At 45.6% G+C, this 58,983-nt stretch overlaps 2 protein-coding genes across 4 annotated transcripts; both read right to left on the reverse strand.

The window, feature by feature from the left end:
* Nucleotides 1-1,042: 1,042 nt before the first annotated feature.
* Nucleotides 1,043-5,759, reverse strand: BLOC1S2 (biogenesis of lysosomal organelles complex 1 subunit 2). 3 transcript variants are annotated; one of them, XM_035137856.3, is made up of 6 exons: nt 5,663-5,734; nt 4,855-5,042; nt 4,621-4,737; nt 3,148-3,267; nt 1,954-2,058; nt 1,043-1,496 (listed from the first exon to the last, which is right to left on the reverse strand). In XM_035137856.3, the coding sequence occupies exons 3-6, from the start codon at nt 4,661-4,663 to the stop codon at nt 1,465-1,467; spliced, it is 300 nt and encodes a 99-aa protein (XP_034993747.2). In that variant the 5' UTR covers nt 4,664-4,737; nt 4,855-5,042; nt 5,663-5,734; the 3' UTR covers nt 1,043-1,464. The 3 variants fall into 3 exon arrangements, with proteins under 3 accessions (XP_034993747.2, XP_088525582.1, XP_088525583.1); XM_088669456.1 differs by lacking the exon at nt 4,855-5,042 and having other exon boundaries at nt 5,663-5,759; XM_088669457.1 differs by lacking the exon at nt 4,855-5,042 and having other exon boundaries at nt 5,447-5,734.
* Nucleotides 5,760-11,433: 5,674 nt separating this feature from the next.
* Nucleotides 11,434-44,723, reverse strand: LOC118096281 (broad substrate specificity ATP-binding cassette transporter ABCG2). Its single transcript, XM_035137876.3, has 16 exons — nt 44,533-44,723; nt 41,000-41,311; nt 38,185-38,244; nt 35,747-35,861; nt 34,253-34,405; nt 33,357-33,514; nt 31,518-31,669; nt 25,726-25,851; nt 24,441-24,706; nt 22,696-22,778; nt 19,277-19,366; nt 16,962-17,086; nt 15,969-16,123; nt 15,638-15,727; nt 14,700-14,803; nt 11,434-12,792 (listed from the first exon to the last, which is right to left on the reverse strand). The coding sequence occupies exons 2-16, from the start codon at nt 41,299-41,301 to the stop codon at nt 12,645-12,647; spliced, it is 2,127 nt and encodes a 708-aa protein (XP_034993767.2). The 5' UTR covers nt 41,302-41,311; nt 44,533-44,723; the 3' UTR covers nt 11,434-12,644.
* Nucleotides 44,724-58,983: the final 14,260 nt, after the last annotated feature.

Raw genomic sequence — 58,983 nt, forward strand, 5'->3', positions numbered from 1 at the left:
ATCTTTAACCACTGGAAAATTGTAGACCAGCTGGAAAAACCCTCACAGCCCTCATTAAGGTAATGAGGCTACTTATGAGTAATTATGTATAGCTGCCTCTTAATGGTAAGAGGCCCTATCAAACCAGATAGTCATCGACTGTGTTTCTTCCCCAAAATATTTGTTGCACAGGCTCGGCATATTCTCAGGAGAGACAAGTGCCATAATTGAGACTCATCCAAGGAACTGTAGGAGGCAGTGCTGCTGATAGGATAGGGGAATGACCGGGAGTTAGACTTCTAGACTCCAGCCTTTGTAGAAGAACTGGCAATTGAGATTCTAGGGAAGGTCTTTGCCAGTGCATTCCTATATAATTAGCATTCATTGATGCCGCAGTGCCACATCTGCCAATAAACATAGCTGTGGCAACCACAGAGGAAGCTACAAAACACAATTAGGGAAAAAAAACTGCACCAATTTCCCAAAGCAAGCATGGGACTGTGAACAAGGAGAGGAGCTCATATTACTAGATGCTATCCAGACCTGAGAAATCATGCTAGGATACTAGTCTCGATGTGTGCTGACAAAATCTACAGTTCTTCTAAACTCAGAATTATGTTGAGCGTACCAATGTAGATTTCAAACACAAAATTCTAGACATATATAGCCTTGGCACAACGAAACCATAGTGTTAATTTAATTAATTCATGTCATCGCTCGCTCCTCTCCTGATCACATGACCCCTACTGACCCATTGCCCCATCTGGTTCTTCGTAACATACTCTCCACTTCTGTATCAAGCTGGTACCCACATGCAGAAGCTACAGATTGCAACTTGCTCCTGTCCCAGTTGTCTTCACTCCATGTCCAAAAATTGCTGAGTCCGGCAGACTCAAGCTACAGCCAGTTCTCTTCATGCACACTGTATCTAACAGGCTCCAAAGAAACAGCAGTCTGGATGAGCCGCATGGGTAGTTCTGAGAGTCAGCCCTCATACCACACTGGATGAAGCAGAAGATAATTCTGTCCCCCCCCCCCCCGGAAGAGGAAGAAAAGGGCCACCTTAATTTCCACGTGTTTATTTCTCAAAAAAGCACGGCCATGTCACCTGCCAACACGACACACTGGGAGCTTCCATGTTCACAAATGAAGCCATTTTCAGAGCACAGAAGGGACTGCAGTCTTGCTCAATAGAGAAGGAGGTACAGAACTGCCCAGTTAAGTTACTGCGGGGCCCTGGCTGAAGCCATTAACAGTAGCTTCTACTGGTAAGTCTTCTGTAAAACGAGTGACAAAAATAGTAAAAAGCAACAGATTCTACGAGATGGGAAAGATGTCTCTGCCTCAAACAAAAGGGGGGGCCACCACTGTTCCTAAGAGTGCCCACATGACTCTCTCCAATGGTAGTTTTGTAAAGTTCAGTTTTCTTCAGAGGAGAAAGCCATGTACTCTCGAAGAAAAGTCCTGATACGCAATGCACTTCTTTCACCGTTTCTCCAGTTTTTTGTACTTTGCTTCTGCGGAAGACAAACACACAGCCATTAGGGAGAGCAAACTCCCTTTCAGTTATGAATCCAGGACCTTAGTCACAGCCTCATATAGTGCCACTTTGACATAAGAGACTGAACATCCAGAAGCTGTTTTCAGTGGCTAGCGCACTGCCCGGGTCCACGCACCTCTTTCAACTTCAGAAAGTTCTCCACAGATGGAGTATTCTGGCTATTGCAATAATATGATCCAGGGTACATTTTAACAATTTGTAGTGCCAGTCATGTCTTGTATTTCTTTAGGAAACCTGAGTGGGACACCCTGGAAATCTATTAGGGCACAACAGCAACCTCCACAGATATATCATGTTCCAAAAGGGTAAAACTTGTCAAGGTTCATGGAGGGGATGCAACCCCCCTCCTTGTGGAAAAGGGGTAAAATAGGCACCGTTTCTGCACACTTTCTAGCAATGTCAAAAGTACTTACCAAGTTTCTTTGAATATGCATCCAGCTTGTATGCGGCTTGTTCCAAAGCTGCCACCTGCTCTTCAATCAGATTGATTTGCTCCAGGTACGGCTGAAGTCCGGCATCTTGGAGGAAGTGAGAGGTGAGGGTGGGGAGAAAACAACAAGGATTAGTTGCTGACTCACTGAAGGCGTACGTACCACTTGTGTCACCTCTTCGGTCACTAGATCTGTGGCCAGAAGTTGGTATATTTTCAAAACCGTAAAACTGCAAAATAAGAACGGAAGATTATGCAGCTGAGCCTATGTAGCAGAATATTGTCTCCTCTGATGGGAAGAGACTCTCCAGGTCTCCCCAGTATAGTCACCCAAAATCCTTTTCAATGCCGCATTTACTCGAGTCTAATGCGCCATCAAATCTAATGCGCACCTCAATTTTCAAAACCTTGAAACAAAACAAAAAAAGTATTCACTGGTGCTGAATGTCCAAGAGCTCTTCTGCCACCTTCCCAAAGCCAGGCAAGCAGGCTTTGGGATGGAGGCAACAGAGCCTGCCACCTCCTTCCCAAAGCCCAGGAAGGGGCCCCACATTGCCCTTGCAAGCCACTGCTGGCTAGTATATTTCAAATTAAAAGCATAGCATACATTAAAAGTACATCAAACAAGGCAATAAAAATCTAACCAAAACATGTTGGGTTTAAAAGAAAAGATTTATTTTTTTGGGGGGGGGGAGCACAATCTCAAGGAAGGAAGTTTAATCCCCAAATAACACACACTTTCTGATATTGCTCCAACTTCCTAGACTCACCAGCCACCCTAAAAACACTGGGATGTTACTGCCAAGTACAGTCTCCTCCCCCATGGCTCTTACATGCCACTAACACCTAAGCCCACTCTTAACTTTTGCACTCTTAACTTTTAAATACAACTCTTACCTGCTTCCCACCCCAATATGACTCCAACATCCACCATGCCCACCCATTCAGGATAATACTTAGCAACTTCACTGCACATTCTGCATTCAGAGAGGGCTGCCTGTGCAAACATTTAACAAATTAATTGCTGCAAGTTTCCGCTCTGCAAAAGTTCCCTGGTGGTGCACAGTGTTATCTGAATTATTATTATATTTCTATACCACCCCCTGTGATTGGACATAGATCCAACCTATAATTCAAACATGTTACAAGACACAAATGAAAGTATCTCTCTACTTACATTTCTGATTCAAGTCTTTCAGGTTTCGACTTATGTTTATTGCAATATCTTTCATTTCAAGGTACTTCAAACTAGTCAGTTTGTTCATGTTTTCCAGGAGTTTGTAATCTTCAATAGTGGCTTTAAAATGAAGGAGAGAAAGAGAAAGGGGAGGGGAGGGGAACAGCTTAAAAAATGTAAATTATTTACAAGACGCCATTTTAATCTCAGCTAAAATTCAATGGAGTAGCACAGTAGTCCCACACCTCTCCAGTTGACCACTCCTCTGGCTATTATAAACATGGAATTTAAACCTCTGATCAAATTTGATTGCGCAAATTTGTTGTCTGTTGCTTGGGACAGTAGAACCTAAACCAGTGGATTCAAATTACAAGAAAGGGGGTTTAGATTAAACACCAAGAAGAGCTTCTTGATAGCACCAGCTGTTAACAGACTGCCTCAAAAGAAGGTGAACACTCCTTTGTCCGGTGGTTATCTAACTTCTGCCTCTATCAGGGAACTGTACAGCGCAAGAGTAGCATCAGCAGGGATCTGGATTCCTACTCTACAACGATGCTCAATCAAATTTCAGCTTAATAAACCAAGATAATAACAAGCTTTATAACCCCTCTCCTTCTGCTTCATCCCTCCCTTTGTGCAACTGAGAGTTGTGCAAGCCACAATTAATTACAGCTCCCTCTTACAGTGAATGGCTTCCAAACAAGTCAAAATCCAGAAACCAATTGGTTTTATTTTCTGGCTCGCTTGTTTGGAAGCCATTAAGTAAAGGTTCTCAGCTGAAATGTAACCAGGGGCCTGGTAAACCGTGGCTGCCTACCTTGTTTTACCATGCAAGCAAAGGTAGGAGCACAAGAAATATATATGGATGCCTGACATCCATGCATATTTAAGCATACAATAGTAAGGGCCTCTTTTTTTCACCGCAATCCCCCAGACATACACTCATGTCTCATGGGTAGCCAGAAGAAAATTAAAAGTGTGTTGCATCCAGCACTGTGCAAGTAAGTACTATTTTACTCATGCAATGGGACTTCACCTTTTTGCTCCTCTCTCTGCACATCCCCAATCTGCTCAAGGAAAGGACCCTCAACCTCTGGAACGTGTTTTGAGGGTATGAGGGGCCTTAGGGGAGAGGAGGGGAAAGTTCCATTGTGCAAGCAGAAGTCTGTTGCACAAGCAGAACAGCAGTGTTCTGAGAGTTTCCTAGCAAAGCCATGCTACATGGATCAACTCTACTCCTTTGTGTGATATAGTGACATTCCTGAAAAACATGAGATTCTTAAGAGCTGAGCTGGTATATGTGGTTTGGTCTGAGAATTTTCTCAAGAAATGCTTATTCTACTTGGGAGATGTAGAAGACACAAGATTCTGGATGTTCACACTTGGAAGAAAGACACACAGAAATCAGTGGGACTCTCTGGCATGAAAACACACTGATGATTTTGCTGCATGTTATATTTAATATAAACTTACCTGTCAGTTCACCTGTTAGGTAAATGGCCATTTTGTTGAACATATCCTTGCAAAGTTCATTGATATCTGCCTCGGCTGGTTCTGTTGCTTCTTCTGCTGTTTCAACAGCAGGATCCTCTGTTCAGATTTTTTTATAAAAGAAAACAGGGAAACAAGAGGTTAGCTGCTTACCAGCTGTATCTACTGATGCGAAATCCTTGACATGTAGCACAATACCAACAACATCAAGCAGACCTGTTTAGTTTGCAGCCTCCATCTAGGCAACAGCCTGAAAGCTGCACAGGATATACTGCTGGGGGAAGGTGCCATTACGCCCTCAAACTGGTCCTGGGCACTGTATCAATACACTGCCCTCACAGGGTGGTTGTTTGGGGGGGGGGGTAAACGAGGAGGCGAGAGAACAACAAACACCACTTTGTGTCCTGTGGAGGGGGGAAAAGGTGGGATATAAATGCATTTTTTAAAATATATATATTGCATGATCCAGGCAAGGCTGGGAGAGATTCCCTATCTCTCTCTCTCTCTGTGTGTGCGTATGTGTGTGTATGTATGTATGTGTATGTATATATATATATATATATATATATATATATATATATATATATTAGAATTATCAAATTGTGGCGTTGGAAGGGACCCCGAGGATCATCTAGTCCACCTCCTTGCAATGCAGGAATTTGCAGGGATTATTATTATTTATTGAATTTATATACCACCCTATACACAGGGGGTCTCAGGGTGGTTCACAAAATAAAATCAAGATATAAAACCACAAAATACATAATAAAAATAGAAACAACAGCCCAATGCCCCCCCCAACACACACATTTTAAAAGGGCATAGGACTGAACCTGCGACCTGGGCGTTATCAGCACCACTGCTGCCATCCAGTGCAGGCAGTACTGAGGTAGGTGGGCCCAATGGGTCCGTCTCGGTGCATGGAATCCCCTCACACCCCCTTTGCTGGGGTGACGGTTGGGAAAGCGCCTCCCCCCTTGGAAGCACGTGACGTCGACCAGAGGCCCCACCCACTCCATCTTACGCTTGGGGCCTTGTCGCCTGGCCTCCGAGTCCTCCTCAGGCGGGACAGCGGCGGCGGCGGCGGCAGCCATTCCAAATCCGCCTCCCCCCCCACTTCCGCCGCTTGGGGGGAAAAACCACCACAGGATACTTCCGGTTTCCGCCAGACGCTCTCTCCTTATCCACCGCTTCCGCCGCCCGCTGCGCATGCGTCAGGAACAGGCGCGCCGGGCGGTTCGGGAAAAGGGGTGTGCGTGCGTGCGTCATGTGGTCTCTTCCCTGTCCACGGATTGGGTGAGGTTTCGTCCGCAGACGTCATAATGATTATTTGGGTAGAGGGAGCTCCTTTATCTTCGGAGCGGGCTTCCGGGTACGCTTGGTGGCATTTCCCTTCCCACCACTTGAAGCTGGGTGAAGAAGTTCTCATATGAGGGACTTCATCTCAGCTTTTGAGTTTTAACAGGGGAAACGGGGTTTGCACGCAAATCTTCCTCCAGCCTTTGAAGAAGAGGCTCTTAATCTCAGGGTCGTGGGTTTGAGTCCTACCTTTGGCAAAAAAATTGGGGTTGGATTAGATGACCCTCGGAACCAGTGCCGCATTTACGTATAAGCTAAACAAGCTCTAGCTTAGGGCCCCACTCTCTTGCCTCCCCCCCCCCCCAAAAGGAAAAACAACAATTGGATGTACATTTCGAAAATCTAAGATTAAAAAAATTAAATAAAACCCGCAGCAACAGTGTTCTGTATTGTGTAGGCTCCTATTATGTAAGTCATGGGCCCCGCCTGCTAGCCTGCTCCCTAAAACAGGCATCCCCAGACTTCAGCCCTCCAGATGTTTTGGACTACAATCCCATCATCCTTGACCACTGGTCCTGTTAGCTAGGGATCATGGGAGTTGTAGGCCAAAAATCTGGAGGGCTGCAGTTTGGGGATGCCTACCCTAAAATATCACTGGTTTGCTATGATGATTTCATGTTATAGCAAGTTTCAAGGGACTAGATTATGAATCTTTGTAAATTGTGTTTTGAAAGGAACTTTTGTTACTGCCAAATGCCAATGTGTTTGCATATTTAAGTTTATTATGAATAAAAAAATCATTTTAAGTTAGAGCTTAATTATTTCACTATTAATATACTTCTTAATTGTATTTCAGTTCAACAATTACTTTGATAAAATACATATTTTATGTGCAAATGGCTTTAGATACCTATTAGGTCCATAAATTACCATACAGCATATATTCAACAACAAAAAAGCGACAATTTGTTGTTGACAAAGGACAGCTGGACATATAAAGGGCCACATTATCTTCAGTAGCTGAGGACCTCATCAAACCTAAATCCAGCTCGGAACCCCTTCCAGCTACCATCCTTGTGTGAGGTCCAGGCAGGAATAAAGGTAAAGGGACCCCTGACCATTAGGTCCAGTCGTGACCGACTCTGGGGTTGCGCGCTCATCTCACATTATTGGCCAAGGGAGCCGGCGTATAGCTTCCAGGTCATGTGGCCAGCATGACAAAGCCGCTTCTGGCAAACCAGAGCAGCACATGGAAACGCCGTTTACCTTCCTGCCACAGCAGTACCTATTTATCTACTTCCACTGGCGTGCTTTCGAACTGCTAGGTTGGCAGGAGCTGGGACCGAGCAACGGGAGCTCACCCCGTCACAGGGATTCGAACCGCCAACCTTCTGATCAGCAAGCCCTAGGCTCAGTGGTTTAACCCACAGAGCCACCTGGGTCCCCCAGGCAGGAATAGCCCAGTCATTAAGCCATGTCAGAGATGGCTACAAGTGCCAGGCAGACCTTTTTCACAAACATTTTAAACATTTTTTTCAACTCATTGTAAATCATTTCCCATAATGCTTTTGTTATTTTGCACGTCCGCTGCTTGTGGTACGTTTGTGGAAAAATCAGAGGCTTTTTTACTAGGCATTTTAGGTGCAGAGATTCTGAAGGGACAGAAGCAAGGATACTACTGGCCCAGAGATGGAAAGAAGACAAAAGTTCCTACCAGAGACGAATGACTGATAAAGATGATGAACTATGCCAAAATGGCGAAATGTACCGGGAAAATCAGAAACCAGGAAGAGAAGAACTTTAAGGAGGAATGGGAAAAATTTACAATGTATTTAAACAACTAAACAAACACTAAACAACTAAAAACTTTGGCAGGATTTGAGTAATGCTTGTACTGTACTGTACAAAAAAGATGGTAAAAATGGATTATTATTTTTTTAAATAGAGAAAATAAGGGAAACGGTTGAAAAAAGATTGATAATGTTTTGAGACTACAATTCCCATCATCCCTGACCACTGGTCCTGCTAGCTAGGGGTCATGGGAGTTGTAGGCCAAAAACATCTGGAGGGCCAAGGTTGAGGAAGCCTGGTTTAGTCCTTTGAAACCTAAATGCTACCTGAGCTCCTGTAACCAGAGCTTGACTGTAGGGTTTTCATATTAGGAGTAAAGGGGACCCCTGACCATTAGGCCCAGTCACAGTGTCTAAAATCCTGCCTCCCCTCTTTCTCAGCGATCTTCTATGGTGATCTCTGCTAGTGCTGTGCCTTAAAATTGATCCCACATTATTTCTGATCGCCGTTTGTGAATTCACGAGAAAGAAAATGCACGAGAAAATAATCGAGGAAATTCTCAAGTGCCCCTGAGAATGAGGCGGAAAAAATGGAAGGCTCGTTTGCAAGGGAAGAAAACTGTTATGTACTGAGCTGAATCCTAGAACAATAGGATTCAGAATCAGCGGGAGCTACCCAATCCAACTCCAGGTGGAAGTGAATCCGCAACCTGATTGGCCTGCTGGAGCAGCCAATCAGGCGGCTGGCAGAAGTGAATCTGCTACCTGATTGGCCTGTAGGAGCAGCCAATCAGGCTGCAGGCAGAAGTCAATCCATAATATAATTGGCCCACAGGTGTAGCCCTGAAGTAGCCAATCACGCAAGGCCCATTGTGTAAATAATGTATATAAGCAGATGGTTTGGGGAAAAGAGCCATTCGTCTTCTCTTCTCCTCCTTGATGACTATGAGCTGAATAAAGAGCATGAAATTCACTCTTGACTCCGAGTATATTTCAAAAACCTTGGAGAAATTGAAGATTTCGACACAGCGCTAGTAACCTCATATGGTTTGGATTTGTGAAAGTTGGCTGTGCAATGGTGTCCCCTAAAAGTCAGGAATACACTGCATTCAGTTATCAGCTAAATATGATCCTCAGTTAAGTTTGTGGATGTGGCTCTCAGGTTCCTCTCGCCCTCTCTTGCTGCATTTTTCCTCGGATGCTAAATCATCTCACGTGTGTCTCAGCATGCTAGAACAAGTGAAGACTAAGTTATAAGTGTTACATATTCCTCAGGGGAACCGCTCAGTTTTAGAATGAGTTGTTTTATCTTTTTAGAATGAGTTGTTTTATCTTTTTCTTTTTCTTATTAAGGTAATCTCTATGGGAGGTCCTTACTTAGAATAGCGTGCCAGTTCGTCTTCCTTGATAATGTTGTGCCCTGGGGCTAGTTTTTATACAAGTTTTTCGTGCGAGGATACAACTTAGGCTATTGTATGTTGTCCTCACTTGGCAGGTAGTAAAATGATTTTCACACTGCGCTTCCTACCCAGGAGAGGGCCTTTGATTTCTACTTCAGGAGTTTTAGCTCAACCCAGGCTTCCTCAACCTCGGCCCTCCGGATGGTTTTTTTGGCCTACAACTCCCATGATCCCTAGCTAGCAGGACCAGTGGTCAGGGATGATGGGAACTGTAGTCTCAAAACATCTGGAGGGCCGAGGTTGAGGAAGCCTGGCTTAACCTATAAAGACTTTAAGCTCAGTTGATTGGATAATGCTGATAATGGCAAGGTTGCAGGTTGAATCCCTGTAAGGGACAGCTGCATATTCCTGCATTGCAGAGGGATGGACTAGATCAGGGGTCCCCAGACTTACCGGGCTTTGGGCCGGTTCCCTCTTCTGGGTCAGGAGAGGCCCATACGCATGCGCACAAAGGATTTTCGACGCTTTCTTCCGACCTGGAAGAGCACCGCCGCGCTGCGCGCCGTAAGAACGGGTGGCGGTGGCGAGCGGCGGGGGTCGTCGTGGGCCGGATTGGGAGGCCAATTGGGCCGCATCCGGCCCCCGGGCCGTAGTTTGGGGACCCCTGGACTAGATGAAACCTCAGGGCCCCTTCCAACTCTATGATTCTCTGAACCAAGCAACTACTTACCTATAATGTCATCTAGGGTGCATACTCAGTTTGATAATCTGTTGCTTTTTTATTTCTTCGATGACAACTGTCTCTCACCTCTCATGTGTGTTTTAAATAATAAAACCTAACCTTTGGGTTAAGTAAACTTGTGTATTAATCACACGCATAAAGGGATTATCCACACTTAACTTTTGCCCCACTCTTTCCAGACAAAAATCTGCACCTTAACACTCGGTGTCCAAGCATTGTTGTTGTTGTTTTGTCCCAAGCTTCCCCCATGACAGCTGCTCTTTAAAGCTGAATTGGAGCAAATGTCAATTCGGGTTTTATGTGTGTTGAGGTTACCATTTGCTCCAAATGAGTGAATTTTTGAGGAGAAAAGCTTAGGAGCCGGGGTGGGTGTGTGCTCAGATACGAAGCTTTCAGACCCTCCAAGTGTCCCTATTTTCCAGGGACGATTCTGGATTTACAGAAGCTGTCCTGGTTTCTGATTTGATCCCGGAATGTCCCGCTTTCCCTTAGTACGTCCCTATTTCCGTGGGAGAAATGTTGAATGGCATGAGATGGTGCCTGGGAAGAGTGTAGGAAAGGTTAAGTGTGGATAAGCCCTCGGTAAACATGGACAGGTTAATGATCTCCTGGGCTTATCTCACACAGACATCAATGCCTTTGTCAATAGGCACACTGCAAGCTGGCCTACAGAGAGTGAGATGATCATTGGCCCATTTAGGTTGGTACTGCTCTCACTGACTGGTGTGGTTGGGTTCCAACACTAGTATTACTGTAGCTTACCCGGTTCGGGCTGCAGTGGAGCCAATCCAGGAGACGCTACGGCAATGCTGGTGTCAGGAAGGCAGCTTTGAGACTCGGCTGGCAAAGTTATTTAGAAAGGGGATGATAATTCCTAGGTGTTGGGTGGTTTGAGGTTGCCAGCTTGCAGAAATGTAGCCCAGTACAACTGAAGCCATTAAGAATTTCCATTGCTCTGCTGAATTATAGCGGGTGCTAGCAGTGACGGATTTACGTATAAGCTAAACAAGCTATAGCTTTCTTTCCCCAGCCGACCGCCTCCCTTCTCTGCCTAGCACACAGCATCTTTCACCTACTCTTCAATATCTTCACCGGCCTCCAATCTTACCATAATACAGTAAGAGAGAATATTAAAGAGAGAGAGAGAGAATATTAAAGGAAATAATCATAGAATAAAAAGAAAGAGAGAAGAATAACGGATAGCGCAAGAACAGATAAAAGTTACTTCCAGTTATCCACCTGCCAGTTGGACATACAATAATTTTTCGAACGATAAGTTTCTTTTCCATATACATACAGTCATACCTCGGTTTAAGTACACTTCGGTTTGAGTACTTTGAGTTTAAGTACTCAGTGGACCCGTCTGGAACGGATTAATCCACTTTCCATTACTTTCAAATGGGAAAGTTCGCTTCAGGTTAAGTACGGTTCAGGTTAAGTACAGACTTCTGGAACCAATTGTGTACTTAAACCGAGGTACCACTGTATATGTGTGTGCGTGCGTGTGTGTGTATTATTAAGTTTTTGCATAAATTTTCCATACATCATTTAACATTCATTCATGTCTTATACAATATTTTTTTTACTTCCATCAATCACATCTAAAGATTTCCAACCTTCTTAAATTCTTCTTGTATTCCATAATTCACTATTACTTTTAAAAAAACACCAATTTTTATTTTCCTAAATTTTCTCTGTAATATTTCATATAGTTCTCCTTACAAAACTTCTTGCAAACCTACTAGCGTAATTTGTTGTTTACAATTGTTTTTCAAATATTCCCCAAATTTAGTCCAATCTTTCAAGAACCTCGGGTCCCGCCGATTTCGAATTCTCCCTGTCGTCTTATCCAATTCTGCGTAGTCCATTAACTTCGCCTGCTATTCTTCTATCATCAGCAATTCTTCCTGTTTCCATTTCTGTGCAATAGTACTCTTGAACGATAAGTTTCTTTAGGTGGAATTCAGCACAGCGCTAAGGAGATCATTCTGTCAGCACAAGTATTTCTGCTGGCCTGATGGAACAATCTTCCCTCTGCTCCATCTGTGTGCTGTTCGGGGCGGGGGGTGTTCCTCCTGACCCTCCGAAGCAGATTGATGGGGTGCCTGAGGGGAGCGAGGAAGCCCCATTGCACTAGCAGCCGTCTTCCCACGAGCAGAACAGGGTGCTTGAATCTTGCCCTTCACCTTTTGGGAGGTCGCTTCCCACAGCGCTCCTGAGGAAGGCAGCTTACACTTGAAACACACTAGGACTATCAACTGGGAGTGCTTTCTCAAATAAAAACATACTTTTTCTTCAGCATCGTTTTAGGTTCGCCTCCTTTATTGATTTCCCCTTGCCCTCTGTTTTCTTTAGATTTAACTGCGGCTGCCCTTTTTACCCAAGTGGAATCTAGACACAATTTTTTAAAAAAACGCTGTGAAAATGCTAAAAAAAATTTTTTTTGAAAAATATACAGATTTTGTCGTAGCTCACGATCGCCATCTTGTGTCACCTTTGCATAATGTACTTTGCAACACACTTAAAATGTTTTCATTGCAGCTGAGTCCCCAGACTCAGTTTACTAAGTGCTCCCCCTTCCCCAAAGAAAACTAATTACAGATCTAAACAAATTTCCTGCGAAACATACAAGGGGAAAAAAGATTAAATATCAGCAATGTAAAAAAAAAAGTGGTTGGTGCAGTATGGTCCTCCCAGTTAATTGAAACAATGACTTTTGCCAGTTGGACCTAGGAAGACTTGAATGTCTCCGCCTTGTAGGTCATCTTTTCTGCGTTAGGTGAACTTCTTCATGAACCGCAGTTTGGCATATGCTATCACGAGGAAGATGACTGTCATACAGCTAAGAGCCACAATGTTCTCCCACATTGCCCAGTTGGTAGCCTCTATTCCTTGTCCGCAGAGGTATTCTTCGCCATAGCACCTGTCAAAAAGGATAGTACACACACCTTCAGAATGTTATTAACTGAAGCAATGCTGCAGTGCTACGGTAGAAGGACAACCCTTTCACTATTCCCAAGCACAGAAAACAAATGCTTGCTGATCCAAGGCCACCAGTTTGCCATTGTGAATACACACAATTTCCCCCAAAGGCCAACTCTTGCTGCATTCTTTATTTCATTTTTACTGGGTATTTCCCTACCCCTTTATGCACCTCTGACGATGCCCGTTTCCCCCTCTGCAAATAATTTGTGGGAAATGAGCGCCGGGAGAAGAGTTAGACCCATTTTCATTGAATTCATAGAATCAGAGTTGGAAGGGACCCTGAGGAACATCGAGTCCCCATATGGGGATCGAACCTGCAACCTTGGTGTTATCAGCACCATGTTTTAACCAACTGAGCTATTTCCCTGGCACACTGAGCCACGTTGCTGTATCTTCTTTGGTGATCACTCATAGCCGAGTAAGATTGTGAGTGGGCTTGCATGTTCCTATGACCCTTGTGAGCGAAGCCGTCGGGAATCTCGTACTCCCAGCAGGGTCACCCACGTTGCTGTATACACACACAGAGGCACAGACAGACACACCAGCTTCTTCTAGTGCAGGCAGGTCCAACTCCCAAGAACCTGCGATCTACTCACAGTATATAAGAAAGGCAGTGATCGACCCATTGTCATTGGAGGATGGACCAGAGTTGGTGACCTTTTTTTAGGGAGCCAGAGTTGTTGGTGAGCTTTTTTGGGGGGTGGGAGTTAGAGATAGACCAGAAACACCCCGCGATCAACCAGTACATGCCTTGTTCTAGTGAAATACAAATGTGTCATGCTTTGTTGGTCCAACTGAAATAAGTCTGTTATGACTATCTTATGTCTTAGGCACAAATTGGATCTGGTACATTGTGGATCAGGAATGTTGAGGAGCCTTCTGTAGCCAAAATGTAGTAATCGACACACAAGGACGTGGCGTAGGGGAACTGAAATATTTTGCGCACACACACACACACAATGGCTTTCGGAGGGAAATTCCTGAGTGGGGCACAGTCCAGGGGGTAGGTATGGATGGGTATTTCCCAGAAACCCACGGCTTTTGACCCAAAGAGAGGAAAACTACAGGTGGCAACCTCCATCTTCCAAGAGGTTTACCCGATCCACTAATCCTATGAGTTTTAATCGATTTAATGTCTTCTCAAAAATAAGTCCAGTTCAACTCAATGGATCTTTCTCCCTGGTAAGTGATGTAGGGCTGCAGCCTTAATCAAGGACTATTTCTTTAAATCAGCAGACAGTCTTTATCAATACCCTTTGTGAGTTTGGTTTCTGAGTTCTTTATATGGGACCTTGATGAGTGGGACTGTTCTTCCGTTACTGGGGAAAAATGACTAGTTTCCAATTGAAACAAAATAAAAAATTCCTTCCAGTAGCACCTTAGAGACCAGCTAAGTTTGTCATTGGTATGAGCTTTCGTGTGCATGCACACTTCTTCAGATACATTGAAACAGAAGTGGGTGATTGTCGTTAACAGTCGTCAACAGGTTTACCACTCCTATCAGCCAATCACCCATTCACACCACCCTTCTGAGTAATACCCCTCCCCACCCTCTCACTCTGTATAAGGGTCTGGTGACTTCTGTTTCAGTGTATCTGAAGAAGTGTGCATGCACACGAAAGCTCATACCAATGACAAACTTAGTTGGTCTCTAAGGTGCTACTGGAAGGATTTTTTTATTTTGTTTTGACTACGTCAGACCAACACGGCATACCTATCTGTAACTTGTTTCCAATTGAATTGTTAAGAATGCGCCACGACATGCATATGATACGATTTAGGAAGAGTTTATCTTAGGGAGCAACCCCAAACTGACAAGGATAGTAATTCTTCTGGGATACTCACATTTCTCTGGTCTGAGGAGAACTTGGGGGGCAGCTTTGCAATGAAATGGGTCCTGTGGCGTTTGCACAGAAACGCAGGCCTCTAAACTCGTTGACTTCAAGGGCCTGTGTAGGAAGCCAGAGAGCAGAATAGAGCCGCAATAGTACCAAAAGAGAATATTCAAACCAGCCTGTTGTATCAACTGGATATCTGCTGATTTTAATACACCCATGGTCAATCTGTGCAACTTTGTCCACAGCAAATATACCTACACAGAGTTTCATGACTTCACCAGCTTACACGTATCAATATTTTATTTATTGTTCAGGTTGCTCCATTGGAAACAGCTTTAAAAACATCCGTGCCCTTATTTGGTGAAAAAAACCCCAATGCTTTTAATCAAGGCCCGTAACAATCACGATTCTCTTCTGAAAATCCTGCTTAAGAAGGAGTGGCTTCTCTTCTGAAAATCCTGCTTAAGAAGGAGTGGCTTTCTCAACAACTGTTTATATTTAAGTGCATCTGATATTTAAATTGAGGCTCATCTGATCCATAGAAGCTTCCCAATGCAGCCATGCATCGTTGGAGTCCAATGCATCTCTCCCAGCCAGCCTTCAGCCAGCCTGCCCAAGATGGATGCCAGTCTTTCTTCTTTCTTCTTCTTCTTCCCAGAACCCCTTGCTAAAAACACTCTCTTCCTGTCACTTCAAACACACACCCCATCACCTTGGCAACATCTGTCTCCCCAGGCCTCTTAGATGACCCATCCACCCCTTTTGTCATATTAACAAAAGAGAAGACAGGCTGTTTTGTATAAGCCAGCCTAGGGATTCCTTGTCTGGCACAGTCCTGCAGCTTGTACTTCCATCAATATCCCAACCCATCAAAATCTGACCATTTATTCATTTCCAGGGTTTAGAGGGGTCCTCCCTAATGTATGTTAGCTGTAGCATACTCACCGTGAGGCCGTATCTGGGAATGCTGAAGTATTTCAGCCAGTTCAGCCAATCCATGACGGTGGGAAGGTTCACCAGTAAGCCAGAAAAGATCTGGAATGTGGAGAGAGAGAGAAACGGTGCAAATAAATTCACAATTTAAAGGATTAGGCCTCGAGGCAACTACCGTTCATAACACCTTTGCCCATTCAGCAACAACTCCTTTTATCGGCGGTGGGGATTGCAGGAGATCAGGATCTGGGATTGAACTTTCCAAAATATGGAACTGCAGAAAAAGACAGTCATGGTTGCAGTAGAGCTGATCCCGAGCCTGCGTGACACATGCAAGACTCACCAGCATGAAGACAAAGCAGATGGTGATCAGGAGGTTGGCAATGGCTACTACGTCCATCCCTGCGGAGATTGCGAGGGCCATTGAGGTGGATGTGTAGCACAACAGCACGAGAGTCAGCATGAAGAAGAAGAATCGGCCCGCATCAGCCTGGTAGCCTGAGAACAGGAAGAGGATAGGTGCAATGAACAATCAAGTCACGAGGTGGAAGACTGGAAAGGATGTTTGCAAAAACAAACAAACCCAGAAGCTTTCCCTTTGGGAATGATAGGGACCCAATTACCCAAACTGTACAGAAACTTATTCATGTATGCTACTAAAGGTAAAGGTACCCCTGACCGTTAGGTCCAGTTGTGGACGACCCTGGGGTTGCGCGCTCATCTCGCTCTATAGACCGAGGGAGCCGGCGTTTGTCCGCAGACAGCTTCCGGGTCATGTGGCCAGCATGACTAAGCAGCTTCTGCCGAACCAGAGCAGCGCACGGAAATGCCGTTTATCTTCCTACCACAGCGGTCCCTATTTATCTACTTGCACTTTGACGTGCTTTCGAACTGCTAGGTGGGCAGGAGCTGGGACCGAACAACGGGAGCTCACCCCGTCGTAGGGATTTGAACCGCCAACCTTCTGATCAGCAAGCCCTCCTAGGCTCTGTGGTTTAACCCACAGCGCCACCCGCATCCCTAATGTATGCTACTACAGTGGCAAGAATGTTACTTGCCCAAAAATGGAAAGAAAAAGAAGTCCCAGGAAAAGAAGAATGGATACAAAAACTGATGGCATATGTAGAAATGGCGAAAGTTACCGGAAAAATAAGAAATCAAGATAACAAACTTTTTATAAAAGAATGGAAATTGTTAATAGCGTGGGCCAGAGGTAAGGCTTCACAGAGATATTTTCCTCTGCTGAGGCCTTTGTCCATATGAAGAGTCCCACTAAGGAAGAATGAGGTAGACTTGTTCATTGGGATGACAGCGTACAAAAATACAGATTATTTACCAATCATCCAGTAGCTTATACATGAAAATATGATTGCAGGCATAGTCCTCATGGGTAGCAGGTCTCCAATCATCAAGGCAAGGAAATATGCAGAGACTCGGTAATAACCGCTGGTATACTGGTGGCTGTGAGGACAGGACAGAACATGGCTTACTGGAAAGGTACACACATGATAAGAGAAATTGAAGGAATTGCTAATTAGGAAAATACTTTGGCCACCTCATGAGAAGAGAAGACTCCCTGGAAAAGACCCTGATGTTGAGAAAGATTGAGGGCACAAGGAGAAGGGGACGACAGAGGACGAGATGGTTGGACAGTGTTCTCAAAGCTACGAACATGAGTTTGACCAAACTGCGGGAGGCAGTGGAAGACAGGAGTGCCTGGCGTGCTTTGGTCGATGGGGTCATGAAGAGTCGGACACGACTAAACGACTAAACAACAACAAAATGAGGAAAAGAGAAAGGAACCATTTCATGGAATCATAGAAGTTGGAACGGAGTTCCAACAGAGTTGGATGGGACCCCCGAGGGTCATCGAGTCCAAGCGCCTGCAATGCAGGAATCTCAACTAAAGCCTCAACTAAAGATGGACATCCAACATCTACTTAAAAACCTCCAATGAAGGGAGTCTCGTCCACTGTCAAAATTTTATCAGACTCCAAGTTTCACATCTGCCTCTGAGGCTCTCTCTTGCTTAATGAAATATATCTTCTGCTCACTTCTAACAAATTCTCTTCTCTTCAGCTGGAGTTGCGATCCCTCTAGCAATATTAATTATAAAACGTGCATGTTTATAAATACATGGTCAGGACTCGATCACATCTAAGGTTTCATTCCTAACTTGGAGCTCGAGGAGGCATTCTCAGCATTCCCAAGCAATCTCCCTCATTGAAACATCACCACTAGACCTGCTCAGCTTCGGTAAGGTTGCGTTCTGATCCTTCCGATTGTTTTCCCAAACTCACGCTAGTGTTGAAATACTGCCCAGAGCTACAGAAATTCCATTTTCGTGAGCTAATGGGATTTGCTTCCAAGAAGTCAAGGACCAATTATCACATCAGGCTTTACCAGGCTTGGTTCGGCTCTTTGATGGATTTCCACCCTTTATCAGTGAAGGGTATTCTACTTGCACCATTCTCACGCTGCAGTGGTCTACATGGGATGTGAACTGACAGTATGTAGTTAACATACTTTGAAGTGTTGACTGCTCCCATATGTCTCCAGCTGCAATACAGTGCTACCTTGGTTGTTGAATTGCTTGGCTCCTGAACAAAGTGGTTCAGGAGCCAATGCAGGGCCGTCTTCAGTATATCTGGCGCCCTGGCGCGACGATCTCTCCCGGCGCCCCCCCCCCCGCCCCATTTCCCAGTGCGGCTCTCTGGCGGGTGCAGCAGCGCGGTGCCCCCCGGCAGCCCTGCACCACCCAGCCTGGCCGTAGGGCCGGCCCTGAGCCAATGCCACAAACCCAGAAGTAAGTGTTCCGGTTTGTGAATGTTTTTTGGAAGCTGAACATCTGACGTGGCTTCCGATTGAGTACAGGAAGCTCCCGTAGCCAACTGGAAGCCGCACCTTGGTTTTTTAACTGTTCCGGGAGTCAAACGGTCACGCGGAACAGATTAAGTTCCACAACCAAGGTACCAGTGTATTGTACTTCCAAAAGGTTTGGGTTTTTTTTTTTACACCCTCCCTTTTTTATTAAAAAAAATTGGTCATGCCTGCTTTTAAACTTCAACCACACCCATTTTGATATGCAACTCCTGGAAGATTGGCCATGGGTCAGTGCAGCCCTCAGCCCAAATAAGGTTAGCCACCCCTGTGCTTTGAGACTTCCTACTAACTCATAGAATCATAGAGTTGGAAGGGAATGGATGAATGGATGAACAAATGAACCTTTATTTGCGTCAGCCACCGGCCATAGCAATAAAACAACAATGCAATATGCAAAGAATAGAAATAAAAAGTCAATTGTATAAAATACATTTTAGAGTTTTGAATCAATAGTCAAATAGCGGATCTTATTCTCATTGCCCCAGCTAAAAACCTTGCAACTTTTTCTGTCACCTGCTCATCTTGATCTGCCAAGAGAAAGGACACTGTGGCAGTGGTTGGGCGACCCGGAATGGACAATAAAAGAGGGGTGATAGTCTCGTTCCTCAAGTTTTTATAAAGAGTGCAAGCCAGAAGGGCATGCGCCACCGATTCGGTGCTGCCATCTCCACAGGGACATGAGCGGTTTTTGTGTGGAATCTGTTGGAATCGTCCCTCAAGGACAACCGAGGGCAATACATTCCATCTTGCGAGAGGTTTGATACTTACACAAACAACTTCTTATCCTTGATAAACAGCTCGATTGCCGACACACTGGAGAAGCACTGGTTTGTGGTTACGAAAAACAAAGATCCAACTCTGAAAGGAGCAACCAAAAGTAAGTCAACTACCTTCATTAACTGCTTCGGAAGCTTTCTGTAGGATCACTGAACCCTGTCTATGGAAGGAACACATATTGTTTCTTATGCAGGCAAGTCACCATGGTTTCCTGCTGTTTAACTGAGATGGATCTTGACCTTAGAGTAGGGCACGTCAAAGCATCTTTTCAAGAATGCACGTCAAAGCATCTTTTCATAGGTCACATGACTGTGTTTGTTTCAACTCCGGGGGGGGGGGGGGAGAGGAAAACTATAGCAACAAAGAATATGGGAAAATCAAGGCTCATAAAACAGATTTTACATTCCTTGCCAAAACCTCCCCCAAACATTGTGTTTGCAATAATTTATGCAAATTCTTGTGTGTTTTTTTAAAATAAATAAAAATGTATATGCAGGATCTTTTCTAAAACTAGAATTGTTTGCCATTTTTGAAGTTGTTGCTTTCCACCCTGCAAATGACAGTGTCATGGTAGGGGATAGGTAAGAAATAGGAGGGACAGCTGCATGTTAATAAAAGATTAAAATGAACCACTCTGAGACCTGTGGGTATAGGGCGGTATAGATATTTAATAAATAATAATAATACAGTAAAGAAGATTAAAATAAGACGCCCTCCGAATACAGAGGGAGCGATGCAGTACAAAGAAGCACCATTCCCCGAGCACATGAAATTTTTGAACATATCATCTACATATTTTCACATGCCTTAAAGAGGCTTACAAACCAGAGGCGTAGGAAGGGGTGGTGGTGCAGTGGGTACAGTCCACCCCGGGTGTCATCCTTGAGGGGTGTGACAAAATGGCACACACTGGGGGGTGGCACTTACTGTAGTGCCTGGCCTGCAGCGTGCTCCTCGAGCCACCGTGCCTCTCCTGGGACTGACGCAGTGGCTCGGGCCCCGCGCTGCCCGAAACGGCAGTGTGGGGCTTGCGTCTGCCAGGCGGACTCCGTGGGAAGCTCGCTGCAGCGCCCCCCTGGGCGGCTCACCGTGCGGCCCCCCTGGGCGGATTGCAATGCCGCCCCTGTGGGTGGCTCGCCCCACCCCCGGGTACATGGCATGTGCGCCACTCCGTGGGCTGGAGCAGCTAGCCAGCGGCAGAGGTAGCGGCTCAGGTGCCTGGGGCGGCACACCCAGGGGCGGGGCAAGCTGCCCCTAGGGGTGGGGCGAGGCGAGTCGCCCATAGGGGCGGGGTGCACTGTGGGGCCTCTGGAGTCTGCCTGCCTCCTCCCTCTCAGCTGCCCTACAGCTGTGGGGAGGCAGCGGGCGGACCATTTGGGCAGCGTGCGTCCAAGCCACCGTGTCTCTCCCAGGAGGGATGCGTGGCTTCGGCGTGCTGCAGGCGCCGCGGTGAGTGCAGCCTGGCATTTTGTCACCCTCTCAGTGGTGACACCCAGGTAGCCCACACCCACTGCACCCCTTCCCCCACCCCTGCAGCTAGCGACACCGCTGCTAGAAACTAAGGTAAAGGCACCCCTGACCGTTAGGTCCAGTCGCGGACGACTCTGGGGTTGCACACTCATCTCGCTCTATAGGCAGAGGGAGCCGACGTTTGTCCGCAGACAGCTTCCGGGTCATGTGGCCAGCATGACTAAGCCGCTTCTGGCAAACCAGAGCAGCGCACTGAAACGCTGTTTACCTTCCTGTCGGAGTGGTACCTATTTATCTACTTGCACTTTGACGTGCTTTTGAACTGCTAGGTTGGCAGGAGCAGGGACCGAGCAACGGGAGCTCACCCCGTCGTGGGGATTCGAACCGCCGACCTTCCGATCAGCAAGCCCTAGGCTCTGTGGTTTAGACCACAGCGCCACCTGCTAGAAACTTAACTTCCTTTAAAAGCCTAAGATTCCAGGAATTCAACTTTAGCCCTTTTGGGGAGGTGGAATTCCATATGGAGAAGTCTCAGCTACAACACTCCCAAAGTGAAGAAAATAATGGTCTTCGTATGAAGGTGCAAAGGTTCAAAGAAGAGAGAGGCTCAAAGGAACATTTTGCCCCCAGACCTTGTAAGAGCCTTTCGCAGGGCCTGACCCAAGGCTTTTGTGAGCCCTTGTAAATATTTGTCCTTTTGTAATAGACAACCAGTATTGTCTTGTAGGGCAGAGTAAAAAACTTTGTTCACACATCACTGTTGTTGATACATAAAGACATAAGTAGACCACCTGGGGATCCTATCTACAATCCCTTAAGAACATAAGAAAGGCAGTGCTGGATAAGGCCAATGGCCCATCTAGTCCAGCCATTCCATTCTTGCAATGGCCCACCGGTTGCCAGCTTTCTGGAGCTGCCCCTGGTGAGCCCAGCATTTGATAGGATGGAAAATAGAGGCAAAGGCTTACTGGGAAATGATATATAATGAGTTAAAGAAAATGTTTAAAAACACTTTTGTTAAAAAAAACCCAGAAGGTTTCTTATTGGGTATAGTGGGTAAAGAGATACCAAGACAAGACAAAAAAAAACTTTTTATATGCAACAACTGCGGCAAGAATTTTGTTAGCCCCCAAATGGAAACAACATGAAGTATCAACGAAAGAAGAGTGGCAGGTGAAATTGATGGGCATCGCAGAACTGGCGCAGCTGATGGGAAGAATCCAGAACCAACGAGGTCAAGCATTCCAAAAAGATTGGAATAAATTCATATTATATTTGAAAGACAACTGTAAGCAATGAACATCACTAGTAGGGATATCAGAAGATTTGTTAGATGAAATTGCTACCTATTCAGGTCGAGTCATTTAATATTTTAGGTAATGGTATAACAAGAATAAGGACGCAGGTGGCGCTGTGGGATGAACCACAGAGCCTAGAGCTTGCCGATCAGAAGGTCGGCGGTTCGAATCCCTGCGACGGGGTGAGCTCCCGTTGCTCGGTCCCAGCTCCTGCAGTTCGAAAGCACGTCAAAGTGCAAGTAGATAAATAGGTACCACTCCGACGGGAAGGTAAACGGCGTTTCCATGTGCTGCTCTGGTTTGCCAGAAGCGGCTTTGTCATGCTGGCCACATGACCTGGAAGCTATACGCTGGCTCCCTCGGCCAATAATGCGAGATGAGCGCCACAACCCCAGAATCGGTCACGACTTGACCTAATGCTCAGGGGTCCCTTTACCTTTATAACAAGAATAGGAAAGGAAGTAAAATGCAAAGATGCAAAAATTAATTTTGTAAACCATTAGCCGGGAGGGAGGGAAGAGATATAACAAGAGGAAATGATGTTACATAATGTGATTATATGTAAAACTAATAAAAATTATTTAAAAAATAATAACAATGATATGATGGAAAATAAACCTTGACAAAAGCATCAGTAATTACCGGTTTTGAATGCCGCTTTGATCAAGTTTTACACCAAAGAAAATGGCCCCCACAATCAGTGCCAGGACAACTGTCACAAGGACCTGGAATGTGGGAAAGGAAAAAGCGACAGAATGCAACGGTCAAAGGGTATCTGACCACCCTGAGCAAAACAAACAAAGGAAGGCAATGATATTCACAGGCTCGGAATTAGTTCTCTTGATGAAAGAATGTGCAAGGCTTCAAGTTCACCAAATGTTTTATATCACCATAGATAAATAGGAACACAATTATGCAGCAAAGTCCTCTGTCAGGGTTCCCACTTTTCAAGAAATGAAAATCTGGCACAAACAAATTGTTGTCCTTTTTTTAAATAAAGAAAATCCCCAAAGTTGTTGGGCTTGTCTTAGAAAAACCCCAAGGTTGTTGAGCTTTTTCTGGGGGGAAACGCGAAAATCCAGAATTCCTCCCCCCCCCTCACACGTCACTTCTGCCATATGGCAACCCTACCTACCCTTTCCAGTGTACTTTCCCCATCACTTTCCTTGCTGCAAACAGTCCAGTCTTTTGAGGAAGGGGGTTAGTTGTGCAGGACCTCCCAAGTTGGATTTGCCAATACAGTGAGCCCACAGCTTACACTGGAGTTACATTCTGGGGATCGTGCCAAAAGTCAAAATCACATGTAGTCAAGACTGGGTGGGATTGCCAAAGTGCTTTTCCTGGAACCCCATCCCCGTTAATTTTTTTTGTAATTTTTTGCCATGTACAGCTGAATGCGCACAGGTCAAATGCGTATAAGTTGTGGGCTTACTGAATATGTTTGAATCCAAAAAACAGTTAAAACCAACCAGCCGAGTTAGAATATTTCTTTTTAAGGTCAGTTCAGTGTCGCTGAAGCCATACCCTCCAACATTTCTCCAATGAAAATCGAGACATCTTCTATTATTATTATTATTATTATTATTATTATTATTATTATTATTATTATTATTATTATATACCCTGCCTATCTGGCTGGCTTGCCCCAGCCCCTCTGAGCAGCTTCCAACATACAGCGGTGCCTCGCTTAACGAATGCCCTGCTTAACGAAATTTCCGCTTAATGAAAGGTTTTTTCTAGCGGAGGTTGCCTCGCTAGACGAATGCATTTTACGAAAAATTCGTCTAGCGAATTGCGGTTTCCCATAGGAATGCATTGAAATTCAATTAATGCGTTCCTATGGGCAAAAAAATTCAAAAAAAATTCAATGCATTCCTATGGGATTCGCTAGACGAATTTTTCGTTATAAGCAAAGACCTGTGGAACGAATTAAATTCGTCTAGCGAGGCACCACTGTATATAAAAACATAATAAAACATTAAACATTAAAAAACTTCTCTCTACAGGGCTGCCTTCAGATGTCTTCTAAAGGTTGTAGAGTTACTTATCTCCTTGGCTCGGGAGGTCACATAACTCCATACCCTCCAATAAAAACAGGAATGTCCTACCATACCATCCAACATTTCTCCGATGAAAATAGGGACATCCTAAGGAAAGGCGGGACATTCCGGGATCAAATCAGAAACCGGGACGGCTTCTGCAAATCCGGGACTGTCCCTGGAATATAAGGACCCTTGGAGGGCCTGTGAAGCCAGCTGACCCCAAGGAAGGAATATGGTTTTTAGACTAGGACCTCCAGCCACAAGCACCCTGCTATGACAAGTTTCTGGATGCACCAGACATTCCCACTTGAGAGTTCCACATTAGCAGACGGTTCTGCTCCTTACTTGCGCCACAGAAGCTTGGGGATTTCGGATGAGGTTTTTGAGGGAGCGCTGAGACACCCAGTAGAGCTGAGTGAAGAAGCCGTTCGCATAGGTCACTTGATTCATGGGCCTCGGCTTCTTCTGAGAGATCCCGTGGAGATTTTCATATTTCTTCAGCTGCTCCATCATGCTCTTGTACTGGCTGGAGCTGATGTATTTCTCGTGCAAGGAGTCCACCAGTGTCTTCTCCACACCTTCCTCTTCCATGCCATTTTCATTACTGGTCTCTGGGAAAAAAACAAAAAGGGAACCCCACTCCCCGTTTTTTAAAGGTAAAGGTACCCCTGACCGTTAGGTCCAATCGCGGACGACTCTGGGGTTGCAGTGCTAATCTCTCTCTACAGGCCGAGGGAGCCGGCGTTTGTCCGCAGACAGCTTCCGGGTCATGTGGCCAGCGTGACTAAGCTGCTTCTGGCGAACCAGAGCAGAGCACAGAAACGCCATTTACCTTCCCACTGGAGCAGTACCTAACTTGCACTTTGACGTGCTAGGTGGGCAGGAGCTGGGACTGAAAAATGGGAGCTCACCCTGTTGCAGGGATTCGAACCGCCAACCTTCTGATCGGCAAGCCCTAGGCTCTGTGGTTTAGACCACAGCGCCACCCGCGTCTCCCCCCCTTTTAAGGACTACAGTCATACCTCGGTTTACAACCGCCTCGGTTTACAACCGCCTCGGTTTACAAACACCGCGGACCCATCTGGACCGGATTAATTCACTTTCCATTACTTTCAATGGGAAAGTTCGCTTCAGGTTAAGTACGCTTCAGTTTAAGTACAGACTTCCAGAACCAATTACACTCATACTTCGGGTTAAGTACGCTTCAGGTTGAGTACTTCACGGACCCGTCTGGAACGGATTAATCCACTTTCCATTACTTTCAATGGGAAAGTTCGCTTCAGGTTAAGTACAGACTTCCGGAACCAATTGTGGTTGTAACCTGAGGTACCACTGTATATAATAGAATGCTTTTCAGTGGCAAACCCAGAAGCATTTTTCTGGGTTTCGCCACTCGCGCATGCGCAGAAGTGCTATATGTGCCGCGCGCATGTGCAGAAACGCTCTACGTGCCGCACACATGTGCAGAAGTGCTAAGCTGCGCTGCACACATGCTCAGAAGTGGTCCTCTGGATGCAAATTCCTTGGGATGCGGCCGGACCTCTGGAACGGATCCCGTTCACAACCGGAGGTACCACTGTACTAGATCCCCAGTGGTGATCAAAAACCTCCCCCAATGTCAGCTTCTCACCCATGTGCTCCTGATTGTCGGCCTTCAGTTTCTGACCGCATTTGCTTGCAGTTACAGCCGTGGAGTCGCCATTGATCACATCCAGGAAGAAGTCAGCTGGGTTATTGAAAGGCTCACACTCATACCCTTTAAAGAGAGAAAGAGAGTCAGTGTTGGAGATGTAATGAGACTGAGGGCACGTTCTTTCATTTGTGGTGGACCTGTAAAAGGGTAAAAGAGTAGAGTCGTACCTTGGAAGTCGAATGGAAACCATTCCAGAAGTCCGTTCGACTTCCAAAACGTTCAGAAACTAAAGCTCCTGCAGCCAATCGTTGGACGTTTGGCTTCCAAAAACGGTTTGCAAACCGGAACAGTCACTTCCGGGTTTGCAGCGACCTGGAGCCAAAATGTTCGAGAACCAAGCTGTTCGAAAACCAAGGTACAAATATATTGGGAAATAATTCACAACTGAAAAAATTGTTAAAAGTACTCCCCCCCCCAAAAAAAACCAGAGTTCTTTTTGTTGGGAATAACTCAGACGGAAATTCCCAAGTGTCGGAAAAGGTTATTTATGTATGCCACTACTGCAGCTTGTGTTTTGTTAGCCCCAAAATGGAAAACGAGTGAAGTCCCAACTAAGAAAGATTGGCAACTTAAACTGATGGAATATTTGCAGCTTGCGGCCCTAACATATAGAATAAGAGAATAAGAAGAACATATGTTTAAAGAAGACTGGAAAATGTTGATTGAATATATGGAGGAAAATGGCATACATTTGAAAACGTGGGCAGCATTAAGATAAATTCAATAGTGTAAATAAGTTTTGATGAATGTAATAATGGAATACTGAATGGTTTAGTTTATGTAAAATATACAGGGATTTATGTTGTGGAAAATGAACTATGTCATTGATATTTTAAGGTTGTTTAAGTGAACAAATGTAAAACAGTATTTTAATTTAAAAATTAAACTCAAAAAAGAGAGAGAGGGAGGGAGTGAAGTGTTTTAAGCTGTCTAACTAGCTCAAATGGTTAAATGTTCTTAAAATGTCAGTTTCTTAACTGCGGGTCATCCCCAGGCATTTTCAGAGGGGTTTTTGTCTCTTCGGAGTAGGAATTAACATTTAATTTTTAGGGGTGGTAGTGGGTTAAAAAAAAAAACTTCATTTGATTGGGTGTAATGTATTGCAATATTTAAACTTCAGTGACAGAAGCTCAACTCTAGCACACACACAAAGTGGACATCCAAATGCCTGAATATTTTTAATTAACTTTTAAATTTTAAGTTATGAGTCATGGGGGGCATGGAGAGTGTTTGTATGAACTTAACAGTACTTAGCTATTTTTTTTTCAAAGTTGCTATTTTGTTAATGTTGTTGTTATTGTTTTACAGATTATAAATGCCATATTGATTTGTTTTGCTGTAGTTGTGATGTTTAGCTTGTTTTTTCAGTTGCTGCTTTGTTACTAGTGTTTGATAGATTGTTTTTATTGAGGATTTGCTAATTATTTTATATGATTTATCCTGCATTTGTGATCATGGAATCATAGAATGATAGAGTTGGAAGGGACCCTGAGGATCATCTAGTCCAACCCTCTGCAATGCAAGAATCCTTTACCCAATGTGGGACTTGAACCTACAACCCTGAGATTAAGAGTCTCATGCTCTACCTATTATGTCGTTATTTATTGTTGGTAAGCTGCTTTGAGATTCATATTGTTGGTAAGCTGCTTTGAGATTCATAATTCCGAGCCTGAAATGAATTCAGCGGCACTGAAAATCAATCAATCAATCAATCAATCAATCGAGTAAGTTATGTCAAATTGAACATTTTGTGGACGTTGTACTTCCCCACTGCTAGCACCTGTCTACCTCGATGGGAGTGGTCTTTCCCCAACAACACAGGTGAAGAAGTGAGTCACCAAAGCTGCATTCCAGAGACATTTATGTAACAAATGAGACTTCTAAGCAAATTGGTTTAACACAGGTATGAACGAGACTAACATCAAATGTTTCCTGCCTCGGAACCTTGGCGTAAACGGCAGGTAATAAATTGTAGTTCTAATAATAAATGAATAAATAAATAGAAACTGTTATTCAGAGCTGAGAAATGATGCCAGAACTCTTAAGCCCCAACTTGTATCCTGGAAACCCAACTTCTTTACTTAAGGATGGAATAGGGAGTTGTATTCAACCCATATAAGACACACCTGAACACACAGGTGAGGCTAGATATCTAAGTGTGCTATGGAAGCTGGTGTGTGCGTGCCTCTTTTCCTATGATTGTTCATTCCATGCGCTGATAGGCGTGTCATCAGGGCAGGCACACCCACATTGTCAAGCCCACCTGATAAACCGGGTCCTCCCTAACAAGAGGGTATGTGTTGCGGTGTGACCTGGCAACCAGACCCTGTGTTGTGGGTGGGAACGTTTGGATAGCCACAACACCCTATTGTAGGTCCCTCAATCCTGGGTGCAATTGGGCCAGAGGGACGCCAGTCAAAGCGATCGAGGGACCTCTATTTAAGCCCATGCACGTGTCCCTGAGTTTCCTCTTTTGGGCCAGTGCATCGGAACACCCGCCCACCTCTCCCTATATTTAGGGCTTGCACACATGACCTTGCTATGCCGTCATGTGTCGCCTGTCGTTGGGACAGGGGCACGGCAGGAATTTTCCCCACTTCGCTGATTGGCTGGTGCCATTTGGGTTTCGCCTGCCAAGTAGCAAATTGTCACAACTTGTAAGGTTGAGGATAGACTTTGGTTCAGGTGATAGGGGTGGCAGAGCGGTCTGGCCATCCCTATGCGATGGGTATTCCGTTAAAGGAATCCAGGGACTCTTGGTTGGTCTTCCCCGAGAGGGGTTGTGCCCGGAGCCAGAGTCCAGGGGGGCATCTGGCAGGTGGACTGACTGGAAACCGCCTTCTACTATGCCGGGTGTTTACCCAAGGCTGACCTACGGTGTGCCCTGGGTCAGTGCTGCCTGCAAGGGTGCAGGGAGCTAGTTGAACCAGAGCCTATGCAACCACTCCCTTGATTGCAATCAATAAAGTTGTGGCCTAAATTCTGCCAAAAACCAAACCTAAAATTTGAGTCTTGGGGAAGGTTAAAGGGTCCGCACACACAAATGTACCCTTTCTGGCTCATGTTGCAGGGGGTTGGACTAGATGACCCTAGGGCAGTGGTGGAAAACCCTCTCTGTGGGCACTCAAAGCCCCCTCTGTGGGCATGTGTGCCGTCGCCCCAGCACAGAGCTGGCAGAAGGTGAGGGTGGCGCGTCAAGTCCTCAGCCCAGCTTGGGCAGCCGAGCAACTGCCTTCCTCCTCTTCCTGCTGCGAGGCTGAGGTTTTACACACCCTCCGGCCGGGGCCAATGGGAGGCCCGGGGCAGGGCACATCATGTGGGAGCCAGCAGGGGAGGATGGCATCGCTGGCGAGCTTCAAGAAGCCACATTGTTCCAAGCCCGGGTCAGGGCCCTCTTAAGCATATCTGGCGCCGTGGTGCAAAGATCCCTCTGGCACCCCCCCCCCCCATTGCTCAGAGTTGTCGACCTTTTCCCAAGCCTCTGCGGGGATCGTTCTCCTGTGGAGGCTTGGGAAGGAAGCTGCACGCCCCCCCCCCAGCCATATGGTTGACGGGGCACAGCTGGCGGGCGTGCAGGGAAAGGGGAGGCCGTCGGCAAAACCCCTGAGAGGGTAGTGCCCCCGGGTAGCCAAGCTCCTCCTCGTCCTCGTCGCCCCTCACCCGGCACCGGGGCTCTGGGCCCCATCGGTCTCGCCACTCCATGATCACCTCCCACTTCCCGGTGTCCTTTTTTTACAGACCTCAACCAAGTGTAGTAGCTGAGGGTGCGCCTGCGGCCGGTCGGGGCCGGGCAAGGGAGCGGGGAAAACATTGTTGGAATTTGTTTTCTCTAAAAGCTGCTCCAGCTGCTGCAGAAACAAGTATTTTATCCTAACAGAGAAGACAAGTACCTCTAATAATAATAATAATAATAATAATAATAATAATAATATTATTATTATTTATACCCCGCCCATCTGGCTGGGTTTCCCCAGCCACTCTGGGCGGCTTCCAACAGAAGAATAAAATAACCGATTAAAGATTAAAAGCCTCCCTAAACAGGGCTGCCTTCATAGAGAAGACAAACCTGGTCTTGTGGTGAAGGCAAACAACGGTGCTGAGAATGGGTAATTGTTGGGTTAATGAACGGCAAAAAGATCTATATCAGGCATCCCCAAACTTCGGCCCTCCAGATGTTTTGGACTACAATTCCAATCTTCCCCAACCACTGGTCCTGTTAGCTAGGGATCATGAGAGTTGTAGGCCAAAACACCTGGAGGGCCGCAGTTTGGGGATGCCTGATCTATAAGCATCTTTTCTTTCAATGCAGAGGGCTTGCCTAGACTTCACACAAATTCCCCAGATACAATGCAATATGGTAACCAGGTACTTCTTTCTTAAGGGCTAAATAGGAGTCAGAGAAGTGACAGCCACTGCAGATTATGCCCCAATTCAGGTGAAATTGCCTTGTCGTCACTTTGCGATAAATAAGTGGGTGTTGGGTTGCAGTTTGGGCACTCGGTCTCTAAAAGGTTCGCCATCACTGTCAAGCCTCTGCCTAAAGACCTCCAAAGAAGGAGACTCCACCACACTCCTTGGTAGCAAATTCCACTGCCGAACAGCTCTTACTGTCAGGAAGTTCTTTCTAATGTTTAGGTGGAATCTTCTTTCTTGTAGTTTGAATCCATTGCTCCGTGTCCGCTTCTCTGGAGCAGCAGAAAACAACCTTTCTCCCTCCTCTATATGACATCCTTCTATATATTTGAACATGGCTATCATATCACCCCTTAACCTTCTCTTCTCCAGGCTAAACATACCCAGCTTCCTATTCTCTCCTAGCAAATAACTTTTGCACACAAGCAAAGGCGAGTAAGGGAGAGATACAATAGTGTAGCTTCCCTCAAACAGTGGCCTTGGGCATTTTCAAGTGGGCACCAGTGCCACAGCCTCCTCTATAGACTGCCCTACCCGCTGGGCGTGCAATAATCTTCTGGCTGGACTAATGGCGGCACCAGCAATTCTTTGCATAGTGTGCAAAGGTGGTTGGAAGACGAGAGACGTTGTGGGATGTAAGGAAGCTCTCACTGCCTTAGGGGTCTCTTTCAGCTCTACAACACTATGATTCTATGCTTAATTTTGACACCAGAGGAACAAAAGCAAGGTGAACCAATTCTGTACATTTGGATTCAGTGTGTGTGTGTGTGTGTGTTTGTGTGTGTGTGTTCAGAGCTACTAACAACAGAGAGGGCAATCCCCAACACGACAGCAGCCTCCTTCCCTAGGGGGCAAATCTCACTATGCCTTCATCATAATTTATCCTGTTCACACCTGCAAAGAGTGCTAACCTGCTCTTTTCCTCCTTCAGGGTTTATTTGGGGTTGTTTTTTTTTTTTTTGTGGCAAGAAGAAAGACTGAGAATGGAAGAATCCCAATTGGCTTGTGCTATTTCCTGGAATCCCCATACCATTATGTAAAGGAGACATGGCAAATGCCCATTAAAAGGCTTGTCTGGAAGCGCCCATTGTCAGCCAAAGAAGCCAAGACAGAGACAGCCCCAGAAGTCTCTGTGCAAGGCAAGCAAGGGTCTCAGAGGCGAGCCTTGATCTTGACATGAAGTCTCTGTGCAATGGCAGCTCTCGGTTGTCTTCAAAAGCTTCAGTGTGCCCCTGGAGTTTCCTAATCCCTGCTCTGGTGAGTTTCGCTGACATTCCGGCGCCGACAAACTCTTATAATAACAAGAGCAAACTTACCAATAGACAGGAAATATCCCAGGGCTTCCTTTGCGGGCCCGTGATAGAGTACCTTCCCCAAAGCCAGCAACGTCAAACTATCGAAAAGCTTGAAGATGGAATAGCGAGGTTGGTGGATGGAAAAAATGATGGTTCTGCCTCTTCTGGAGAGCCTAGGGTGAAAAGCCACACCTTTTAAGTTTTAGCACTCTCGGTGAGGGAGGACGATTGCAAAAAACGCAAACCATGCAAGTTCTACAGCTGCGCCCAGGCCTTAAATTTACAAACAGGATGCTGACGCCTTTCTGACGTTAAGCAAGGTTGGGTTTCTCAGTGCCTGTATTGCAGACCACCTGGGGACTCCTTGAACAGCGCCTTAAGATCGTAAGGATGTCCCTATTTTCACTGGAGAAATGTTAGAGGGTGTATGGAGTAGGGTGTCCCCAGGGGTTTTTTTCCCAGCCGGGACTTGCTGGAACACAGTTCTGGCACCTCTCAGGTGGGCGCCATTGCCATTACAGTGGTACCTCGCAAGACGAATGCCTCGCGCAACGGAAAACTCGCAAGACGAAAGCATTTTGCGATTTTTTTGGTGACTCGCAAGGCGAATTTTTCTATGGCCGTGCTTCGCAAGACGCATTAAAGTCCCTTCTGCTCGCTGCCCTCGCTGCCATGCCACGCTCGCCCTCTGGGATCCTCTGCCGCCCGCTGCTGTTACCGGCCCGGGATCGGCCCCCTCAGCGCTGCCGCCACACGCTTTCTCCCACTCACCCCTCGTGCTGCGCTCGCCCTTGGGCCGGCCCGGGATCTGCCCCCTCAGTGCCGCCGCCGCACGCTTTTTCCTGCTCACCCCACGCGCTGCGCTCGCCCTGAGCCGGCGGGGATCGGCCCCCTCAGCTCCGCCGCCGCGGTGCGCTTTCTCCCACTCGCCCCGCACTCTCACTTTCTGCCGCTGCTTCCCGCTGAGAAGCGGGTACAATATGTACTGTTTCTGACTGTGTGTATGTGTGTGGAGGCAAGACGAATAGGAACACTTTAATTAAATTTCAATGCATTCCTATGGGAAACCGTGCCTCGCAAGATGAAATTTTCGCAGTACGAATTAATTTTGTCTTGTGAGGTACCACTGTATAAGAGAACAAAAGAGGTGTTCATGGTGAGTTCCGGCACTGGGAGACCCTATTTTGGAGGGTATTGTCAGGGTTGTTATGACTACTCCTGAGTAACGACCTTCCACATGCTTGTCTTTCAAAAGTCTTTATTAGTGCACATTATTTACAGTGTAACGAGCTGCTGGTTTCATGTCTCCTCATTCCGAATCAGAATCCGGCACTGCCCCTTTTCGCGACTTTGACCAACATAAAAGCCTCGGGACAGTGAATCTCCTCCCCTTTCTCCTCCTCCTCAGTACCGGTGTCGGGGGGGGGGAAGGGTCTACGGTCTGCCTTATTCCTGTCCACCCTTCCCGCCTCTCTCTCTTCCTGCCTGTGGAGCAGGGGCTCTCCAGAGCTGCCAGAGCCCTGGCACTCCTTCTCTGTCTTCTGACTCACCCCTTCAGACCCCACGCTTTCATGACTGCTTGGAGACGGGCTGCTTCTGATGAGGGGGGGGGGGTTCTCTGTAATCCCTCCCCCTGACAGATATGATAGGACATATATATATGTGTGTGAAGGTGGCGTTGTTGTTGTTGTTGTTGTTGTTGTTGTTGTTGTTGTTGTTACACACACATTCTTTATTACGGCCCAAAGACCCGCAAAAACAATTTTGAAAAATTGTTTCATAATCAAAATTATTATTAATTATTATTAGCATTATCCTTAAGCACTTTCAAGGGTTTCCAGAAGGGATAGCGCTTCTTACCTCTTTAGCAGGAGGAGAACAGCATTGGCAGTGCTGGCATCGAGGCCTGTGGTGGGTTCATCTAGGAATAGCACGGGCGGTTCAGTGATCAGTTCCATTGCTATGTTAGTCCTCTTCCGTTCTCCCCCAGACACGCCTCGAATCAGTTCAGTTCCTACCTGCAAAAAATAATAATTTAGGCATACCAAGCATGCATCAGACACTGGAAAAAACACCTCTAAGTGGTATTATGGTATTCAAGCCGAGAAGTTACTGACACTTATGCACATGAAAGGGTTAACCTGAGCCATGAGCTCAAATAACCAGTGAGTGTTGCTTAGCAGGCTCTCAGCATCCTCAGCCCCAACTCCTTTTTTCTTTTTCTTTGTTCTTCCTGGAACAAGCAAGAAGCCCTGTGGAATGGCTCCCAGCTCAAGTGTATAAAATCTCTCTAAAATGGAGATTTTACAGCCTGCATCTTTTCCAACCCGAAGATTGCATGATCCTTTTTGTAAGGAAACCAAATCATTTTCTTTTAAGTTATTTGTTCATCTTTGTTTTGCTACCAGCAGATAGAGACTTGTTTGCTGTTAACTTCTGCAAAAAAACTCTGTGAATACTGTATAAAGCTTCACTTATTTGGAAAGCTGTCTGTGATTTATTCTAGCCTAAGTATTTTGTGGGTAACAGTTGTTTAAAGGTGGATGAAGGCATAAGTAAATCTAACCAAGTTTTAAGGTGCTTTCAGCAATCGCCACTGTGCTAACTATGCTACAAGAGAGTAAAGATACTTCTTCCAAACCTCTCTCTCTAACATGGGGTGGGTAGGCTCACACTATTAACACTAAGGTTGTGCTAACAGCTATGGGAATACAGTATCAGCAAAACCTTTTAAATTACCCCCAAGATGTGCTCACCTTAGTATCAGCCACTTTGCTCAGCCCCAGCTCATTGATAATCTGGACTACCCGCTCTTCCTTCTCCTGAAAGCTGATAGAGTTGGGGAGCCGCAGGGCTGCTGAGAAGAGCAGATTCTCCCTCACGGTCATTGTTCCCATGACAACATCATCCTGAAGGGAGAATATTTTGACTGTAAGAAAGCACATGCAAAGGAATATCCTTCTTCCCACTGCCCTGCCATTCCAAGTGCAGAAACTGAATGGACTAGCAGCTGACTCTTACTTCAAGAAAGCCCATTAATTTTAATGGGTCTACTCTCTGTTTAGGCCCCACCTGCCCTATAAATTCAAAGCAGCATCATACCATTTTAAACAGCCATGGCTTCTCCCCTAAGAATCCTGGGAGCTGTAGTTTGTTAAGGATGCTGAGAGTTGTTATTGACGGACAGCGTCTTGCAGGAAATAAAAAAAGATCATGCAGAGTGAAAGGTCCAAAAGGAAAAAAAACTTTTACAGTGGTACCTTGGTTCTCAAACGCCTTGGTACTCAAACAACTTGGAACCCAAACACTGCAAATCCGGAAGTAAGTGTTCCGGTTTGCGAACTTTTTTCGAAAGCCAAACGTGCTCCGTTTTGAGTGCCACACTTCCATTTTCAGTGTTACGCTGAGGTCTGTCTGTTTTTGCTATTTATTTTGCATTTTTGTTTTTGCGGCTTTTTTGTTTTTGCGACTGTGTGGAACCCAGTTCAGCTACTGATTAATTGATTTTGTGACTGCAGTACATTGTTTATTGCTTTCATTTTATGGATCAATGGTCTCGTTAGATAGTAAAATTCATGTTAAATTGCTGTTTTAGGGGTGTTTTTAAAAGTCTGGAACGGATTAATCCATTTTGCATTACTTTCTATGGGAAAGCACGCCTTGGTTTTGGAACGCTTTGGTTTTGGAACGGACTTCCGGAACAGATTAAGTTTGAGAACCAAGGTACCACTGTACTAAAAGACAAAGGCTTGTTACAAAAACTTCAGGAAAAAAAATCAAACACACGAGGTACAAACGAAAGTAAGATAGAGTGATAGCAGCTCGCCGAGTGCAGGAATTTATCTCTCCTGGCTCAGTGTGACCTTGAGATAGTCAAAACAATATTTGCATTGGAAATGAACCTTCTAGAATCTTCTAGCACTTTCCAGTTTCTGCCCTCAAAGACTTTAGTCATGACAGTTAGGAGACCCTTATTCCCCTCACAGAGCTACAGTTCTCAAAGTGGTTCAAAAGTCAGTCCTTCTTCCAAGGGAACTCTGGGAATTGTAGTTCTGTGAGGGGGGAGAGGAGTCTCACAGCTCTCAGCAACTCTAGTTCCCAGGATTCTTTGGGGGAAGCTGTGGCTATTTGAAGTGGTATGATAGTGCTTTGACTGTGTCGTGCGGATGGGTGCTTATCGCCCCAAGAACTGGGGTGGTGGTGGAAACAGATAATAGCAGAATCAAAATCCAAAAGGCTGAGACACTCACCTGAACTACATATCCTGAGATGCACTTGAAATTGGGAGGTTGTGGGACACCATCTATGAGAACATCCCCCGACAAGCCGGCAGGATCCTTTCGAGCAGCCAAAACATCTAGGAGGCTAAAGGTAAAGGTAAAGGACCCCTGAGAGTTAAGTCCAGTCACAAATGACTCTGGGGTTGTGGCGCTCATCTCGCTCTACTGGCCGAGGGAGCTGGCGTTTGTCCGCAGACAGTTTTGCCGGGTGATGTGGCCAGCATGACTAAGCCGCTTCTGGCGCAACGGAACACTGAAACCAGAGCAGTGCATGGAAATGCCGTTTACCTTCCCACCGGAGCAGTACCTATTTATCTACTTGGACTGGCATGCTTTCGAACTGCTAGGTTGGCAGGAGCTGGGACCGAGGAACGGGTGTTCACCCCGTTATGGGGATTCGAACCGCCGACCTTCTGATTGGCAAGCCCAAGAGGCTCAGTGGTTTAGACCACAGCACCACCCGTGTCTCTAGGAGGCTAGAGATGGTAAAATGTTCTGTCTAGTCCTCCTGCTTTTGAGACTACGATTTCCAACAGGGATAATGATGAACAACACAGCGAGGTCTTTTTCTGGACCCAAACTCTGAGGACTGTGTTATTCCTAACCAGCTCTGGAAGAGGCATTCTCACTCTAAAAAAAAAAACTGATAAGCAAAAAAAAAAAAAATATTCATATGGAATGAACCAATGAGGAATTCAAATCTTGTGCTAAGGAAGCCCACTGGAAAGCAAGCAAATGATGCTCTTAAAGGGAACATTGGAGAAACAGGTTATTACAGTGGTACCTTGGTTTGCATACGTCTTGGTTTGCATACGTTTTGGATTACAAACACGTCAAACCTGGAAGCGTGTGTCCCGGTTTGCAACCTTTTTTTTGGATTACAGTACAACCCATTTTTTTTGGATTGCGAACAAATTTTTTGGGGAGGCCCCATTGGTGAAAGCACGCCTTGGGTTACAACCTGTTTTGGTTTACAAACGGACCTCCGGAATGGATCACGGTTGCAAACCAAGGTACCACTGTAGTGGATTATTGCTATGAATAAGTAGCGGTGCCAATACTTTGGTCTGGCAGGGCTCCTTTTGCGCCGTTACTGCACAAGAAGAAATTCAGCAGCTGTGTTGGTGCTGCCATCGCTGTATCTGCAGCTGAGAAAAGCCTTACTTTCTTTTTGTCTTCTGTCCCTATTTTCCAGGGACATTCACATACCTGCCAAGTTGCTATCAGAGAAATAAGGGATCGGGCCGGAAATAGCAGACCGGAAGTAGCGCTGCCGCCATTTTGGAACTGGGCGGAGCATGCTCAGAAGTGACTTTTGATGCTGCTTTGCCCAGTTCCAAAATGGCCGCCGCGCCAGAAGTCGCACTGCAGCCATTTTGGAACTGGGCAGAGCAGCATCAAAAGTCGCTTCTGAGCATGCTCCGCCCAGTTCCAAAATGGCTGTCGCGCCAGAATAAACCTGGGAAAAACAAAAAAATCAGTTTTTTCAGCTAGGAACAGCTGGAAAAACGGGTATTTCCCGGGGGAAACGGGAGACTTGGCAGCTATGCATTCCTGGATTTACAGAAGCCGTCCCAGTTTCTGATTTGATCCTCGAATGTCCCGCTTTTCCTTAGGACGCCCCCATTTTCATCGTAGAAATGTTGGAGATTATGGAGTTATCCAACCCCCAAACCATTGGAAGGCAGCCCTATATAGGGAAGTTTTCTAATGTTTAATGTTTTATTTTGTTTATATACATACATACACACACACACACACACACACACACACACACACACACACACACACATATATATATATATATATATATATATATATATATATATATATATATGTTGGAAGCTGCCCAAAGAGGTTGGGGCAACCCGGTCAGATGGGTGGGGTGTAAACAACAACAACAACAACAACAACAACAACAACAACAACAACAACAGAATAGGGCATCCCTATTTTCATTGGAGAAATGTTGGGGGGTATGAGGTTGTTTAAAGCACAGACACCCTGACCCCCCTTTCAAATGGCACCCCCAATTACATGTGACTTCAAATAGCACTCTTCAAGCACAATTTATATGCAATTAGGATTTTAAAGCCAATTCACAGCTTCACAGGCTTGCTTTGAAACCTGAGGAAGTATATCTGGAAGGGAGATAAGATTTGTAATCCTTTCTTTCCCGGACCCTTCTTCTTTCTTAAGCCTCTTCCCCAAAACTGCTCTCCGTTCCATAAGCAGGGGGTGGGGACAGGCTTCTGGGCAAGAGGTATCGACAGAGAAAGGAAAACTCTCACCCATCTTCAAAGCATGTGCTAGTAGCTGCTAATTAAATAACAATAATTTCAAAAACCAAAACTTTCTGATAACAGATTTCCCACACCACTTGGAATTTGGCCTCAAGAGATACTCACGAAGATTTGCCGCTTCCTGTTGGTCCCAGGATAGCATTCATGCCTGGCCTCATGATGCCACTAGAAATAAAAATAAATAAAAAGGAGGTTCAGTTTATCAATAGTTTCCTGCCTGATCTATGTGGCATAATGACATCAGATCCTTTCCCCATGTCTTCTGTCACACCAACTTTTTGTTACAGAAATTTCCATTCTGCAATTGTTGGTGATATAAATGGTTTACCTGCTATTATTCTGCTCATAATTTGATTCCTCCACCTGCCCGCAGGTGTTTGTGAAATCCTATATTTGGTGTTGAATCTGGATTCTTAAGGCAATTGGAGCAATTGGGCCAAATTGGGCCCCGCAGGCCACTCCTAAGGGGGCCCCTGCACCAGGGGAATCTAGATGGATTTTATTTATACTGTATCTATAAGATTTTGCAGACTTTGGTTGTGAACTGGGGCCCTACCAAAAAAAAAAATCAAGTTGCGCCCCACTGTTTCAAATTGGGCGCCACTGGCTAGCCCTGAGTCTCATAGTTCTTGGGCCTGAGTTGCCCTGCCCTTGTCTGAAGTCTTGGGTTTACAATTTTGGGAGAGGGAAGACTGTGGCACTGGGGAGCAGGCAGGCTGGCGAAGTGCCCTAGACTTAGACGCCCTAGGCTTCAGTCTACTTAGCCTATACATAAATTCGGCACTTGCCCTGCCTGTATATTTGAAAATATGTAAAATATTTTTAGAATGCTTTTAAGTGGAACGCCCTCCCACCAGATGTCAAGGAAATAAACAACTCTCTGACTTTTAGAAGACACCTGAAGGCAGCCCTGTTTGGGGAAGTTTTTAATGTTTGATGTTTTATCGTGTTTTTAATATTCTGTTGGGAAACCTGGCCAGATGGGTGGCATGTTATTATTATTATTATTATTATTATTATTATTATTATTATTATTATTAGGTTTCCAATCTTCTTGTTTTAAAAAGGAAGCCAAATGAAAGGAAGGCTATCCCACTAGGATTTCTCAAGGCTTGAGGAAGTTTGTGCTCATAACACTCTATTGTTTTCCAGATTTGGATGCTCTTTCATGTGCATGCCCATATAATTGTTTGAGCTATCAGATTGAAACTTGCATAATGTGGACCTTGCAGAGTAACTTAGTGGCTCTGAGCAGCAGCAGCAGCAGCAGCAGCAGCAGCAGCAGCAGCAGCAGCAGCAGCAGCAGCAGCAGCAGCAGCAGCAGCAGCATCCTGAAGGGAGAAACCCACTCTCTTGATGGGAATCTGAAGTCTCCTCAAGGGAAATGTCACGTTTAACATGTAGTACACATTCCTCCCAGGTGGCCAGGTGGTGCTGTGGGTTAAACCACAGAGTCTAGGGCTTGCTGATCAGAAGGTCGGCGGTTCGAATCCCTGTAACGGGGTGAGCTCCCGTTGCTCGGTCCCAGCTCCTGCCCACCTAGCAGTTCGAAAGCACATCAAAGTGCAAATAGATAAATAGGGACCGCTCCGGCGGGAAGGTAAACGGCGTTTCCATGTGCTGCTCTGGTTCGCCAGAAGCAGCGTTGTCATGCTGGCCCCATGACCCGGAAGCTGTCTGCGGACAAACACCGGCTCCCTCGGCCTATAGAGCGAGATGAGCGCCGCAACCCCAGAGTCGGACACGACTGGACCTGATGGTCAGGGGCGCCTTTACCTTTACACATTCCTCCAGCAAATAAAACCACAGAATTCAATCACAGCAGGCTTACATAGGCAGAGGTGGATGGGCTTGTGGAAGGGCTTGTGTCTCATACTGAGGCAGAGCCAAAGAATGGGACTGGATGCTCCTTTTTGACCTATTCAAGGTGCCTGTTTCTGTCACACATGAGGGTCCTGCTTCAATAATGTATTCTCCCCATCTTTGTGTCATATTCAAAATAAAAAAAATTCCTTCAGTAGCACCTTAAAGACCAACTAAGTTTTTGTTTCTATTTTTATTTTATTTTTTTGGTATGAGCTTTCGTGTGCATGCACACTTCTTCAGATATACTTGAAACAGAAGTCGACTTGTACCTGTAACTTTGTGTCATATTGTCTCCTCAGTACGTTTCCGAGCACAATTCAAAGTGTTGGTACTGACCTTTAAAGCCCTAAATGGCCTCGGTCCTGTATACCTGAAGGAGCGTCTCCACCCCCACCATTCAGCCCGGACACTGAGATCCAGCACCGAGGGCCTTCTGGCGGTTCCCTCATTGCGAGAAGTGAGGTTACAGGGAACCAGACAGAGGGCCTTCTCGGTAGTGGCACCCGTCCTGTGGAACGCCCTCCCAGCAGATGTCAAGGCAATAAGTAACTATTTACTTTTAGAAGACAACTGAAGGCGGCCCTGTTTAGGGAAGTTTTTAATGTTTAATGCTGTACTGTTTTAATATTCGGTCGGAAGCCGCCCAGAGTGGCTGGGGAAACCCAGCCAGGTGGGCGGGGTATAAATAATAAATTATTATTATTATTATTATTATTATTATTATTATTATTATTATTATTACCCTCCTGCTGTAGACCTGGACCTCACGAAGGCACACCCAGCACTTTAAGGCTGGGCTTTTCTCTCCACACACAAAATCTCAGCAAATATATTTGCAGGGATCCTTTCAGAATTGTGCCATTAACTAAGCGATTGATACTGGGAACCCCCCGCAAAACAAACAACACCTAAAACATCAGCTCGCCCGTTCCATTTACTGTCTGAGAACATTTATTGTCTTGAGCTCTCAATGAATCAGGAAGACGAGCTCCTTAAGACTTTCCCCCAAATTCTCTGTTAAGGTACTAATACGACACATATTGCGTGCACTTACTAGACGTTTTGAAGGATTTTCTTTTCCACCACTTTCCGTTTGCACAGGGGTCCCCGGGACTGCTTGATGGAATACTGGATGCCGTGGAAACTCACCACTGACCCCCGAGGGGATCGGAGAGATTCTCTGGTTGGGATTGAACGCAAGAATGGGCCCCCTCGTTCTGCTCCAACCCCAGAAGATACATTCCTGGGGTTGGAGACACATGTTGCTCCTGCGTCTTTGCTACACGTGTCAAACTCTATCGGACCAACGCTGACAGAGTCGCTGGCAGAGTCGTTGATTTTCTCCAAGGTTCCCATCTGTCACTGCCTGAAATGTTAAAATGCATCGAATTCGCTTTTGAACAGAACACTTACAGCAGATTTGAAGCACTCCCTTTGAGGATTCCGAGAAATGTTAAGAATCCTGTCATCTATCATTCCTACTGCACTTTCAAGGCACATATTGCCGTCATTTCCAAAATAACATGCCTAAAAATATACTAAGCTTTACGGAAAGATTATTTAAGGGTATTCTGCAGCCTTGCAAATATAACAGACACAACACAAGAGGAAAAAGGGATTGGGAGGGAAGAAGAAAATAAACAAGCACAGGCACAATTTCTTAAGGTGACATAGTTATTATAATTATCGCATGGATGGAGACCATTCAGGGCAATGAATCAAATGACAGCTGGGTTCTTTCTCTGCCAGTGGATTGGGCCATATTATCCCACTGAGATACAGGCAACTCTCAACCTACAAAGGGGTTAAGCTCTGGAGAAAGCGTGTAAAGCCAAAATTGTGTATAGTTAAAATACATTGGGTTCAATGTTGGGTGTGATTGCCAAAGTCTTTTCCCCCAGATGGCTTCCTTCCTTCCTTCCTTTTTTTTAAAAAAACTTTTTTTTTTGCCAAGCACATAAAACCAGTGGCATAGTGTGGGTTGCCAGTGCCCATGACCAGGCATGTATCCTTAGTACCACCTGCCAATAGGCTAGAATGAAGGGGCAATAGCTTGGTGACCTACCTGACTGGCAGATGCAATGAGCATGGTGGAAAGCTGAATGTGCTCAAGTTAAATGTGCTTGAGTTACCTGTACTCTCTTACAGCAATGTTGTAACTGAGAATACTCTTCCTGTTTCACAGACCAGGGATCATGAAGATAAGAGCTAATTCTTTACCCTAGACAACTGGACCTGAGCTATCTATATTTTATGATATGGTTATATAGATATAAATTTATGAATAAATCTAATCAAGCTTTATTCCACCGTATAAGCAAAGCAGCTGAGCTCATTTTTGCTCAGTATGTAGTATTCTAATGGGAGCTACGTGTTCATTTAGAAATTCAAGAGCTTGTTATAAGTACTGAAACAGGAATGAAATAAAGGGCACAGTCCTCTGTGCAGTTCCCATCCATTGCACAATAGACAATAGACAATGGAAGAAACATAATGGTGGTCAGTGTTTACATTCCTGACAGTGCAATCCTACAAGTCCCATCAGTATTGGCATTCTGTGGGCTCCTGAAGACATACCTGTTAAAGCACGGATTTCCCTGAACTGAACTTTTGATTTTATTGTTTCAGCTGTTTTTTCACTCTTTTAATTGTTACACATTTTTAATTGTCTATTTAACTAGGGGTGTTTTAATGCTCAATGGACTTGTTATGAAATAATAATAATAATAAACATATATGTCTATCCAGAAGCCCCACTGAATTCAGAATAAGGTTTGCGGAACTCAATGAGCCTTTCCTTTGAGCAGACATGTATATAATTTCACTGCGAGCCAGAACGTCCCCAGCTCAACTCTTTCTTCCAATACGAATTCACACAAGCCACTGTCTGCATCAGATCCTGCCACTGTGGCCACAATCCCACACAGCAGTCTAGCAATAATATCAGCCTACTTTACTGGGCTGTTATAGCATAGAAGCTGCCTTATACTGTACTGAGTTGGCTCATTGGTCCACCTAGCTGAATATCGCCTCCGCCACCTTTCCCCATCCCATGTTCTTGAACTAAAACTCCCACCATCCCTGACCACTAGGCATGCTGGCTTGGAATGATGGGAGTTGTAGTACAATAACACCTGGGGGCCAAAGGCTGGTCTACACACTATAACTGGCCGGAGCTCTCCAGAAATTTAGGCAGGAGTCTTTCTGTCCTGACACTACCTGGAAACAGCAGGGATCGAACCTGGACCCTCACATATAGAAAGAAGATGCTCTAGCACTGAGACATGGCCCTTGCCCTAAAATACAGGTGAACTATATTATTATTATTACCTGCCTTTCACCCTGAGGTCTTAGGGCAGGTTACAGCATTAAAACACAATACTGAAAACTAACAATCACAAAAGCCTAAAACAAAAGCTTTTGTGCATTTATAAAATAAGGTGCATTTAAGTATTTCCTGGAAGCTGAACAATGAAGGTGCCAGATGCAACTCTTTGGGGAGGGAGTTCCATAACTGTTATAGAATTATAGAATTGTAGAGTTGTAAGGGACCCAGGTGGCGCTGTGGTTAAACCACTGAGCCTAGGGCTTGCTGATCAGAAGGTCGGCGGTTCGAATCCCTGTGACGGGGTGAGCTCCCGTTGCTTGGTCCCAGCTCCTGCCAACCTAGCAGTTCGAAAGCATGTCAAAGTGCAAGTAGATAAATAGGAACCGCTACAGCGGGAAGGTAAACGGCGTTTCCATGTGCTGCTCTGGTTTGCCAGAAGCGGCTTTGTCATGCTGGCCACATGACCTGGAAGCTATACGCCGGCTCCCTCGGCCAATAATGCGAGATGAGCGCGCAACCCCAGAGTCGGTCACGACTGGACCTAATGGTCAGGGGTCCCTTTACCTTTAAGGGACCACTAGGTTCAACTCTTCCAAGCCCCTGCAATGCAGGAATCTTTTGCTCAAACCCACGACCCTGAGATTAAGAGTCTCCTGCTCTACTGACTAACGGAACAGGCACTCCAAAGGAACAACAAATCTGCAAATGGTTATTAATTCTGAATATTCTTTTGCCCTTCGTTCTGTTTCTTTGCTTATGAAGAAAACTCTGAGAGCAGAGAGTAGCACAGGCAGGCTTTCAGAAGTCAAGAGGCTGCATTAAAAGGAGACCTTTAACTGGATCACCCTCTGCAAACTGATGTGAGTGCAAATTCAAGTTACAAAGAAAGAACTCATGAGCAGCCGTGTCTTCTGCATCATCAGCCCATTCCAAGGGGGGTGGAAAAAAGGGCTAAAAAACCCACAAATCATTAAAGATTTCTTGGTTTGCAAAAGCACATGCCTCGTCTCTTTTCTCAGGTTGTATGGTCTTTCTTAAAAATCAGCTCCATTCGTTGTGAGACATTAGTGTTGAGCACTGCCTTCTCCGCAGAGCAGCCCGGCAGACTCCCAGTCCTCTGAAAACTGAGCCCCAAGGAAGTAACACAAATTGCAGATAGATAGCAGTGAGGCGAAAAGAGTGACAGGCAAACCGTAGCCATTGTTAGAGTTACACAGCATCCTCTCTGCTTCCAATGCCCACGCGGGTCAGTACAGTACCTCTTTGGTTCTGTTTGCTTCCCAAAAGCTCCAGGTCCGGTTCAGCTCAGTTGCCTACAGGTCTCTTTCCAGCAGAAGTGAAGGTGAAAACCGCTATTCCCTGGTTGCTGCTGACTCAGTTCAAGGCAACTTACATAAACTTTTGTTTGAGGAACTCTCACTCATTAGCAGCTTCTGATGCTGATGGGAGTGTCAAATTACGGCTGTCACGCAATCTCCCCTGAGGGCACTGGAGGAGAAGTCACAAGCAAAGAGTCAGCGTGGCCCTTGGAAAGAGAATTTTAACTGTATTTTGTTGTGGCTGGCTTTTTCCCCCTTTTTCTTTGGCAGATGGGGGTTTCGGAAGATCGTCGGAGATGTAGGAAAAAGAATCTTCCAGTTTTCGTTTATCCCTGAAAAGCCATGTAAGAAACTGCATGCAGGTTGCGAACATGCCTGCCGGAATTTCTCCTGCTTCTCCAGGTTGCCGTTTGAACCTGTGCCCAGTTCTTGCCTCAATTTATAAATTAGACAGAAATTTTTAAAAAATCCTTTCCCCTTGCAATCTCTTCGCAATGTAAAGCCATAGCTGCCAAGTTTTCCCTTTTCTCGCGAGGAAGCCTATTCAGCATAAGGGGATTTCCCTTAAAAAAGGGATAACTTGGCAGCTATGGTAAAGCAGTGGTGAAATACAAGTAGGTTTTTACACACTCTCCCATAACAGGGGCATCAAACAAATAAACAAAACTTTGCCACCCTAAATGTATTTTACACCATCTGTATCCCACCGTCCTTCATTTGCTGTTGTGCATTGGTTCCAGAATACTGCCTTGCAGCGGTTTCTGATTGAAAGCTCCTGCAGCCAATCGGAAGCCACGAAAGCAGCGCCAGACGTTCAGGTTCCAAAGAACGTTCGCAAGCCAGAACACTCACTTCCGGGTTTGCGGCGTTCAGGAGCCAAAACGTTTGACTCGCAAGGCGTTCGACTTCTGAGGTACGGCTGTACAACACAATAAAGGAAAAAACACTCCATATGTTTCCTAAGAAATGGCTGGCTGCGGAAGCATTGCAATGAAAGAATTTAAAGCACATTGGCAACCTTTTCCTTCGAAAATATAGGAAGTGCTTCGTTTGCCAGCTTCGCCATTTCCTTCATTTGGTGCCATAGCTGCCAAGTACCCCGTTTCCCCCAGGAAACCCCCCGTTTTTACTTACCTTTTCCCGGTGGTCCCCCGTATCACTTCGTCTCCCGTTTTTCTCCGTTATTTTCTCCTGCCAGTGGCCATTTTTTTCTTTCAGATTTGCCCTTCTATGGGCACCAAAAATGGCCGCTGCCGGCTTCAAAACTCGTATCTATGCATGTCCAGAAGTGCATAGACGCGACTTCCGGTGTCGGCCATTTTTGGTGCCCATAGATGGGCGGAGCGACACCGGAAGTTGCGTCGACGCACTTCCTGACATGCGTACAAGCGACTTTTGAAGCCGGCGGCGGCCATTTTTGGTGCCCATAGAAGGGCAAAGCGACACCGGAAGTTACGTCAACACAACTTCCAGTGTCACACGGCTGCCGGTCCCGGATTCTGCAGTCCGGGACTTGGAAGGTAAGTTTGGTGTAGGGATTTTATTTTAGAATAAACAGGACTCTGTTTTTGCTCCCACCCACACCACTTTAAATTGTTCTCTGAGACGTGGAGAGGAGGAAAAATGAAAACTGGGACATTTCAGGATCAAATCAGAAACCGGGACGGCTTCTGTAATTCCGGGACTGTCCCTGGAAAACAGGGGCCCTTGGAGGGTTAGCTATGAAATGGGCTAAGCTGCTCTGTTGCCCTCTAGCGCAGGGGTCGGCAAGGTTTGCCTTGCCTGGGCCGGTTCACTCCAGCGGAGATCCCTCCGTAGGCAGGATTGTGCCTGTGTGTGAGCGTGCGCACCTGAAATTTCCGGCGTCTGCACAGACGTGATTTCCGGTGTCTCATCTGCACAGACGCGATTTCCAGTGTCTGTGCATGTGCAGATGCGATTTCTGGCGCTGCAGAATGAGTCCCCACGCCGCGCTGTGCCGGTTTAGTGCAGTGCACGGGGACTCACTGAGCGGGCGGTTCAGTTCGGGGGCGGCTTGTGGGCCAGTTAAATGACACCTGTGGGCCACTTGTGGCCTACGGGTCTTAGGTTGCCTACCCCTGCCCTAGCGCAACGAGTCCTCTTTTAAAACAGCTGGCCTTCTTGCAGTGGGCAATTCACTGAAAAGTGTTGGGTGAACAAATGATTAACAGGGAGACAAGCAGAGTAAATGAGGGGGAATGCTCGATGTCCTATAACCACCCTGTCAACAAATCAGAATGAACGCTCAGTAAAGACTGGACAGAGTCTGACTTCCATGTGAGCATTGTTCAAACAGAATAGGATAAAAGCTCATTGCATAGGTCACTTCGCCTAGTGGTAACATTTATTGAAATTGTGATTTCCCACAAAACTGTTTGTCTGCTATAGGCCCACTACATATTTTAGCTTTATTCTTCACATATGGTAAGGATTCAAACTTTTGGGGGTGATGTGGCACTAGGACTAATCGGAACTGCTGCAGATGTTGTCTAGAAGGAGCCAGAGTGTCAGTAAACAGCCGATTGTCTCCCCCAAACAGGCTCCCCCCCTCCCTTTGGCAGATGGCTTTTGCGCTGTAAAGTCAACTCCGCGCAAACAGATGTAAAAACAGGAGACGGAGCAGAAATTGCTTCCCTGTGTGTTTGCAAAAAAAGAGAAAAAGATGGGACAGCAGTATGGACTCGAATTTATGGCGTGTGTTGCAAGAGGGCAAATAAAATTCAACGTGCCTCTTTGTCATATACCTGATGTACTTTCAAGGTCCACATTTTTGCACAACACGGCTAAGATTGGTGGTTTGGAAGGAGTATGAAACCCTCCAACTGACAAAAGTTATCCCCTTCCGCCCCGTTCCGTAATGAAGCATGCAGCAGTAAATGTGTCATTATTTATTATTATGAGAAAACTACTGCTGTCAGGGCCTGGACTGAGGAGGAATGGTGCACCTTCCCGAGAAGAAGAGGACTGTATAGATTTAGAACACTGGTTTGCAGAAGGTCATAGTTCAGAGGCTGCAGTGGGGAGAAGCTGGGAAATATTGGGAGAGCAGCAGGAAGAAGCACCACCAGGGGAGAGACAGCTAACAGACTCAGTGTCCATAGAAAGCCTTCTTGACCCCCCCCCCCTCCCAGGACCAGGCGTGCCTTGAGAGTAGTAGAACAGAAAGCTCAGAGGCAGAAGGTACAGATCAGCCGGCGTAGGGGTGATGTAGAATAGGAGGGACGGAGGGGGTGGGACTTTACTTGGAGCAATGCCATTATCTGAGAGAGACTGCATTCCTTCGTCTCTCTGTGTGAATATTGAACAAACTACTTGGTAAGAACTCTTCTTGTTTATCTCCTTCTTGGCATCCCACCGTGGGATGGATAGAATTCCCTGAAGCCTTGACAACTGCTCTTGCTCGTAACGCAACACAATTGTAGCTGAACTCTTAAATTCCCATCCAGACTGACAAGACCATTTCCTATAGTCAACACAGCTATAGCGGGTGATTTGGCTTCCTGACTTTGAGCCAAGTCTTTGCTCTCCAGAGATCCTTAAAGTGGAATTGCAAATGCCTTGCGTTGTTCACAGGATGCCCAGACGATGCCATCTTGCAGTCGTCATGATTCTATATTTTCCTCGTGGTTCTTCTGTCTTTTCTTGGATAGCAGTCCAACTTTCTCAGAAGAGCAGAAGACACATGCTGCCTCTTGGCAATCCAAATTCTGTGCCAAGAAAAGCTAAAATGTCCCCCGTATGGGGATCAAACCTGTGACCTTTGCATTATCAACACCAAACTCTAAGCAACCGAGCTGTCCATTCTCTATAACTCATTTACTCCCTAGATTTTTACAATTTCAACTCTGTTTTAATAAATCTAAAAACCTATAAACTTGGTTTTATGAAAACTGAGATGTTCGGGATGTTGGTTTCTGCGACCAGGATCAACATCTGTGTCTGTGTTTGCCATTTTACGTTTGGGCAGCTTCTTAAAACCTTTTACGGAAGTTGCTTTATCAAACTTTCCAACATCAAAAACATGAGGATGGAAAGTGTAATCTATTGTTATTTAACAGGATGAAAATTTAAATCAGTCAATTTTTTTCATAACGCAAAATAGTCACACGCTCAAATCTCAAATACAGTCTACTCCGGAAAGTTACCTCCAAATACAGAAATTATATTAAAAAACATAATTGGTAAATGTATTTTTTATTGTAAAAAAACCCTCATTCCTAATACTGATAGCAAACATTCTAGTATCTACGGATTTAAATTTTGCATTTTAATATTTCATGGCAAAACAGCTATTTTACTCTACAATTCTAATTCAACCCTTTGACTTGCAGTTCCCCGCCCCTGTTGAAAATACTAACAAACAGAATGTGTGACCAGTAAAAGGAAGAACATGGCACTTTTTTTGCTGACTTGTGTGACTCAGCAGAAGTCTGTAACTGCAGATGTTTAAAATGCTGTTACACAAGCCAGGAAATGCATAGACTTTGGGGAAATACTGAGCAGGGTGCTGATGTTGCAGAGACCAAGTTTGCCATCTAGCTGCATCTGTTCGCCCCGGAGTTCATTGCTCCGATGTCTCGGAGGAACGGTCAGAGTGACCTCCTGGATGTTTCCAGCCACTCCTGCCTGCACCCTTTTACAACAACATGACTCAACAACATTGAAACTCTCGTGAGCAGCACAGAACTGGAGCAAAACCACCAAAAGCAGACACATGGTGAAACATCCTGCAGATCCCTCTTTGTATGTCGCTACTGGACAGTGCCACATTTACGTATAAGCTGAACAAGCTATAGCTTAGGGCCCCATTCTCTTGGGGGCCCCCCAAAAAATTAAAGGAAAAACAACTGGATGTACATTTCCAAAATATAAGATAAAAAAACAAATAAAATTAAACCTACATACAGCAACAGAACATAATTTACTTAACAATAATTTACTTTTATAAAAAAAAGCTCAAGAACTTTGAAATAGAAATATGGGAACCCTAAAGGAAATGCTCCTCTTTGCAGCCATATTGCACTTCCTTCTGTATCTGAAGTGGCCTTGCCCCATCTCTGAGATAGATTAGGACGAGAGTTGGTGACTGGTTTAAAGCAGGAAGTGAGAAAAGACGATGAGCTATGCGAGTTCAAAACATGAAACAGAACGTGCTCAGGGTATTTTTTTTGTAGCCTGCGACAGATTACGCCATAATAAATTGGTTCGTCTTAAACATGCCGCATGGCTTGTTTTGTGGTATCTTATTTCAGCCTTGCCAGAGAGTCAGAAAAGGGGCAACGGACAATTGAAAGTATATGGAATAATAAAAAATTTTTCCATGAGAAGGTTGGGATTCTTGGAGGTGTGTGGGGGTAAACAGTGACTTTCCTTGGTGTGGCTAGTGACGGCGGGGGGCAAGAATTTTCTTTGCTGATCTTGGGTCAGCATGTCTCGGTAGCCTGCGGAGATCAGTGATCATTTCCACCCCACCCGAGCTCTCAAACAATGGAGGAGAAACCCTTTGAGATCAAGGAGCAAAGATTATTTTCAAAGGTGCGGTAAACAAGCTTGCTTGCTCTGTTATGTGTAAGGAGGCTAGGAGCGATCTCTGGCACCCCTTCCTTCCTGAGGAAATATCTGCAGGAAGCTCCTGCATTTTTCTCCTCCCGAGAGGGGCAAAGGACGTGATGGTAGACACCGATGAACTTCTTTAACCCTTATCACATCGAATGGCTAGAGGGGACCAACGGTTATGTAGGCAAATGGATTGCTGGCTGAAATGTCGTTTCCTTCAACCATTCATGGGTTCGTTGATGGTCCCACTTGGCTCCCGGCCAGGGCTGTCTTAAGCATATCCGGCGCTTTGCGGGGCTGGAGGAGGCGGGCAGTGGCTGGAGGATGGCTCCTCCGGCGGGGAAGAGATGGAGGCAGGACGCAGCGCCTCCTGGCTCAGCTGGCCACTTCGTGCTGCAGTGGCCATGGCAGGCGGAGGCTCCGGGCGCGGCACTGCTTCGGTGCAGCATGGCGGAGGCGGGAGAGGGCGGCGAGTGGGCCAGGAGGCGCCTGATGCCTGGCTCGAAGACGAAGACGGCTAGCAGCAGGGGCGCCATGCACGCCTGTGCCTCAACCCATTGGGCGAGCGAGCAGGCCTGCGCTGAGCGTGGGCGCGTGTGTCACTCCCACTGAGCGTCGGCTCAGTTTTTTCCCCTTTTAGCTTTCTGGCGCCCCACAGAATTTGGCGCCTGCAGGCTAAAATGGAAAAAAACCGAGCCGACGTTCGGCGCGAGCAGCGCACACACCCTCACTCACTCAACACACTTGAAACAAAATTTAAAAAATCCTTCCAGTAGCACCTTAGAGACCAACTAATTTTGTCATAGGTATGAGCTTTCGTGTGCATGCACACTTCTTCAGAAAGCTCATACCTATGACAAACTTAGTTGGTCTCTAAGGTGCTACTGGAAGGGTTTTTTTAAAAAAATTTTTGACTGCGTCAGACCAACACGGCTACCTACCTGTAACTCAGCGCACTTGTCCGGTGTTCCCCAGACTCTCGCCTGGCGCCCTCCAGAACTTGGCGCCCTGGCACCCTGCACCACTAGCATCTATGGGTAAGACGGCCCTGCTCCCGGCCATCCTCTGCACCAGCCTTTCCCAACTTCGGGTCCCCCAATGTGGTTGGACTACAACTCCCATCGTCCCTAGTGAAAAGGGGGGCCAGCAGTCAGGGATGATGGGAGTTGTAGTCCAACCACATCTGGGGGACCCGAGATTGAGAAAGGCTGCCCTACATAAACAGGCACTCTCTGTCTTTGAAGGGCCCATTTGATTGCAAAAGCCTCTTGAAATTTTGGTGAGAGACACAGTATTGCTGTCTAACCATACATATAATGGATGTGGCTCATTTGCGATTGGCCCAGCTGGGTAAAAACTCTTAAAAGCGGATTGTTCCCTCAAAGTCCATCAACGTTGCTCAAGTGACAATTCAAAGTGTTAGTGCTGACCTTTAAAGCCCTAAACGGCCTCAGCCCAGTATACCTGAGGGAGCGTCTCCACCTTCATTGTTTATCCCAGACACTGAGGTCCAGCACCAAGGGCCTTCTGGCGGTTCCCTCATTGCGAGAAGTGAGGGTACAGGGAACCAGGCAGAGGGCCTTCTCCGTAGTGGCGCCCACCCTGTGGAATGCCCTCCCACCAGATGTCAAGGAAATAAACAACTATCTGACTTTGAGAAGACATCTGAAGGCAGCCCTGTTTAGGGAAGTTTTTTATGTTTGATGTTGTATTGTGTTTTAAATATTCTATTGGGAGCCGCCCAGAGTTTAATTGGTTGTTTTGATGGATGTTTTATCTGCTTTTTTTATTATTTCGTTGCTGTATTTTTGAGCATTATTGCATTTTACTGTGTTTGTGTTATTTCTGTTGGTGCCATTTAGTGGAAAGGTGGGCTCTAAGTTAAAAAAAACCCCAAAGGTCATTGCATTGTTTTAGATACTTGTGGGGTAGGTTGCGCTGAGAGAAAATGACTTGCCCAAAGGGGAGCTTTGTGGCTGAGCAAAGATTTCAGCTGGGTTCACGGCATCCAAGCCTAACATTAAACGAGCTGTAGCTCACAAAGGATCAGACCTGCACATCCCATTAAAATCAGTAATACTTCATTAGGCTAATTCGGGACAGTTGTATTAGGTTGCTTCCAGACTGTTGCTGTTTTGCGGGTGAGATCCAGTCGCATTCTGGCAGTGAATGTGGATTTGGTGCTCTTACACAACAAACCCACTTCGGACTTTTTGCGGAAAGGAAAGTGGTGAGGAAATGTGGGGTGACAAGTGATTCACGTGACGTTGTATAGGGTAGCTTAAGAATGCTTAATAACACCAAACGTTAAAAAAGAGGGCTGCCTTCAGATGTTTCTCTAATGGTTGTAGAGTTACTTACGGTATCTGTTTGGCTCAAGGGTCACATAACTCCATTACCCTCCCACATTTCTCTGATGAAAATAGGGCCACCCTAAGGAAAAGCAGTTCGTTCCAGGATCAAAACAGAAACCAGGACGGCTTCTGCAAATCCGGGACTGTCCCTGGAAAATAGGGACACTTGGAGGGTTTATGAAGGCTTGACAAACAGGTGACAAACATTGCTAACTTGTCCCATTGATTTCAACAAGATTTCAGCATGGCTAATTGTCTTGAAATGAGGGGTTTCCCGGTTTCCCCCTCATGATTTATACAGAAAATGAGCAGTGGTATAAAATGCAATAATCACGAGTGCCCCCTTTCTTTGAAGAGGAATCAATCTGATGGCTCTTATTTATCTGGGAACTGAATTTCATAACGAAGACTTGCCCCCTTTCCCCTGTGTTTAAATATGTTATCTTTTCCACTAAGCCTCTCCCAGTAAGATGAGAGCGTTGGCACAACATGCGAGATTATATATTGGCAGCTGCCATAATCTTCAGGAGCAAAGTTCAGCCTGCTCCAGGCTCGCCCTGAATCCATGTGCAGCAGGTGGCTATAACCTGGTCTTTCATAACTATATTTGATTTCTCATTTTTGCCATAACATGTTGCCAGAGGCTTTGGAGGCCAAAGTTCCCCCGTGGGAGCTACTCATAATCTGAACACTCCCTGCTTGAAAAGCAATGCCTCATATTGAGTCAACCCCAGACCAGTTTGTCGTCCCCACCCCCTTTACTTTTGAATGATCTGGAGTTGGGGAAAATATTGAGGGTTTCAAGCCTTCCAGTGGCTCGCTCAAGAGCACGCATTTTTTTTTGTCTGTAGAGAGGCCAAGTAGAGCCTCCAAGTGTCCCTATTTTCCAAGGACAGTCCAGGGAATTACAGAAGCCGTCCCGGTTTCTGATTTGATCTCAGAACGCCCCAGTTTTCCTTTCTCCTCCCCTCCACGTCAAAGTGTGTGTAGGTGCAAAAACTGAATCCTGTTTATGTTGAAAATAAAATTCCTGCACCCAATGAAGGAAGTGGTGAATCTGGCCTATGAAGTTCTTTCTATGATTTTCAAGTAAAAGGTCACCCATTCACTTTAAAATTTAAATTATTTAATTGCAGGCAGCCGTTTCTTTTTTTAGGAAATGCATTTACTGCTTATTCCTTTATTGTAAATGGAGCCTTACACTGTCTACTGAGAAGTTAAGTCCCACTGAATTCAATGGAGCTTACCCACAGGTAACTGGGTAAAGACTGGGCAGCCTTACACTGCAATCCTAAGCATTTTTACTCAGAACTAAATCTCACTGAGTTCAATAGGATTTACTCTCTGGTATGTTCCTGATCATTCTCACAGTTTCCGTTGTTGTTGTTATTACAGTGGAACCTCAGTTAATGAACACCTCGGTTTACGAATTTTCGGTTTACGAACGCCACGGACCCATCTGGAACGGATTAATTCACTTTCCATTACTTTCAATGGGAAAGTTCGCTTCAGTTTATGAACGCTTCAGTTTATGAACAGACTTCCGGAACCAATTACACCCATACTTCGGGTTAAGTACGCTTCAGGTTGAGTACTCCGTGGACCTGTCTGGAACAGATTAATCCACTTTCCATTACTTTCAATGGGAAAGTTTGCTTCAGTTTATGAACGCTTCAATTTAAGTACTCTGTGGACCGTCTGGAACGGATTAATCGACTTTCCATTACTTTCAATGGGAAAGTTCGCTTCAGTTTATGAACGCTTCAGTTTAAGTACTCCGCGGACCGTCTGGAATGGATTAATCGACTTTCCATTACTTTCAATGGGAAAGTTCGCTTAAGTTTATGAACGCTTCAGTTTATGAACAGACTTCCGGAACCAATTGTGTTCATAAACCGAGGTACCACTGTACTGTATCATTATTACCCTCTTTTCCCCTGACAGAGACTTAAGGCAGCTCACATTTTATTTCTTTCCATTTATCTGTTGAAGGTGTTGTACATGATCTCTTCCTTCACACATTTCTTTTTCTTTACAACAATCCTGCGAGGTAGGCTAGGCTGAGAGGTTGCAATTGGCTCAAGGTGGCAGTTGTGTCTCTTTGTGTGGTGAGATCAAATGTGGGAGAAGCTTCCTGATGGAGAAAAGGCTGTCCCAATTTTCATCAGACAAATGTTGGGGGGGTATGCAACTCCACACGCCATACTAGACTTCATCACGCACATGCGCAGAGTTGTACGACAATGTACAATCATAGCTGCCAAGTTATCCCTTTTTTAAAGGGATTTTGCCTTATGCTGAATAGGCTTCCTCGCGAGAAAAGGGAAAACTTGACAGCTATGTGTACAATGCGTTGCAACACCCAATTGAAGTATCTATGAGAAATATCCCAGTGGGCATGAAGCTTGGATTGAGGAAAGAAGTTTTTGAGAGCAGCTCCTTTGCTTCAGTAATGTATCGGCACATGGTTTCACTGGCATGGAAATGCTTCATGTTGTATATGTCAACAATATAAAACAAATTATGCAGTCCAGCCCTATGCACTTTATTTAGAAATAAGTCCCACTGAGTCCAATAGGCTTACTTTAAAGCATGTTTGCATAAGGCTGACACCAACGTTTCTGAACCCTGCCCTTGCCTACTTCACAAAACATGCACAGCTGCAGGTGACCTGAGAAGATCAGGTTTGATTTAACAGCTCAGCTCTTAAGAAACACTTGCTTATGTTCCTTCCCTTGTTTTTCTTCATAGCCAATTGCATTGCTTAGAAAACTTTAAAAGGAGAAATGCTTTAGAAAGCAAAAAAAAAAAAAAAAAACAACATTATGGAAAGAAAGCAAACGAGAAGGCAACCACCTTGCATTTGCCTCCAAATCCAAAATGTATGAAAGCTGTCCTAGTGTTGTAAAAACTTTAGATCTCATCTGCCCCATTGCTTGTAGGTCCCTTACTCCATTCTTTCTTTTTTATTTCTCCCCTTTTGGGGTGTGTGGGAGAAACGGTTCCTGCTGTAAGGGTGACATATTGATTTTTCTTAAGTGAAATTCCGCCTTTCCACAAACGGGGAGAAGAAACACCAGAAGCTAATCAAAACCTATTACTTGGCACTTTTGTGGGTGAACATGTAGCCACGTATTCCGATTTTTTTTTGGTTATGTCTTAATTCCTCCTCTGTGCCACTCACCACGCAGACAAAATAGTAAAGGATCAATGACCCACAGCATGCCCTTTTACTGTTTTCCATCAATGGAGTGCTGGGATAAGGTTCAGGAAAGGACTGAATGGAAAACACAGCCTGCGTTGACTTGTTCTTCCTTCCACTAAAACACATGTGCCAGAAAGTGGGCAAGGGAGGGTAGGTTCAGGGGTGGTCCACAGGCAGCCCACACAGTGCCGGATTTACGTATAAGCTAAACAAGCCACAGCTTAGGGCCCCACTCTCTTGGGGGCCCCAAAAAAATTTAAAGGGCAAAAAAACCTGGATGTGCATTTCCAAAATATAAGATAAAAAACAAATAACACAAAACCTACATATATATAGCAATAGTGTTTTGTGGGCTCCTGTGATTTAAGTCATGGGCTAGCCTGCTAGCCTGCTCCCTAAAATATCGCTGGTTTGCTATAAGGTGCCTACATTCTGCATGGCCATTCTGCACGGCAACATGTGCAAATGGCTTTAGATACCTATTAGGTCAATAAATTAACATGTAGCATAGATTCAACACAAAAAAACAGCGACAATTTGTTGTTGACAAAGGACAGCTGGACATATAAAGGGCCCCATTACCTTCAGTAGCTTAGGGCCTCATCAAACCTAAATCCGGACCTGCTTCCTTCCATAGGCTTGGCCATGCTGAGCACGAGATCACAGCAGCCTTTGCAAAGTTTGATAAAGATGGGAACCAGATTCTGGATGAGGAGGAGCAGAAGAGACTTGGAGGAGAGAGTAAAAGGCTGCATTCTTACTCTGTGTCACAGGAGGGCCTTCGATTGTGGTCCCGAGTTTTAAAAGCAACAACAAAATGACTGGCTTCCTTCTTCTTTCCTAGGTTGCTTTGAACGCAGAAGTTGAGAATTTGGGGACATCCTTCAGAGACAACAATTTGGACGGGTGGGCTACACGGGTGGGCTAAGCAAAATGTGCTACGTGAAACAAAATGCGTCACATAAAAGAAGGCGTGGTCCTTGCATCTATCCGTGCAGAGCCCTGTGGGTTTTCGGGTGCAGTGCAGACGGGCCCACATATTGTAACTGTCTTGTACGCTTGGCTTATGAAGGACGCTGCTTCACTGATTTGGTGAAGTGCGAGATATACGAAATAAGCGATGCAGTTGCCTGCTGGCTTGTGCGCTAGAGACACCTAGCGTTCTGCTGGAGAAGTGCTTGGCAAACTTAACAGAAGGATGCAAATGGGGTGGGACAATTTTTGTGTGATCGCACCCGTGCGGAAGCTGAGGAAAACCAATTCCCCAGAGTAGGGGGTCAGTGTAAGATAGATCTGTTTTTAAAATCCCTTCATTTGGAGATGAGCAGCAGCATTTCCATTCCCTAGGGTTGGCATGGAGGCGCCAAATATGCCCACCTCATGGAGCACAAAGATTGCACCTTCCATGTTCAATGCCGCTACAGAAAAGTCTTTTTGGCTGCCCCCACATTGGGACCTTAACATTAAAACCCAGGGCTTCTTTTCAGCCAGAAATCGCTCCCGTTGCTTTGCCCCAGCTCCTGCCAACCTAGCAGTTTGAAAGCACGCCAGTGCAAGTAGATAAATAGGTACCGCTGTGGCGGGAAGGTAAATGGCGTTTCCGTGTGCTCTGGTTTCTGTCACGGTGTCCTGTTGTGCCAGAAGCGGTTTAGTCCTGCTGGCCACATGACCCGGAAAGCTGTCTGTAGACAAACGCCAGCTCCCTCGGCCTGAAAGCGAGATGAGCGCCGCAACCCCATAGTCGCCTTTGACTGGACTTAACTGCCTAGGGGTCCTTTACCTTACTTTATACCTTTTTTAAAATAAGAGAACAAGGCAGGCGTTCAAGGTGAGTCCTGGCACCTCTTTTTCTAGAAATATAGCACTGTTAAAACCAATCAGTTTTTGCATTTCATTTGATTAAGGCAATCGGGGATTTATTCGGTCAGAAACTTGTTCCTTTTAAACATTCAGACGCGGTGTGGGGTGTGGGGATGAGGGGAGGAAAAGAAAACCACCCACAGTGTGTACGTATTGTTCACTGAAAAATCCTTTACTCCTTTCGAGTTACATTAGATATTTTAACCAGAAGCGCCTTTTTATTTTATTTTACAAGAATACAAGAAGTCACAAATGACAATACGGCGCAGGTGACGGCACTGCATAGCAATAGCCATAGAATCGTAGATTTGCAGAGTTGGGAGGGAGCACAAAGGGGATCTAGTCCAACCCTAGCCCGGAGTGACAATCATTGCGCATCACACAAAAGGATGGGAAGACATGACAGGTTATCGTGCCTAATCTATCAGTAGCAGTGCTGAGATGTGTGTATGATCTAGCACATGGCTGAGCGCTTGCAGGGTCTGAGCAGAGAACAAAACTACACAATGCAAGGAAGTATTTTAAGGCTGGTGCTGGCCTTCAGAAGCAAAACACTGCCAACAGGAGATCCAGGCCAGGGGGGCCCCTCTGTGTTAGGGGCCACACAGAGGCGAAGGAGGAGTTGGACCGGCTTGGCAAGTGATAGCAATAAGTCCAGCCCTGGGTTCAATGGCCCAGGCTCTGCATACGGTTTTGGGCTCTACCGAGAGGTACAAAAGATACATGGAATTTTAGGTTATAATATCTGCAACCTCTATTTAAAGCAGGGGTCAGCAAACTTTTTTCAGCAGGGGGCCGGCGGTCCACTGTCCCTCAGACCTTGTGGGGGGGCGGACTATATTATTTTGGGGGGGAGGGGGAATGAACGAATTCCTATGCCCCGCAAATAACCCAGAGATGCTTTTTAAATAAAAGCACACATTCTACTCATGTAAAAACACGCTGATTCCTGGACCGTCCGTGGGCCAGATTCAGAAGGCGATTGGGCCATATCCGGCCCCTGGGCCTTAGTTTGCCTCCCCATTATTTAAAGGAACAGTCAGGGAGAACATGTGTACAATAGACAAAGAAGCCATTTGAAGCTTCCATCTGCACCAGACCAACTTCCAGATTGTTGCTGTTTCTGGATAGCAATCAGTCACACGCTGGCAAATTTAGGGGGCACACTGGGAAGTATGGGATAGTAATGGCCTGACGCACGGTTTTGTAACTTCCTCGCAAACAAATCAGAAAGCTCCATAAGTGGCTAACCTTGCCTAAGCTCCCCACAAATTTTGCGCAAACAAATTAGGGGGAATGCTCAACAAGCTGCCGGCCTGGAACCAGTCCATATGCAATAAATACACAGGTATCTATTTAGCCATGCATGCAGGTGGTGGAAATTTGCTGCCTCAG

Source organism: Zootoca vivipara, chromosome 5 (assembly GCF_965207765.1).
Source record: "Zootoca vivipara chromosome 5, rZooViv2.hap1.1, whole genome shotgun sequence".
Lineage (NCBI taxonomy): Eukaryota > Metazoa > Chordata > Lepidosauria > Squamata > Lacertidae > Zootoca > Zootoca vivipara.

Coding starts and splice junctions, on each gene's coding strand:
- LOC118096281 (XM_035137876.3), bottom strand. CDS start 41,301: ATGGGAACCTTGGAGAAAATCAACGACTCTGCCAGCGACTCTGTCAGC. Junction 31,670..33,356: donor GTTCTCCTCCTGCTAAAGAG/GTAAGAAGCGCT, acceptor TTTTCACCCTAG/GCTCTCCAGAAGAGGCAGAA. Junction 12,793..14,699: donor TCTCCTCAGACCAGAGAAAT/GTGAGTATCCCA, acceptor CCTTTTTGACAG/GTGCTATGGCGAAGAATACC.
- BLOC1S2 (XM_088669456.1), bottom strand. CDS start 5,732: ATGGCTGCCGCCGCCGCCGCCGCTGTCCCGCCTGAGGAGGACTCGGAG. Junction 3,268..4,620: donor CCTAACAGGTGAACTGACAG/GTAAGTTTATAT, acceptor TTCATTTTAAAG/CCACTATTGAAGATTACAAA. Junction 2,059..3,147: donor GAAAGACTTGAATCAGAAAT/GTAAGTAGAGAG, acceptor ACTTCCTCCAAG/ATGCCGGACTTCAGCCGTAC.